This window comes from Sebastes fasciatus, chromosome 14 (assembly GCF_043250625.1).
Source record: "Sebastes fasciatus isolate fSebFas1 chromosome 14, fSebFas1.pri, whole genome shotgun sequence".
In the NCBI taxonomy this organism is placed as follows: domain Eukaryota; kingdom Metazoa; phylum Chordata; class Actinopteri; order Perciformes; family Sebastidae; genus Sebastes; species Sebastes fasciatus.
Genome location: NC_133808.1, coordinates 26,374,941 through 26,434,379, shown reverse-complemented (window position 1 = coordinate 26,434,379; position 59,439 = coordinate 26,374,941). Strand labels below are relative to the sequence as shown.

Here is a 59,439-nt window from a genome sequence, read left to right as displayed (position 1 = left end):
GACCCTTATGCCGTGTCCACGTAACTGCTGAAGGTGTGCAGGGCCAGGGCATAGCCAAGCGGCAGTCTGTTGTACTCATAGATTATCTCCTGGAAGGTAAAAAGCAAGAATGTAACAGGTCCTGGATCTCTGCTGAGAGTTAACCAAGACTCAGTGTCCTGTCCATCCATTCCATTAACAGGCAGTTCAGCACTGCTCGAAGACCTGCAATCCTCCCCGCATCCTGACATGGGGGCAAGAAAAAGAGGTAGGCTACTTAGCTGCCAGCTGTCAAGGGGGGAAGCTGGACCACTATTCTTTGACCATCCATTTCCTGTTCTCATAACTATAGAGATCATTTTGGGAACATATTAAAGCTGATCAATATTTTTATATGAACAATGGGTCAAATTACTTCATGTAATGTGAGCTTGTAGTGATGAACCGACTTGCATCCCCCTCAGTGTCTTTCAGCCTGTAACTTTATTGTTTTGGTTCAGTCTCACCGCTCTGTCATACGTCTGCAATGTTCAGTTTGATCAAACTGTTGATATAGCGAGATATAGAGAAATCAAAATGTTATGATGTAAAGATTGAGGGAGGAGGGACATGAGTGTCCAACTACGAGAAAACGTGAGTTGCAGCGTGGAGGAGCCAAGGGGCAGAGAGTGATAAAAGAGCTGTGCGACGGAGAGCTTTGGCCAGAAAGCTGCCGTACTTCAGCAGCTTCTCCTTTCTGATGATGGAGACCCTGGAAGGAGATCAACTCTGTCTGCCACAGCTCAACTCCTCCTGCAAGAAGCCTACACATCCAAAGACTGAGGCCCTGCTGATTTATGTTCTGCTTTCGTCCATTTCTCTGATCACTGTGGCTCTTAACCTGCTGGTCATCATCTCCATCTCCCACTTCAGGCAGATATAATAATCTAAAATGTTATAACTTAAATATATAAATAACTTGACTAAGTTCAGATAAGAAGAAATTGTATTGAACTGGTATATAAAAGGTTAACGCACTTATAATCTAGAGATACATGTGCTTGATTTACAGTGTGTAATAACAATGTTTCTTTTCCCTCTTGAATTTAGAAGAATTGCTGCATTACTCCATTTAAAGAACTTATTGACATTTTTTGTCATGTGATTACAATATGTGTAGTGATGATATTCTCCCTCTCCAGGCAGCTCCACACCCCCACCAACCTCCTCCTCCTCTCTCTGGCTGTCTCAGATCTCCTTGTGGGCTTCCTGCTGATGCCGGTTGAAATAATCTACATAGAGGCCTGCTGGTTTCTTGGTGACATTCTGTGCACTCTGTATTATGTTGTAGACTACATTATTACCTCTGCCTCAGTAGCCAATATGGTGCTCATATCAATTGACCGCTATATAGCTATTTGTGACCCGATGCATTACCCCACCAAAATCACTAACAGAAGAGCCCAAATCTCTGTTTGCTTGTGTTGGATTTGGTCTGTTTTCTATAGGATTGTCCTTTTACATGATCACCTGGAACAACCAGGCCGGTCCAACTCCTGTTTTGGAGAGTGTGTGGTCGTCATCAATTACATTGCAGGAATGGTTGACCTTGTTTTCACCTTTATTATACCCATTGCTGTCATCATAGTTCTGTATCTGAGAGTATTTCTGGTGGCTGTGTCTCAGGCCCGGGCCATGCGGTCTCATATTGCAGCTCCTACAGCCCAACGTGTAGGGAATGTAACCATGAGGAAAAAAGAGATGAAAGCAGCTAGAACTCTTGGTATCGTTATTGTTGTGTTTTTGATTTGTTTCTGTCCCTACTATTACCCAACTCTGGCAGGCGAAGACACTTCAGTTGATGCTTCTTCTGCAGCCTTTGAGATCTGGCTGGCACATTTTAACTCCTGTTTGAACCCCGTCATCTATGCCTTTTGCTACCCCTGGTTCAGAAAATCTATTAAACACATCCTGACACTTAAGATACTGAAGCCGGGCTCCTGTGATGCTAAAATACTATAGTGACACGCAGGGGTCTTTAAACTGAGATAATGTAATAATTAGTGTTGTTCTTGAGCAAAAACCTCTACGAACAAGTGAAAACCGGTTGTTGTCCTTTAATTGTATTGTAATCTTCATTAATCTTGGTTTCTAGCACAGTTTTTCTCATTCGCTTTGGCTCAATTCTTGAATGAGATTTTTTTTTAAGTTTAAACCTCTGAACAATTAAGTTGTTCACAAAGCATTAGATTTTCTCATTCATTCAAGCAAATTGTGCGTGTTTTGGTACATGTGCAAAAGTACAATAACCACTTGATCATGTCTTGCTGATCAAAACTGATGAGTTGATTCTCAATGAAATTGTCAAACTCAACACAACTTCTAAACATCACATGCAAAATGATGTTAGTGATGATGCCAGTTAATTGACACAATAACTAGCTTTTGAAGCATTAATGTTGTGATGTTGTGTTTTGTGTGAGTTACTAGCTTTTGCAAACATGCAATAGAGTTGTGATGTCCCATCAAACAGTTGTGACAACTGCACTTCTAGTTTAGAGAAAATTAAGACCGTTTAAAGAAATGAACCAAAGCGATTGAGAAAAACTGCAAACATTCTGCTATCAATTTTCATCCCTGATATAAGTATGTATCTGCACACTGACCTCTATGTGTGAAGCCTCAACAGGTCATGTGGCTTGTGATTAACATAATTTGGAAATAAATCATTAAAACATGAACATTATCACACAGTTATTTAAACAGATTTTAGATGCACGATGAAAAAGGATCATTTTATTTGTCAGTTGCATCATAGTGATTGAATATAGTTTCTCCTGCAGCTTTCTCTGAGGAAATTGTCAGAGTTTCTGTGGCTGGAGCTAAATGCAGATACTGGACAACATGTATGTGGAAAGGTATTTTATTACAGGATTTGTCAATATTGCAGGCTGGCGTTGGCGGTGGTGAGGGGAAAGGGGGGTTCTATTTCGTTCTTCCTGACTGCCAGAGGCAGTGTTTAACACTGGATGTTATCCATCTCGCGCACGCGCAGGTCGAGTATTTAATATCAACAAAGTCACATGTGACCTGGGATGACGTAGTTTATATAAGCCCACGTCATCATCAGATATGTCCCTTGAATCTTCTCGCGGCAGGTAATCCGCGAATGCAGGTTGATTAAAAGAGATAAGCCGTTGACTTTTCGCTGGAAGCCCTGCAACCGCATGGTTGGAGCTACGGTATCGTCCTCCAAGGGCTGCGATTAGTTAATCACGGCTACACTCTAACACTTTAGACGCTGTAACACCGGTGTTTCGCCGGTTCAATTCAGCGAGGCTAACGACAGGTGAGCTAGGATCACAAGGTGAGTATATCCTCCCGTCGTTAGAGTTTAAGTTACGTTTGTTGATAGGAGTCTGTTTTCGGTCTCCTTTATTGTTTATGGCCGCCGAGCTAAGTGTTTGCGCTACAGTATCGGCGAGCCTCCGTCGGACAACGAGCCCCGTTGGGCTGTTGTCGGCTAATTCATTTCCTTTTACAGTGTGTGTTGCTCAGCAGCGAGTGATTTCGCTCGTTAAAGCAGACATCTCCTTTGTTGATAGATAGAGCGACCGCTCCCCAGTAAGTGATTTCGCTTGTGGGTTAACTCAGTTTGTGGCTGCTGTTAAAGGGGAAGTTATTATCTTCCCTGTCTTCTGTATAATAACAGTCCTAGTTCAAAGCTAGTGTCTAGTTACTGAGACAGTTTGCTGTTGAGAAAATTGATGTAATAATTTTTCTCTCTGTTACTAGAGAGTGTTTTCACTCCAGTGTAACCAATGATTTGCATAACTACGTAAACACATTATATAAGTAAGATAAATACATTATTTAATTGAATATAAGAGTATAAAATTAATACTAAGAATTATTATAAATATCAGCAGCACCATGTTCGGTGAGCATGTTTGCCGTGCCTGCATGGCTCCACTGCTAGCTACTGATGGCCATGATGAATGCCCCACATGCCTCGGTGTGGTACACCTGAGGGAGGGGCTGTCCGACAGTCAGTGCATGAATTGTAGTTTTATGCCACGGGAGCTGAAGATAGCTCGATTAGCTGAGCTAGAAGAGCAGCTCGAGTGCCAGTTGCCCCTATCGGGTGTACCTTCAAATGCACGGAGTGGGCGGAGACGCGCCCCACCTGGGGGGGCCCCACCTACAAAAAAGGCACGGAAAGTGGACTGTTTGGCAACTAAGGTCGACAGGCTAACATCAGAGTTTGCTGAGATTAAAGCGCTGCTCCTTAACCTTCAGCCAGGCAGGGTGTACGCAACCCAGCCTACCCCACCGGGATGGGATGAGGATGCCCTGTCTACGAGGGCTTCCTGTAGCCAGTTCTGTGAGGACCGGCCTGGACAGGGAGAGCTAGTAGCCTCCTCCCACGCTTCTGACACCTGTTCCCAGCAGTCAGGAAGTGGGTCCAGGGCAGGCTCAGAGTCTGCTCCAGCGACAGTTAAGCCAGTGGTCCGTATGGCTCTGGCACGCTTAGGCGTGGATGAGGCCCCGACTGCGGGCACCTCATCCAGTGCATTTTTTAGGTGGGCCCCGCCCCTGGCGGGTTTCTCTGTTCCACCCTCCCAGCCATACATTGAGGAGCTCCACAAATGCTGGCCAGACCCGAAATCGCTTTCCCACCACACCACTGACGGCAGGGCCTTAGCTTCAATGCAGAACGCTGACACTTACGGACTGGGTAAGATGCCAGCAGTGGAGCCATCTATTGCCGCCCTTATTGTGTCTCCCAATGAGGTCTTGAGGCCTGATGCTCGCTGTCCCAGGCCCCAGTGTCGCATCACAGACGACTTTCTAGTCAAGGCTTATGAAACAGCGGCACGCATGGGCCGTCTTGGAAACTCTCTTTCCCATCTGATACTATCCTTGTCCCAGTCCCTGCAAACTGCTGGCGTGGATGCTTCCGTCCAGAGCCTCAGTGATGCATCCCTGCAGGCGTTCGGTCTTATCACAAGGGAGCTTGGCAGACTAATGTCGACCCTTACGCTGACTCGCCGGCAGGTATGGCTGGCCCAATCTCCGCTTTCGGAGCCGGGCCGGAGAGCCCTCCGCACCCTCGCCGTGGTTCCGGGGGAGCTGTTTGGCCCAGCAGCACAGCAGGCCTTGGAGCGTGGAATCCAGGCGAACCAGACTCGGCAGCAGTTTGCTAGCTTCCGGGAACCTACGCCTTTATGGCGACAGCGGCCCCCACAGGGTGGTGGTACCAGTCGCCCTCGGCTTCCAGCTCGTCCTGATACGTACCCGAGGACCTCGCAGGCTCCGGCACGGCCGGTGCCTCAAGCGAGAAGGGGTCGGGGGTCAGGGGTCAGGGGTCAGGGTATCGCCCCCCCAGGTACCCAAAGGGCCAGAGGGGAAGATCCTGATGCCCCGGGGCCGGCAGTCGGACGCTTCTCCCAGCAGCAACTCAGCTGCTGGGAAAGCAGCACTTCAGACCCTTGGGTGGTGGCTACGCTTTCCCAAGGGTACAATCTCCAATTCCGACGCCGGCCCCCAGTTTTCAGTGGGATCAGACTGACCACGGTCAGAGATCCCACAAAGTCCCAGGCACTCAGACAAGAAGTAGCCACCCTCCTGGGGAAGGGTGCCATCGAAGAGCTGGGGCTAGAGACACAGCAAGGTGGGTTTTACTCAGTTTATTTTCTGATTCCAAAGAGAGAGGGTGGGTTTCGCCCTATACTGGACTTACGAGGGCTGAACACATTTCTGAAGGTGTTGCCCTTCCACATGCTGAGTACAGCAGATGTGCTCCAAAACGTGACACGGCACAGTTGGTTCACATCCATCGATTTAAAGGACGCATACTTTCACGTCCCAATAGCACTACCTCACAGGCAGTACCTGCGCTTCGCATTCGAAGGCAAGGCCTTCCAATTCAAGGTGCTCCCATTTGGTCTTTCCCTTGCCCCACGGGTCTTCACAAGGTGCATGAGGGCGGCACTCGCCCCGATGCAAGCCAGGGGGATGCTTATCCTCCCATACCTGGACGATTGGCTAATTTGTGCTCTGACCAGGGAACAGGCAGAACGGGACACTGCGTCCCTTCTGCATCACATGACGAGGTTGGGCCTTACCGTCAACCATGCCAAGAGTTGTCTCATACCCAGCCAAAGGGTAGTGTTCATTGGTTTAACTCTGGACTCCCGCCATATGCTGGCCTTCCCAACACCAAGACGAGTAAACGCCATACTCCAGCTCCTCCTCCGGTTCCGGAAGAACAGGAGGTTGAGGTACAGCCTGTTTCTCAGGCTGTTAGGTATGTTGACGTCAGTAACATCAGTAGTGCCACTGGGCCTCCTGTACTTACGGCCATTCCAAATTTGGATCAATGGTCTCCAATTAGATCCAAAGTCCCACAGATCCAAGAGAGTCAGGGTGTCCTGCCGATGCCTCCTTGCTTTGCGGCCATGGAGAGCCGGGGCATATCTGGCCAGGGGCATCTCATTGGGTTCGATTCCCTCACGTCGCGAGGTGGTGGTGACCGATGCTTCGCCCTCCGGCTGGGGGGCAGTATGGCAGCACAGAGCGATAAGGGGGCTCTGGACAGCACAGGAAGCGGCGGAGCACATAAATGTGCTCGAGCTCCGTGCTATATATTTGGCACTTCGCAAATTCCTACCACATTTGAGAGGCAGGCATGTTATTGTACGGTCCGACAACAAGTCAGCTGTCTACCGTGTGAACCGGCAAGGGGGCACCAGATCACCCCGGTTGCTACAGGTGGCACGGAGACTTCTGGTATGGGCTTTCCCTTGTTTTTCCAGCCTCAGGGCCATGTATCTGCCAGGGCCACAGAATGTGGTGGCAGACTTTCTCTCCCGCCAGAAACCCCCTGCGGGCGAGTGGAGGCTCCACCCAGAGGTGGTAGAGGAGATATGGCGCAAATATGGCGCAGCAGAGGTGGACCTGTTTGCCTCAGAAGCCTCAACGCACTGCCCTCTTTGGTTCTCCCTGACGGAGACAGCAAGCCCGTTGGGACAGGATGCCCTGGCACACCCATGGCCAGATTGCCTCCTCTATGCCTTCCCACCATTCCCACTGATAGCAGTAACGCTACACAGAATACAGCACGGCAACAACAGACTCCTGTTGGTCGCCCCAAACTGGCCGGGGAGACCCTGGTTTCCGGGGATGCACAGGCTTCTGGACGGAGTTCCATGTGCCTGCCCAAGAGGCAAGACTTGCTCTCACAACTGGGGGGCCGCATCTGGCATCCGAACCCGGATCGCCTACAGCTTTGGGTATGGCCCCTGAGGAGCCGGACCCACTCCTAAGGGTATGTGACCGGGCGGTAATTCAAACCATTTCTGACTCAAGAGCACCCTCCACCAGGGCACTGTATGCCAACAGGTGGAAAATATTCTCAGAGTGGTGTAAAGTGCATGAGGAGGTACCTCAGAGTGCCTCTGTGCCAATAATACTGAGTTTTTTGCAGTCTTTGCTGGAGAAGAAACTCTCTCCTTCTACCTTGAAGGTCTATGTAGCTGCTATTTCAGCCGGGCATGTCAGAGTGGATCACCAGACCGTGGGGTCTCACACTCTGGTGACCCGATTTCTTAAAGGAGCCCAGCGGCGGAACCCCCCGCAGGCTGTCAAGGTTCCCTCGTGGGAACTGCATCTGGTGCTAGAAGCCCTTTGTCTCCCCCCCCTTCGAGCCTCTGGAGCAGTCGGGGCTGGAGTGGTCTTCAGTAAAGGTTGCTTTCCTTTTGGCGATGGCATCAGCAAAACGTGTGAGTGAACTTCACGCCTTGTCAGTGAGTGAAACGTGTATTCGCTGGAACTCAGATGGCACAGGGGTAGCACTTTGGCCTAACCCATCATTTTTCCCGAAGAGGTTGGCTCCGGCCCACTCTAATCGGGTCATGGAGCTGGCGGCTTATGACCCTTCATGCCTACAGGGGGAAGATGCTAAGTCAGCGGAACTGCTCTGCCCAGTGAGGGCCTTAAGGCATTATATACAGGTGACTGCGAGCTTTCGCCGCTCTGATAGTCTGTTTGTCTGCTATGGGGGCCATAGGAAAGGGCACACCCTGTCCAAGCAGAGGCTTTCCAGGTGGATTGTTCAGGCCATTGAGGAAGCATACAGGTCAAAAGGACTGCCTTTACCTCTTAATATCAGAGGCCACTCCACCAGGAGTGTCTCCACTTCCTGGGCAGCGCTACGGGGGATCCCCCTAAGTGATATCTGCGCTGCGGCCAGCTGGGCTACTCCATGCACCTTTGCCCGTTTTTTACAGGGTTAATGTTGCTGCTCCCCATGCAATAGCATCGGTGGTCTTTCAGGAATCCACAGGCCGTTCCCGGTGAGGTGGGTTTTCCTCGTGACTACGTTGGTAGTAGTCATCCAGTGTTAAACACTGCCTCTGGCAGTCAGGAAGAACGAAATAGAACGATAGTTACGTATGTAACTACGGTTCTATGAGTTCTGGATGACTGCCAGAGTTGGCTGTCACTCGGAATCTTGGCGAGAAGATTCTGGAGGGACATATCTGATGATGACGTGGGCTTATATAAACTACGTCATCCCAGGTCACATGTGACTTTGTTGATATTAAATACTCGACCTGCGCGTGCGCGAGATGGATAACATCCAGTGTTAAACACTGCCTCTGGCAGTCATCCAGAACTCATAGAACCGTAGTTACATACGTAACTATCGTTTTGTGGATGTTGGAGCAGGTTTATGAAGAGAAGAAGAGCTTGATTGGTGGGCAGGTGTGCTGATTGCAGATTAGGTCCAGGTGAGTCGTGAGAAGGAGAGAGAGGACAAGAGGGGAGAGGGAAACAAGCAAACAGACCGACAAAACCAAAACACACCAAGCATAACGTCACTCATATAAAAGGGCAGAAAAATAATAAAAACACACTCACACGAAGTAGGTACCGTGACAGAAATAATATAACTTCATATCAGCTCAAGACACTGTAAGAGTATTCCTAAAATATAAAAGTAATTTGAATCATTAAGAGAAATGAGACTGGGCCAGTATTAACATTTCATCCAGATTCAACGTGATCACGTGAGAAGGGGTATAAACAGCATGGCACTTTTAAGCTCTTTGCGTGTCATTTAACACCCCGTTCTCATGGCATTTTAAGCTTTACCATCTCATCATATACGGACGCACGATCGCAGTTTTAAACATGTGGTTAATGTTGTGAATTCAAACAGAACTAGGCTACTTGGTTAAGTTTAGGAAAAAAATCATGGTTCGGGTTAAAATAAGGATGTTTGTTACGTAAAGGCTGGCCATGGCTGCGCAGTGTTAATGCACTTAAAACACATACCAGCCATCCCGCCCCTCCTCCGGTGGGGGAGGCATTGGGCCGTTGCATTCTCGCCCAACATGATCATGCTAACGTAAGCGGACAGAGCCGGCGGCATGAGGCTGTGTCCATTCATTAGCGTTATAACTGACGTGAGGCTGTTAGAAAACACACCTCACCCGGTGCAGCAGCTTTGAATAACGTCACAGACGAGCTGTCTAATATGTATGTAATAATACGTTCAAGGACCTCAAAGTCAGCTCAGTATACTCAGTGACACACACAAATGTTACGGAGCAAAGTGGTTGGGGTTCCAGCGTTGGTGCAAGGAAAGGAGGTTTGATCCCCTCTCCTGTGCAGTCGGGTCTAAAATCACGTAAACATTAATGTTGTGAATTAGCCAAAAACACTTGCCTAGGTTTAAGAAACAAAACCACATAGTTAGGTTTAGGAAAAAACAACATGATTGGTTTTAAAACTTCTAGGCTTGTACAGTGAAAACGTGACTTGATGTTATGTACACAGGATACACATGATCAGTTGATTTTAATGTGAAAGCGAAACGTAACCCACGGGACACGAACAGCGGTCTCCTGAATGATAGCCCTGTGTTGTTGGTCCCATCCACCTCCCTTTCCGCCCGCCCTGTTTGTCCCTTTCATCCTTTAAAATACGTCACTAAAGCATTTTCTATGAGCGTTTACTGTTGCCTAAGTTTATATTGCAGTTAATGGAAAGCCTGTGCGTTGCATAATGGCGCTAAAGGGGGACCAGTGCGACGGTATCGAATGCCGACGGCCGTCACAAAGAGTCGGTATGAGACAGCCTGCAAATCAGAATGGGTTGGTGTACTTTGGAGCCAGAGTATGACACAGTCGGCTGCGGCCGACTGAGTCAATGGAATTTGCATATGGGAGTGTTACATAATTCCCCTCTGCTGGTTATTATGTTTATAATGCATTGTTTTTCATGATGTGTTGTGCTCTCTCCCAGGTGGATCCAAGGATAGAGATAAATTAGCTTTACTGTAGCATAGCAAGAGGAAAAGCTGCTGAGCTCTGGCAGCTTTCTGATCAAAGCTCTTTGACAATGGATCTGGAAGAAGCTGAACTCTGCTTTCCCCAAATCAACAACTCCTGCAGGAAGACAAGTCGCCCTCATTTGGAGGCCACGCTCCTTTACAGTCTGCTGTCCTGCATCACTCTGCTCACTGTGGTTCTTAACCTGCTGGTCATCATCTCCATCTCCCACTTCAGGCACAGATACACTTCTTTGTATTGCTTGCTGCACATCCACTAACCTTCTCCTCTAGGACGTAAATGGTGCATAGGAGTAATATCTTCTTGTTTAGGCCTTTGATCACTGCATAGGCTACTGGTTATTTGCAAATGCTTTTATATATTTGCACTACTGTGCTGTACTGAGGCTTGTTGTTATAGGACAATTCATACTCCTACTTCTTACACATATGTCTACATCTACTACATTTAACAATGTGTTCAGTGTTGATATTTTCCCATTTCAGGAAGCTCCATACCACCACCAACCTCCTCCTCCTCTCTCTGGCTGTCGCAGATTTCCTTGTGGGTGTCCTGCAGATGCCATTTGAAATCCTCCTCTTTCAAGGTTGTTGGATCCTGGGAGATTTTCTCTGTGCTGCGAATTTCTTTTTAGGTTTCGTCATTACCAGTGCTTCAGTAGGAATCATGCTGCTCATATCAGTTGACCGCTATGAGGCTATTTGTGACCCCATGTTTTACTCCATCAAAGTCACTCCAAAAAGTGTTCAAGTCTGCATTTGTCTGTGTTGGATGTTCTCTGCCTTTCACAGCAGTTGGATGCAGTGGGATTTCTTGAAACAACCAGGCAGGTATAATTCCTGTTATGGAGAGTGTGTACTTGTAGTTAATTATGTTGCAGGAACTGTTGACCTTGTTGTGTCCTTTTTTGGCCCCATTACTGTCATCATAGTTCTGTATATGAGAGTATTTGTGGTGGCTGTGTCTCAGGCTCGAACCGTGCGGTCTCACATTGCAGCCGTCACACTCCAGCAGTCAAAGAAAGTAACTGCTAAAAAATCTGAAATGAAAGCAGCAAAGAATCTTGGTGTAGTTGTAGTTGTGTTTCTTCTGTGCTTCAGTCCATATTATTGTTTCAGTCTTGCGGCTGAGAGCAACTTGATAGAGGCATCATATGCAGCCAGTCAGATTTGGCTGTTGTATCTCAACTCCACTCTTAATCCTGTGATCTATGCCTTTTTCTACCCCTGGTTTAGAAAATCTATTAAGCTCATTGTTACACTTCAGATAGTGAAGCCTGGCTCCTGTGAGGCCAACGTGTTGTAGAGATAGACAGTGATGGAGAGACTTGGTTTCAGGGTACAGTAAGGAAATTCACAGTGTATCAGTATTTTAAAAACAAATATTCTCTTCACTGTTATCTGCTTATACTACTAGGATATGTTACCTGTAATAAGGCCACATGCATTGCAGTTGCTAGTTCAGACTACTGGCACTTTTTTTTTATTCCAGTTCAATCAGTAATGTTGTGACTTGCTTTTGCCAATAAATAAATGTAAATTATGTTCTGAATCTGTCCTTTTTCTTTTGTGCACAGTAATCAAATGGAATCAACAAGAGTACTGGATTGATAATCAATAAAATCCTCATTATCAATCCCTAACCTTAACACATTAGAGTTATGGTATTAATTTCCCAGACATTAATTCGCAAATATTAGTTTATAGTGCATAAGGCCAAAACATACCAAAACAAAGAACAGAGAAGCTCGGACAGCAACACATACAGAGGCAGAGTGACTTTACTCTCTGCTCAGGATGCCATTACTCCACTATATCTTTACACAGCAAATAGATGTTTGCTGCTACATTAATGTTCAAAATCTCTCTTTTAAGGCCCTTTTCCATTGAACAAAATGTTGCCTCTGTCTGGCTTTCAGTATGTGTATGATAAACAGGATAAAACATATAGATCAGCTGATTGCTTTTGAAATCATCAGAATATAAAACGTGAGGCAACAAAGACAGTCATAGTGACCCTGCACACCAACACAGATGTTTTCATTTATTCTGCCTTTTTAACATCTGCTTATGTTGAAGGTAGGCAGAGCGTTATTTTACCAGCGACGCTGGTATTGATTTCACCTTGTGAGTCTGTTTGTGTGTCATCATTGTTGGGGCATCATTAAAGAAAAATATCCTGACTGCTTGTCCTATCTTAACTTAACTTTCAAAGATAGAAAAAATCCTATCTTCCTATTACAGAAGCGATTCCTAAACTCATGACTGACTCATGGCAAGTGGTCGAAATGGGTTTTCTCAGGAGGGTGGCTAGCGTCTCCCTTAGAGATAGGGTGAGAAGCCTAGTCATCCATGACAGACTCGGAGTAGAGCCGTAACTCCTTTGCGTTGAAAGGAGCCAGCTGAGGTGGTTCGGGCATCTAGTAAGGATGCCCCCTGGGCGCCTCCCTAGGGAGGTGTTACAGGCACGACCAGCTGGAAGGAGGCCACGGGGAAGACCCAGGACTAGGTGGAGAGATTATATCTCCACACTGGCCTGGGAACGCCTCGGGATCCCCCAGTCAGAGCTGGTTAATGTGGCCCGGGAAAGACAAGTTTGGGGTCCCCTGCTGGAGCTGTTGCCCACGCGACCCGACCCCCGATAAGCGGTTGAAGATGAGTGCGAGTGATGCAATAATATCAACGGCTCTTTACTAGTCACTGGCTAGCTAGCTTTTTACCATGGACAAAAAAGACTGGCGTTAAATTTTGACTACGAGGAGTCGGAGGCACTAATCGTGTCAGTGCAGGAGAGAAAACACCACCTTTTTTTAATTAATTAATTAATTAATTGTCTTTGCAGTTGATATATACCCATTAATACATGGTCAGGGAAATTGAATGTGCCATCATTCGGTTTGAGTAGCCTATCAATCATTATATTTCAGTGTTCATGTTGTTCTCCATCTTTGCTGTCATCACCATACACACCGACAGCAGTGCTGCTGCCATTTTTGGCAGTTATTTTGAATTTAAGCCCTCTGTGTCCCTTTCACTCGTTAAAATACGTCACCACAGCACTTCATATGAGCATTTACTGTTGCCTCGGTTTACATTGCAGTTAATGGAAAGCCTGTGCGTCGCTATTTAACGGCGCTGAAGGGGGACCCGTGCGACGGTATCGAATGCCGACGGCCGTCACAAAGTGTCCGTATTAGACGGCCTGCGAATCAGAATGGGTTGGTGTACCTTGGAGCCAGAGAATGACACAGTCTGCTGCGGCCTACTGAGTCAATGGAATTTGCATATGGGAGTGTTACATAATTCCCCTCTGCTGGTTATTATGTTTATAATGCATGGTTTCTCATGATGTCTTGTGCTCTCTCCCAGGTGGATCCAAGGATTGAGATAAATTAGGTTACTGTAGCATAGCAAGAGGAAAAGCTGCTGAGCTCTGGCAGCTTTCTGATCAAAGCTCTTTGACAATGGCTCTGGAAGAAGCTGAACTCTGCTTTCCCCAAATCAACAACTCCTGCAGGATGACAAGTCGCCCTCATTTGGAGGCCACGCTCCTTTACAGTCTGCTGTCCTGCATCACTCTGCTCACTGTCGTTCTTAACCTGCTGGTCATCATCTCCATCTCCCACTTCAGGCACAGATACACTTCTTTGTATTGCTTACAAAATGTTTTTTGTTTGCATTTAGACACATGAGGAAATGGTTTGAGCTAGGCATGATAATGGTGCTTGAAAAAATGATTAGTAATGATTTCTCACATTCCAGGTTGCTGCACATCCACTAACCTTCTCCTCTAGGACGTAAATGGTGCATAGGAGTAATATTTTCTTGTTTAGGCCTTTGATCACTGCATAGGCTACTGGTTATTTGCAAATGCTTTTATATATTTGCACTACTGTGCTGTACTGAGGCTTGTTGTTATAGGACAATTCATACTCCTACTTCTTACACATATGTCTACATCTACTACATTTAACAATGTGTTCAATGTTGATATTATCCCATTTCAGGAAGCTCCATACCACCACCAACCTCCTCCTCCTCTCTCTGGCTGTCGCAGACTTCCTTGTGGGTGTCCTGCAGATGCCATTTGAAATCCTCCTCTTTCAAGGTTGTTGGATCCTGGGAGATTTTCTCTGTGCTGCGAATTTCTTTTTAGGTTTCGTCATTACCAGTGCTTCAGTAGGAATCATGCTGCTCATATCAGTTGACCGCTATGTGGCTATTTGTGACCCCATGTTTTACTCCATCAAAGTCACTCCAAAAAGTGTTCAAGTCTGCATTTGTCTGTGTTGGATGTTCTCTGCCTTTCACAACAGTTGGATGCAGTGGGATTTCTTGAAACAACCAGGCAGGTATAATTCCTGTTATGGAGAGTGTGTACTTGTAGTTAATTATGTTGCAGGAACTGTTGACCTTGTTGTGTCCTTTTTTGGCCCCATTACTGTCATCATAGTTCTGTATATGAGAGTATTTGTGGTGGCTGTGTCTCAGGCCCGAACCATGCGGTCTCATATTGCAGCCGTCACTCTCCAGCACTCAAAGAAAGTAACTACTAAGAAATCTGAAATGAAAGCAGCAAAGAATCTTGGTGTGGTTGTAGTTGTGTTTCTTCTGTGCTTCAGTCCAGCTTATTGTTACATTCTTGCGGCTGAGAGCAACTTGGTAGAGGCATCATATGCAGCCAGTCAGATTTGGCTGTTGTATCTCAACTCCACTCTTAATCCTGTGATCTATGCCTTTTTCTACCCCTGGTTTAGAAAATCTATTAAGCTCATTGTTACACTTCAGATAGTGAAGCCTGGCTCCTGTGAGGCCAACGTGTTGTAGAGACAGACAGTGATGGAGAGACCAAAACCATTATATCTCTCTGAAGGGGAAATCATTTTTCATGTTGTTGTCAAAGCGCTGAATTTACACAACCTAAAGTCAGGACAATTAAATATAATATGAAGAAAATAAACTATGTTCATATAATGCAAAATGACGTATGTATTTGCCAAAGACAACCTGATTCTTTTATTGTTCTTTTGTTTTTGATTTCACATGTATATTATATGTGATCATCCCAGTCATCCCGTTAGACCGACTGAAACCAGAATATCTTCTCTTTCAAAACATATTGCTGCTTTTATTTTCATGGCAACACAAAGACATGTGTTATATAGGGATGCCTATCAAAACTAAGTTCAGATTGGAGACTTGGTTTCAGGGTACAGTAAGGAAATTCACAGTGTATCAGTATTTTAAAAACAAATATTCTCTTCACTGTTATCTGCTTATACTACTAGGATATGTTACCTGTAATAAGGCCACATGCATTGCAGCTACTAGTTCAGACTACTGGCACTTTTTTTTTATTCCAGTTCAATCAGTAATGTTGTGACTTGCTTTTCCCAATAAATAAATGTAAATTATGTTCTTAATGTGTTCCTTTTTCTTTTGTGCACAGTAATCAAATGGAATCAACAAGAGCACTGGATTGATTATCAATAAAATCCTCATTATCAATCCCTAACCTTGACACATTACAGTTATGGTATTAATTTCCCAGATATTAATTCGCAAATATTAGTTTATAGTGCATAAGGCCCGGCTACCAAAACAAAGAACAGAGAAGCTTGGACAGCAACACATACAGAGGCAGAGTGACTTTACTCTCTGCTCAGGATGCCATTACTCCACTATATCTTTACACAGCAAATAGATGTTTGCTGCTACATTAATGTTCAAAATCTCTCTTTTAAGGCCCTTTTCCATCGAACAAAATGTTGCCTCTTTCCGGCTTTCAGTATGTTTATTATAAACAGGATAAAACATATAGATTTGCTGATTGCTTTTGAAATCATCAGAATATAAAAAATGAGGCAACAAAGACACTTGTAATCAGTGACGCTGCACACCAACACAGATGTTTTCATTTATTCTGCCTTTTAAACATCTGCTTAGGTCGAAGGTAGGCAGAGCGTTATTTTACCAGCCGCAACGATGACGCTGGTATTATTTTCACCTTGTGAGTCTGTGTGTGTGGTTGTCATCATGGCTGGGGCATCTTAACATAACTTTCAAAGATAGGTAAAATCTTTCTATTACAGAAGCAATTCCTAACCGCATGACTGTGTCCTATCCTATGTCAGACCTGCTATCTTAACTTGAGAAATCCTTATAACTGTAAATTAGATTCTTCAATCACTTGTCCTGTCATGTCTGTATTTTTGATTAGATAGGCTACATGCTATAATATCAACAGCTGGCTAGCTTTTTACCATGGACAAAAAAGATGGGCGTTCAGTATTTGCTACGAGGAGTCAAAGGCCCTAATCGAGTCGGTGCAGGAGAGAAAACCCCACCTTATTTGATTAATTCATTAATTAATTTTCTTTGCAGTTGATATATACCCATTAATACATGGAAATTTAAAGCGTCACCATACGGTTTGAGTAGCCTATCAATCATTATATTTCGGTGTTCATGTTGATCTCCATCTTTGCTGTAATCACCATACACACCGACAGCAGTTCTGCTGCCATTTTTGACAGTAACTTTGAATTTAAGACAGGGTTTAATGCCATCCTAATTTAGGATTCCTAACTTGGGAAATGTCGAGGTTAGGACGCTTCTGTAATAGCTAAATTCCTATCTGAAGATAAGATAGGATTTTTTTCCTGAATTCAGTTAGGAAACATGTTTCTGTAATACCAAACGTCCTAAATGTCTTCCTAAATTGAGATAGGATTTCAGACTTAGGAATTTTCTGCAATGAGGCCCCTGGAGCTACATACTGTAACGGGAACTAGAGCTTTGACTGTGAGAGTTTTGTTGTCCCCTGTTCGTAGGCTAATGCACCTTCACACACATGTATTCACACCTTGGTGAGGCAAAACGTGACAGTGAAATGCTATCTCAGGTCTATCATCAATTCAATCAATAAATAATTTACAACATTGTTTTAAAGTTTTACATTTTATTGTGATTGCAGTGTTTCACAATTTCACAGTGTTTACCCATATCATTTTAATGGAAACAAATGACAAAAACAATATGAAACAGTGTCTTTGCTGGTGATGTATCTCTGTTTGCGACAGGATGGAATATGGTAGTGTTTTAAACTCAAACAATGATTGAAATCTATAAGTCATGTTTACGGACCAGGCAGGCCACTTCAACAACATGAAGAGAAAACAATTCATAATTTTTCATGTAGGCTAGTTCACATACACGGAATGTAGGAGTCATGATAATGTTCACATACAAGTTCAGGGTATTTTAGAAAAACACATTCTGTTCTTATGCAGTTCATATAAGGTTGGTTGGATTCAGTGACTCAAAGACAATATTTCCACTTTTGTAAAATAAAAAGCTGTCTCTAGTTTAAAAAACATTTGTGACGACATGCTTGAAGAATCTGTTCTGTATTTACCAGGTAAAAACCCTGAAAAAGGTTCTGTGCTAAAAGATAGCTTAATGAAGAGCAGATTCTTTCATCAGTTTATATTGCCAAGTTGCTTTTTCATATTTTATCCTTTGCAGCTTCAGTTGGCTGGTGAAGTAGTGGCAACAAACTTTTCCATCATTTTAATCTCTCTACAGTATGTTGGCGTCACAGGAGTCAGGCTTCAGTATCTGAAGTGTAACAATGAGTTTAATAGATCTCCTAAACCAGGGGTAGAAAAAAGCATATACCACTGGATTTAGACAGGAGTTACAATAAAGTAGCCAGACTCCAAAAATTGAAAATGTCACACTGGTTGACATGTCCTGGCCCACGAGAGAGGGATAAAAATAAGGACAGAAACAGGTTAGAAACACAACCACGACAACACCAAGAGTCCTGGCTGCTTTCCTCTCAGACTTCTTAGCGGTTACACTAATCACACCTTGGACTGTAATAGCTGCAATATGAGACCTCATGGCTCGAGCCTGAGTCACAGCCACCACGAATACTCTCATATACAGAACTATGATGACAGTAATGGGGCCAACAAAGGTCAACATGACATCAACAGCTCCTGTTATGGAGTTAATTACAACTATACACTCTCCGTAGCAGGAGTTATATCTATCTGGATGTTTCAGGAAGTCCATCAGTATCACACCATTATAGAACACAGAACAGGCCCAACACAGGCAAACACAGATTTTAACTCTTCTCTGAGTCACTTTGGTGGGATAACACAAAGGGTCACAAATGGCCACGTGTCGGTCAACTGATATGAGCACCATGTTTCCTACTGAGGCGGACGTAAGGATAAAAGAAGCATAGTAAAACAGTCCACATATCAAGCTCCCCAAAAACCAGCACCCCCCTATGAGGAGGATTTGCATCGGCATCAGCAGGAGGCCAACGAGGAAGTCCGACACAGCCAGGGAGAGGAGGAGGAGGTTGGTGGGGCTGTGGAGCTGCCTGGAGAGAAAGAATATCATCGCTGAACATACTTACTGTATTTCACAGTTGGAGAAGTAACAAAAACATTATCATTTGTAATAGCATGAATAGTCAAATGCACAAATATGTCCAGATGCATTGCAGTATAGAACATTAAGTAATATTTGTAAAAAAATAGCTAGGATGTGCTCATCAAAGGACTTGACAACAATGCATGTACCAGTTTTCAATACTGTGTCTAGTAGAGGAGGAGAAGGTGAGAGAGCATGGATTCCAACATTAATATCATTAATGCATTCTCTGATGGTTGCAGAGTTATTAGTTGTAGTAGTAAGAGTACTAATACTATGCAAGTAAGACTGAATGCAATACATTATGTGTATTTTATTACACATAAAATCGTGCTTCATATTGAGAAAAAACAATATTCTAGGTTATGCTTGTAAGTTTCTTCATGCCTGAAATGGGAGATGGAGATGATGACCAGCAGGTTGAGAGCCACAGTGAGAAAAGACATGCAAGACAGCAGGATGTAAAGGAATATGGTCTCAGCATGATGCCGCATTGGCTTCCTGCAGGAGGTATTGAGTAGTTGTGGAAAGCAGAGTTCAGCTTCATCCAGTGTCTCCATCATGAGAGAGAGAAAAGGAGACGAGAGGCTGCAGAGCTCTGGCAGCTTTCTGTCCAAAGTTACCCGTCATAAAGCCGATTCATCGCACCCTCCCTCTTTTCCCATAACTCCAAGGGAGCGTGATGAAATACATTTGGTTGAACCTTGTGGATTGAAACGCAGCTCTGTTGAGTCCTTATAGTTTTAACAAAAAACAAATAAAAAATAAATAAATATAGATTTAATGAAATTCTATTGCGTGACCTGTCCTCAGATTTACCAGGATCTACTTTCTAAGGTAAATCTTAGGGAGACGTACCACATTTAGAGGAGGGGGATCAGTGGAAGACAGCGTTCAACACCCTTAGTGGACACTATATGACTTATTAAGCCATTTGGTCTAACCATTTGTCCCCTGCTGTCTTCCAGGAGTTGGTCAATGAGGTCTTCTGAGAACACATTAACATCTGCGTTTTTGTTTACTGACTTTTCAAGAACATCTGACGCGCCTGGACGGCATGCTTCAAAAACTCTGGCAGGCCAATCTTGAAAGGGGTGATGCCAGACGCTGCTAAGGTTGAGGCAGTTAGGGAATGGTGTGTTCCTAAAAAAATCAGACTGGGGTTCAGAGCTTTATATGGCTAGCATCGTACTATAGGTGTTCTGTTAAAGGTTTTGCAGACACCGCTCGCCCTTTGCATTAGCTCGCAGAGAAATGGAGGCGCTACCGATGGCATGAGGACCGTCAGAATGCTTTTTACCGACTCAAGGCTATAGTCTGATTATGGCCCCTGTGTTGGCATATCCCCAGTAAACCATTTACCTTGGACACAGATGCGAGTGATGTGGGGATTGGGGCGGTGTTGTCTCAAGAGGAGGAAGGGCTAGAGCGGGTTGTTGCATATGCTAGCAGGGCCCTTACAAAACAAGAGTGTAAATATTCCACTACCAAAAAACAGCTTTTGAGCATTGTGACCTTCACAAAGCACTTTAAACACTATTCAGTAGTAAGAAAGTTTCTTTTGCAAACCGACCATAATTCCCTGCGGTGTTTGTACCGCGGTTTTCAAAGCTAGCCAATTTTCAATATCAGATAATTCATCGTCCAGGCAAGCTACACAGTAACGCAGATGCTCTCTCCAGACTACCAGCTTTTCAGCCGTCAGCTACTTCTAGGCCTTTTGGACGACTGGCACTTGATATTCTTGGCCCTCTCTCCGAGACCCTTTGTAAAAAACAAATACATTCTGGTTGTTGGTGTTAATTTTTCAAAGTGAACAGAGGCTTCTCCGCTCCTCAATCAGGAAACACGCACCATTGCAAAAGAATTGACAGAGGAATGAGTTTGTCGCTTTGGGGCACTACGCAGTATCCACTCAGACCAAGGTCGCAACTTTGAGTCTACACTGGTTAAAGAATTGTGTAGGCTTTTGCATAATTCATAAGACTCGCACATCCCCTTGCCATCTCCAGTTAGATGGGTTGATTGAGCGTTTCACTCGTACCCTTTTGCCTATAATCAGTTGAACTTGGACACTCTCTTGCCTTATGTAATATATTGGCCTACTGAAGCAGTGTCCATGCTAGCACCTCCTTCACCCAACTGTCAGGTCTTGAGTATTAGTATTATTAGTAACACCTGTGCTTTTCCTAATATTAAAACCAAAATATCTGCTGTGAAAAAGGCCAACTGGCTGGGTTTGGTCTAAACAGAGGCTGGTCAAGTGCAAGAGAGAGATTATGCGTCTCAGAATAAACTGATTAAATTGTGTTAAAATATACAAATCCATGTCATGTCTCCTGAATTTGTCGGGGTCATTATCATGGTTGAGGTTTGGTTTGATTTTGAGTGACACATGAAAACTTCGTGGGAGTTTTAAAGAGCATGGATTGTGACAAAGAGTGACGAGTGATTTACTGATAAGGATTTGATAGAGAGAGATGATGGATCAGTGACAGTGAGGTGTGCTCAATGTGTTTGATCTCATATGTTCACATTGTGGCTTCTTCACTCATGTTTTGGTGAACTCCAGTCAGGCTCTCTAAAGTCAACGTTTCTCTTACAGCCACATTCAGGGAGCTTGTCTCAGTTGCTATTGGCATCACATCTTTTTGCTTTGCTACATTATTTTGCTTGACTTCTTCTGACAAATCTTTGCTTTCTTTTAGTCTCTCTGTGTTGTGTGTGTGGTGTGTGGTGTGTGCAGTGATGTGAAGAAACAGAGTGCTTGAACTCTTCTCCCTTTAAACAGGTGGACTGATTTTTAGATTGCACACACACCTGCCACTCAGCACAGGTGAGTCTGAGTACACGTTAAAGGGAAATTACCTGCTTGCTAATCCCAATGGGCCTCATTCACCAATACCTTTTTTTTTAAATTATTTGTTCTTAAGAAAGGTCTTCAGAAAAATCTACATCTGATTCACAAAGTGTTCTTAAACTGCAGAATTGTTCCTACATGTGATCATATAATGATGATTCCCATTTCCTCAGAGGTTGAAGGTGTGTGCCAGTTGATCCTAATTAGCAAAGGTAAATGCCCAGCCAAGCCCCGTAAAAAGGGCATGAGACTGCAGTTCTGTTTGCACACACAGAAATTAAGAGAGAATTAAATCAAAAATGGCCAAAAGAAAGTGTGAAAAGGGTGGTGCCCAGGACCAAAGTTTATAATATTTAGTAATCGGCAAATCAATGATCAAGTCAAAATCATGATAAATGATATTGAAACAGAAAGAGTGTATGAAAATGAATGTATTGTTCTCTCATAGTTCCATACATTACCTACTGTGTGGAGGTATGGTGAAACACATACAAAACCAACACTAATCACATGTTCATGCTACAAAAGAGAGCCATAAGAATTGTAAATCGATCGCAATATTATGAACCAACCAATTATTAACTTACATGTATGTTTAAAACAAGGAATTAAAAGTGTGTAGTTCACTTTGCAAATTAAAGAACATTTTTAAAAAACTGAGGTATGATTATTATTTTGTATGAAATGTTTGGAACTTTGTTTTTGTGTATGTAAACCTAGTAGTTAAAGGGTTAAGGCCTATTGGGTAGGTATAATAAGTTTAAGCTTCAGCCTACACCTTTTCAGACAATATTTTTTTGTTTTCCATTTAATTTAATGCCTCATTGTTATTCATTTATTACTATGTGAATTATTTTTGGAAAATTATCAATAAGGACCGAAATAAATCACTACTACAACAACAACTACTACTACTCCAAACCTAAAAAAAAAAAACGTTTTCAATAGTTCTGAAGTGGAGGTATTTCTGCAGGAAGTGAACAAAGAAGGAGCTGTCATATTTAATAGCGTCAGCAGGGGATATAAAATAACAAAAAAAGATGCATGCTATTAGTGTTGAAGTGTTAATGTTTATTTATTTAAAAAGATATATAATATAAGAAAGATCCTAAGAAAAATCTACGTACATAATGCACAAAATAATCTGCTTCCTGACTGTATTCAGAGGTTATTAGAAATTAGAGAAGGCCAGTATGAATTTAGGGGAATATGTATGTTTAAAACAAGGAACTAAAAATGTGTTCACTTTGCAAATTAAAGAAAATAAGGTGGTAAACACATACAAAACTGAGGTATGATTATTATTATTATTGTATGAAAGATTTTAATGCCTCATTTGTTATTCATTTATTGTTATGTGCAATATTTTGGGAAAATTATCAATAAGGACCGAAATAAATCACTGAGCTTTCATGATGTCATATTTAATAGCGTATATATATATATATATATATACACAGTACATAGTTACTAAAAAGCTCACCTACTCTCATTTTAAGTAACTCTAGTGAGATACTAATTACAGCCAGCAGGTAGCAGTATCTACTGTGAAATGTTATGGGTGCTGTAAGCAGCCACATGCTGTTATGCCTGTGTTCATCTAAAACTAACCATTTGCTTTGTTGCAGGTGAGAAAGTGTTGTCAAACTCAATAAACATATCTATGTTATTTCTCTGTTAATGTGTAATTCCATGTTGTATGATCAGCAGGATGTTAGTGTTGGAAACAAGGCAGCTCAGTTAAACTAACTTGCTTAGAGCAAGTTTGTTGCCTATATGGCTTAACTGTTGAAGAATGACAAGGGTTCCAACCCTGAAGGGTAGAACCCTATTGAGTTTGTGTCAGTTTATTATCAGTATTATTATTTGTCATCTTATGCTTCAGCTCAAAATGCTGTGAGCTGGAATGAGCTACAAACGTCAAACTTGGCCCAAAAACTTGAAATTATTTCTAAGTGCTTCCCAAGAAATATGTTTCCAATTGGCCGCATGATGGCGCAGTAATTAACACACAAAAACGTGATTTGGAACGGCCATGCCCCTCACATCATATGTAAACAAACTCATTTATTTATTAAACTTTTTTGCCCGGCCGCTTCCCAAAGGAGCATAAAGTGAGCTATGCACATAAATTGAAGTTCAGATTTTGAGAGAAATCTCAAACTTTTTCATGTCAAGGACCCCTCCATTAATCGATATCCAATAGACTGCAGACCATGGATGTAGAAGAGGTTGTGGGTCCGATTCACGTTCATTATGCCGAGGAAAATAACTCTGGATTCAAATTTGTGAAGTTTACAATTTTTAAGACGTAATGATTTAAATGAGGGCTATTTAAGTGTTCATACTGGGAATTTGATTTACCTAAAATAAAAAATGATCCTCTGATTTACAGATGTCTCTTTATCCATCCATGGCCACAGACTCATTGGTGCTACTGCATCTCCATCTAGTGGCTGTTGTAAAGAAACACACCAGAGTTTCATCTATACTGTTTTCTGTGGTGACCAGAGGGTAGTGGCCATGACCTGGTTGCTTGCCTGGTTACTTCTCACACTTTTGCAGCTCTGAACAAAACCCAGGTGATATTAAGGTGTATCAGTGAAAAAAACACAACGTGTAAACAAAACAGCTGAAGTGTTGAAAGACGTATTTAACCTCTTTTGGTGTAGACTTGCTGTTTTCCCTGCTTCCATGACTTTTAAGCTAAATTGAAGGCCTCAGTATGCTTCAGACTAAATGCTTCTCAGATCAACACACAACGTCTGAAACCGGGTCCAACAATTATTGTAACTTTTCAAAACCGACAACCCCACACCCACTTTGCACACACTTATTTGCAGGATGTGTAGAGGTGTGAAAGTAGGCAGTGTTTGAACTTTTCTCTCAAGAACTATTTTTTCCTTTCTACCTCAGTCTGTTTTTGTGTGTACAACTGAGTGCAACACCATTAAGGCCTTTGAGGAGATACCGTCTGAAAGCACAATTTATTCTGTCAACACTTTAAAGACATCAAATTCTTGGCGAGAGATTGGGGAGACAGTGGGATGCAGCCAGCCGGAGGCTATGATTGATGGCTTTTTGTTCTAAAATCTACATTTTTGCCTTTAGACATGGCCAGATGTCCAACGACCCTGCTCATTTGAACATCCTGAATCAATATCTCAACTGACCACCACCTAACAAAAACTATTTTTTTGCCAGATGTTGGAGAATTCAAACAAATAGTAAATAGCAAGTGAAAAAGATTGATTTCCCTGTACTCATTTCATTTTGTGGCAGTTTATGCTGCTGAGGTGATTTAATCGGTGTAACGGTAAGTGAAAGTGACTTTGTGAATGAAATGACAGCCACATATAATTAATGGATACGAAAAGACGGTTCTTACAATATTTTACTAAAAAGTTATTCCTCCTTTTTTGTTTCCTTTTTTTTCGTTCCTATGAATGTCCAGCGACACATGTCCATTTCCGCTCGTTACATGCATGCGATACATACATGCGTTACATACATACTGTGACGGAGTAGCCGTCACTGACTGTGGGCAGCGCACACACATCAGCTCAGGCCACACACACCAACATTTCTCCGCTGCGCCGCAGACACACACACACACACGCCAAACATTTCTCCGCTCCCTTCCTGATTCACTCCGTAGTTAAACACATCGCGACATATCCCTCTCCCCTAAACTGTTTATCAGTAGTGCGACCAAAGGTGCACACTTGGTTGTTCTGCTGTTTCCTATACGCATACATTACACAAACATTATTTTCACTCACCAGTTGCTGAAACGCTGCCTGTCCATCCTGCCATGTCCCATTCATGGGATTGACGAGCAAACAGGGCCGGAACAAATCCCCCCGTTATAAAGGGTGCCCTCGCGCGTTTTGAGAGCATGTGATCAGTTTAAATATGTTTAAACTTTGAAATTGTGATTATGTTGCAAATTAACTTGTTTTGGTTGGGGGGGGAATGTTTAGACAGAGATATATCATTTATATGTGGGATATGCCTGGGTTGAAGGGACTATGGAGATCAGTTATGATGAAAGATGATGTTAATTGTTATTTCTGTGTAAAGAATACGCCCAGGGGAGGGGCTATTGGTATAAAAGGGGGTCATCTTGGCCACCTGAGGGAGTCTGGTCTGGAAGTGTTGACAGAGAAGGTCACACTCAGACACTCAGGAAGGTAAAATATAGATTGTAGTTGGATTGTTTTTGCCTATTCTGAAAGAACTCAAGGAGTTAGTAAGGAACTCGATTTTCTGTACTATTTACTGTTTTGTACAGAGCTTATTTTCTATTTTGCACTTTTTGTAAATAGCCACAATGATTGCACTTTGGGAGGCCGGCAGAATAAAAAGGGGATGAATACAACGTTTTCCGACTACGCCAGTGTTTTTATGTTGCACGGAGTTTTTGACGTAGAACCCCGCGACACATACATACAGTATTTTCAAAATAAACTTCCGTTTTCACAGGAAACAACTTCCTTAGTTTGGCTTAGGAGAAGATCGACTTGGTTAGGATAAGGCAACAAAACTACTTAGGATTAGAAAAAGGTTGTGATTTAGCTTGAAATAACTCCGAAAGTAACGTCACTGTTATGTGACAAATAAATCAACGTTGACTTCTGGTTTCACACGGAACACGAACGCCGGTCTCTTGGGCGAAAGTCCAGTGTTTTTTGACCCACTCGTTCACCCCAACTTCCTCCACGCAGCGTTTGCCGCTGTTTATATATTCCTGGTTTACGATTATGTGAATTGCACATTAATTGATTGTGTGGGATATATATGAAGTACTGTGCATTACTTTTTGTAGGTATAACTACAAACTGTGAGACCAGTAAGTGCATCTCAAAAGTCTGCTTTTGATTTGTGTTTCAGAGATAAATTGAAAGTAAATTTCCATTCACAATGATGAAATACACGTTATGTAACAATCCATATTGAATAACAGTATTTAGATACTGTCATTTCAATAGCAACAACAACAAGCCCAGAGGTGGTGTAAGCTTCGTCATTAGGTCGTCTACTGTGACCTCCCCAGTGTGCCACCTCTACAGTGGTGAACAGGCCTCAGGGAACAGAGCTGCTACAGCCACACTTCATACAGCTAATTACAGTATGACCCAACAGCTACTGTGTGTTGGCCTCATGGGATGTTCCTCTAAGCAAATAATTCACAAAAAATATTGAAAAAAATTCAATATGTTACATTTAGTGTCTGTCTTTTCGTGTCAGTTGTGAAGAATAACTGTTGACTCTGCCGAAAAGTCAGATGCACAATATGGTCATTACAGTCGGTCAACATGTCGTTATTGTCGTTATCCTTTGAGACCAATTAAACAAACTGCACCACTGTGGACAGCCAGTCCGGGCATCCACTCAAACAAACATACAGCAGGTTTCCACTAACAAGTAAAACAACAAGGTCACTAATGTATTTTAAAAAGGCCAATCATTTTCAAACAAATCCTCTACACTGATCAACAAAATAGCTTGTTTGTGCACCACTACGATCAACGACTTCTCATCCAACGGTTCGTTTGATAACTTACGAAAAAGTTAGTCCTCCTTTTTCGTTTGTTCGTTTTCCTACGAATGTCCATCAACACGTGTCAATTTCCGCTCATTGCATGCACACAATCTTTTCAAAATAAAACTTCCGTCTTCACAGGCAACAACTTCCCTAGGTTTAGGCAAGAAAGCTACTTAGTTAGGTTTAGTTAGGATAAGAAAAAGATTGACTTGGTTCAGATTAGGCAATAAAACAACTTAGTTAGGTTTAGGCAACAAACTACTTGGTTACGTTTAGGCAACAAAACTACTTAGCTAGGTTTAAGCAATAAAACGACTTGGTTAGGTTTAGGCAACAAAACGATTTAGTTAGATTTAGGCAACAAACTACTTAGTTACGTTTAGGCAGCAAAACTACTTAGTAAGGTTTAGGCAACAAACTACTTGGTTACGTTTAGGCAACAAAACTACTTAGCTAGGTTTAAGCAATAAAACAACTTGGTTAGGTTTAGGCAACAAAACGACTTAGTTACGTTTAGGCAGCAAAACTACTTAGTAAGGTTTAGGCAACAAACTACTTGGTTACATTTAGGAAACAAAACTACTTAGCTAGGTTTAAGCAATAAAACGACTTGGTTAGATTTAGGCAACAAAACGACTTAGTTAGGTTTAGGCAACAAACTACTTAGTTACGTTTAGGCAGCAAAACTACTTAGTAAGGTTTAGGCAACAAACTACTTGGTTACGTTTAGGTAACAAAACTACTTAGCTACATTTAGACAGCAAAACTACTTAGTTAGGTTTAGGAAAAGATCGTGGTTTGGCTTCAAATAACTCCAGAAGTGCCATTACTTAAGTACGTAGCTTACGTGACAAATAATAAATTCATAAATACCATTGATGACTGGTGATATTAATTATGATGTGAACCCTGGTCTCCCGTATCACACGTCACATCCAAGAAAAAATGTCCCCCTTCTTTTGACTGCAGAAGGCAATAAAGGAACGGTCAGAAGGTCACAATCACAGTTAGTATGGCTCATCCCTTCCATAAATGTCCACTAAAAACTTCAACCTAAAGAAAATATATCTTGTGTGCAAAGACAAACCTCATGGCGTGGTCTTGGAATGAATTCATCACCTGGTGTACGTGAATGTGCTCAGTATACATTTTTCTTAAACCTATCTATGGTGGTTTTATTTCCTGAATCTAAGCACATGTTTTTGTTTACTTCACAACTTTAAGCATTTGTTTACTGAGACTGAAAAGAGTGACGCAGAGGAGTCTGACAAAGCGTCAGTATGTGACGAGTTGGGATGAGAACACATACGCATATCTATATCATTCATGACACAGTATGCTGGTGCTTCTCAGGGGCCTCTTAAGTCAAATGCACAGTAATGTTATAGTCTTAGCAACAGCAACCAGGTATCTTATAAGCTATGTTGATGTTAATTGTTTTTAATGTGTTAAAGTGTGATTTGCATGACAAGCAATGGTGTTTACATAGAATTGTGTTTTTTTATTTAAAGATTTTGTGCAAAAGCCTCAGTGGAATTAATACATTCCCACACCAAACCTGGAAAACCAGTTCGTTATAGACCTGGCTTTGTGCATCCGAGCATTATATATTTAACCTGGAAAGGGTCCCCAAACTGTTGCCACAAAATTGGAAGCATACTATTGTCTTAATCATAATTGTTTGCTGTTGCATTAAGACTTCCCTCACATCAAACAAAGGAGACTAGCCCAAACAATGAAAAGCCCCGGACAAAAGGTATATACAGAAGTCGTACTACATACTTCATACTACATACTACTAGTACTATTACTAAAAACTCCTCCTCTCACAACTGAATGCAGTACTTGCTGCTACTTTCTCTGATGCATTAACAATGAAATAACAATGCTAATATAGTGATAATTTATCGATTTCAATACCGTCTTATTGTCAGAGAGAATATTGTTTTTCTTAAACTTATACAACATAAATAAATAAATAAATACATAAATAATGCTGTTGATAATAAATTAAACTGTTAATCATGAAATCTTGTGATTTGTGTTTGTAAGATGCAAATATATTTTGGTTAAATAATAGAGATGGTACAGTATTGTGTATTTAAAATAAGTAGATTTCCTGTTCATCTGTTGTTAATCTGCTTAAACTGTTTATTATCCCTCTTTTCAAACACAAGGTCAAATTATGATTTATGGGAAACTTGGAAGTGTTAAAAGCTTACCATCCTATGTCATCATAAATAAAGTCACTACAAGTCAAACACTTGTGATTGTGTTTATGATGATATAGTAATTAATGTATTGGTTTGTTGTTAGTATGACATAAAAATGAGCCTTGCTTATTCATCTCTCTCATGTCAACAGAACAGATGTTCACAATCTAAACTGTACTGTATCATCTTCATTAATAACGGACTCTAGAATTTAAAAACTCCACGAAAATGTAGAATTGCAATGTTTTTAATGACCACAAATGTTTACAAGCATGTCTAATTTTTGACAGTTTAAGGCCGTACATGATTGGATTTTGTAGAGGCGTAATGATCACTACATACATAGACAAGAAAACACAGAGCGGATAAGGAACAGACAACATGTCGAATCTCTGAGTGATCAAACTATAAAAACAGGCAAAGACAAAACTAATGAGTGAAGCTAAATGTGGAGTGCAGGTGTCAAAAGCTTTCATCCTGGTCTCCTTGGAGCCTTTTAAACACACCGACAAAATCTTTACATACGTGTATGAAATGTAACTGACAGGAGCAGCAACAGTGAAAATAAGACCAAACACAAAATCATGAATAAGTGACACTGTTCTGTCTGATGAACAAGAGAGTTCAACTACAAGGTGATGTGCACAAAATACTTTGTTAATAACAGCCCTGCAACGCTTTAAACTAATAGTGAATGACAGTAAAACTCCAACTTCTATAAAAGAAACTATCCAAATGACAATAATTACCTTTTGTACTATTTGTTTAGTTATTATGATGTTGTAATGTAAAGGCTTGCAAATACATACATATCTGTCATATGCCATTATTGTCAATGTTCCAAATTCAATAGCTACATATGTATGAATGTTAAATATCTGAAGGAAGCAGTAAAAAACAGAAATCTCATGAGTCTCTGACAAGATTTGATCCATTAAGCAGGGCAACAAAGACGTGCTGCCATATATTTCATTGACAAACAGATTACACAGGAATATATACATGGGCTCATGCAGATTTCTGTCCACATAAATAATGACAATAAGAACTGTGTTTGCAAAAATAACTGATATGTAAAATAGCAATGCCAGAGTGAAATATAAGTACTTCAGTTGTCCCATGTTACCATACATAGCCAGAAGAAATGGCACAATCTGTGTCGAGTTCTCCATCTGCCCATGAGACACAAACAGCATGTCCAAAAAACCTGTAAATAGAAATTAAAAGAACTGCAAAGATGAATGCATGTTTGTGAGAGCCAGTTCAAAACAACTATGTGATTTTGTGAACCACGTGAATGTGATACCATGTTGCCATATCAGTCATATCACAGATGAAATTCACAACATTGCAAACTGAAGACTGCTATAACGTCCCCTCCCTACTGAGACAAACAGAAGCAGTCGCTGTACCTTTATACTGATGTTCCGGCAGACAAACAAGCATGACAAGCAGAATATTAAACCAACCACCATCATCAAAAGAAAGTCTTAAACTTTTCAACTCCTCGAGGGCGCCGACCTTACTGTCTTTCAGAGGCTGACTATTAGGCTAAATTTTGGCAAGGAAAAACTGGCATGGCCATTGTCACAGGGGTCCCTTGACCTCTGACCTTAAGATAATCTGAATGAAAATGGGTTCTCTGGGTACCCACGAGTCTCCCCTTTACAGACATACCTACTTTATGCTAATCCCATGCAGTTTGGGGCAAAACCATGCAGTTTTTTGCAGTATAAATGTTATTTTCACCTATTCTAAAAATTGTTTCTGCATACTTTCTCATTTTTACAGCTAAACAGTACACTATAAGATGTTTTTGAAAACATTTGAGGTGAGAAATAGACATTACAGTAAGATAATATTGATTCATATTTGATCAGCGCTGTCTAGTTTGACCATTTGATCGGAGTTTGCGAGTGAATCACAGCCAGCTCTCATAGACGGTAGCTGGACGGCAGACTCCAGATCAGCTCTGATTGGTTATTTTCATCCGGTATGTGAAATCTTGCAGATGCCATAAGGAGCACCGGAGGACACAGAGGCACATGATTTTTTTCAGATTACCTGTCTCATGCACTACTGTCAGGAAATAGCAACCGTTTTACAAAAATAACTCTTCTTAATCATATTTGCTCCAATCCTGCCTACTGCTGCTTTAATCTTCTTTTGTGTTACAATTCATCTACTACTATTATGTGCACATTATGATTATTGTTTTCCTCTGTTCTTCTTGTTGTTTGCTTTGTATTCATTTACATCTTGTGCCTGTGCAGCACTTTGGGTCACCTGTGGTTGTTTTTAAATGTGCTATACAAATAAAGTTTGACTTTACTTGAAGTTTGACTTAAACAATCAGAGAAAAAGTTGCAGTCTTTTTGTTAGGTTGACACTGGTCAAAACACCAATGTTACCAGGGGCATTGGTGGGAAATATTATTACAGCAGACAGTGTAAACATGAAGGATTTGACACCCATGTGGACCAAAATGAACTACTTAACTTATCACATGTCTTTAACAATGCCTTAGTTTGTATGAGTTGTTTTCAGAAGTACTGTGTGTGCCAGGATGGACTGTGTAAAATGGACTGGAGGCAACATTTAAAGGTCTTATTTTCCTTTGTGTGTGTGTGTGTGTGTTCCAGTATATGTCACTGACTGCAGCCACGGCAACAGAAACACAAAGTACCGACTCTGGTCAACCTAGCAACAGGGATTGAACACACACACAGAGGGCGGTATTTGTAAGGGGGACAGCAGGTACGTCCAGTGTTTTGTCTTTTAATGCTTATTCCTGCTATAAAACATGATACAAATCAAGAAGATCTGACGAGGAGCTGTTAAACTAAATATACCGACAGTCAAAATCTAAATCTCCTATACTTACTTTACTTTTTTTCCAGGCGATTCTTTCTCAGGAATGTTTTCAGGGCTCTAATCCTTGACCTCACTGGTTACTTGTAAAGTTGGTGATTGAGGAAATTAAGCTTATTCTGTTGTTTTATTCACTAATCATCAGTCTGAATGAAGACTAGCTAAACTGAAAGCTTAATGATTCAAGACTTTAACTGGAAGTTTGCCTCTTCTGTTCCATGTGCTATCTGCTTGTTGCATTGAATGCATTGTCCTGTTATAGTATAGTATAGTATAGTATAGTATAGTATAGTGTAGTAGAGTATAGTATAGTATAGTATAGTATAGTATAGTATAGTATAGTATAGTGTAGTAGAGTATAGTATAGTATAGTATAGTATAGTATAGTAGAGTAGAGTAGAGTAGAGTAGAGTATAGTATAGTATAGTATAGTAGAGTAGAGTAGAGTAGAGTAGAGTAGAGTATAGTATAGTATAGTATAGTATAGTAAGGCAGAAGTAAAAAAGTAACATTCTGAGATAATGAACTGTGCTTTTTATGGATATCAAGTTAATACATCAAGAGTAACAGTAAGAATAATCTTTATTTACAGTCAGAAAACACATGAATAAGAAGCAAAATTAGTTACACTTCATGTATTTAACTGGAGTTTTATTCTTAGTAATGATCAACTTGCATGCATCTTCCTCATTCTCCCGATTCAGCCATGTCATTTTATGTCCTTATGGTTGCAGTAGCCTGGAGCCTAACCCAGCACATGTTGCATGAGAAGAAGTAAGGTACACCTGAACAGGTTGCCAGTCTCCCACAGTACCAACACACATTTAAAATGATCCAACCTAAATCACACTTACAGTCACACCTACAGGCATGAATTCACCTACATAGCAAACCAACACAGACTCAGGGAGAAAAAGAAAACTCCACACAAATCTAAACCTAATAGTCAAACTTTATATCACCAAATCAAGTCAGTATCATCCGGATGTAGCACTATCATTGTTATCTTTACCTTGGAATCTATGAAATAACCTAGTTAAGCACTGTCCTCCTCGACTCTGCCATCCTCCAGGACGATAAGACGTCATGAAGGATTTGCCTCTGTCCCTGCTGAGTCGGGGGTGTGGTCGATTTGTCTCGTCCAACAGAAACACGGGGAGAGAAGATGGACGGTTGGATGTCTGCTTCACACCGGAGGTACTCACACACTGACCAAAAGGGGGTCAGCCCTATGGTCCCTCAGCATCATCAGCCCATGTTAGTCCGAGCTAAATTGTGATGTCCCAGGAAACAGCTGTGACAGTTGCAGTTACAGTTTAGAGGATGTTAAGTCTGTTTCAATAAATGACCAAAAGCGATTGAGAAAAACTGTAATCAATCAATTGATCAATCATTCCATTATTATCCATCAATCCACCAACAGGATTACTACATCTGGAAGTCCCAGGACTCTCTCCTGCGAGTGTCCAACAGCGGCCGTCTGTTTGTGGATGCAGAGTCATCCCTTCCAAAGACGTACAGCACCCGTAGAGGGCCACTTCTACTGTACTCCCAGGTATCTGTGTGTGTTCCTGCAAGTAACTACACGGTTATATCCATAGCATACGGTAGCTGAGAAGGGTCGAACAAATGCAAAAGCTACACACTGTGAAAGGGTTAAAGTTCTAAGTTGAAAACATGGACAACTCCCAGACCGGACAAAGCGTCCCCTGCTTTATGGTCTATTTGACTCTAAATGGGACCATAATTTACTAAATGAACATCATGCTGTGTTGAAGAAGACTTGAAACTAGCGATTGAGACCATAAACTCATGTTTACGATGTTTACTGAGGTAATAAAACAAGTGAGATTTAGGGCTCATTTTCTCACAGACTTCTATACAATCAGACTTCTTTTAGCAACCAGAGGAGTCGCCCCCTGCTGGCTGTTAGAAAGAATGCAAGTTTCTCAGCATTGGCTTCACATTTCACTGACCCGGAGGTAGCCCACTGAGGTTGACCTTTTTCTGTCTCCAGGACTTGGTTACTATGGAAACCAGTCGTTACTCAGAGACAAGAGACAGGAAGCAGCGGGTTGTCCGGCGGTACACTCAACAAGTGGAACAGCGGCTGAGCACCCTCAAGGAGTTAACAGCAGCCATTTTGAGCTATGGCAACTCTAAGGTATAGACCAAGATGTACTGTATGTATGATGTTCATGTAGACAATTCAGACAGTTGAATTGATAATTCAATATAATGAGGGCCTGACATTAGTTATTGACATTATCAATTATTGTATTTATTTATTTAAGTAAACCAATGATTCAGGAAAAGTTAAGTTCCATTATCCAACATAACCTTGATGTTTAATTGGATGATTGTGTTGCTCTATGTCTGGATGTGAAAATAGACACATGTTTGTTAGCTTGTTAATTAACAACTTTATAAGGCAATAGCATGTTGAACCTGTGTATCCGTCAGCTTGTGTTGGAGTTCTTCTGCCAGAATAAATTGATTCATGCAAGTCAAATGTTTGTCTTCCCTCCAGTTCACCTCCTCCAGACTCGCTCCCCTCTTCTTTCCTCCTCTTCATCTCCCTCTTGCTCCAGACCTTCATCGTCCCAGTCCTCCACTCCTTCGCACGACACAGGAGCAGCCCAGTCCAGAGCTGCTTGTACAGTTGAACCCCCCGTGCAACTCTCCTGCAGAGAGACGAAGCACTGAACAACTAGAGAATCAACCTGAAGGTAAAGGATGGACAGACAGAAACTCTTTTATAGTTATGATGCAAGGAAAATGGAACAAATTTGATGTAAAAATAACCCAACATTCAGCCTGAATAGCAAAGAATTCAATCTCTTATTAGTATAAATATACGAAACTCTGGCAGAATAACAAATTATCAAACTTCCGTGCAGTAAAGCCATTTGGGAGTCATGTGGCTTTTGTTGCAAGTCCTGCTTTACTTTTTACTGAAATAAACCAAGTGGAAGAATGCAACCAAGTCAACTCTTCCAAACCAATTGAAAGCAGCCCAGTATGGTTAGATCCCTAAATGAAGCTTCTCTGCAGATAAAGAGGAGGAGCAGGGCAGCAGGAAGAGGGTCCGACTGGATCTGTTCCTCCAGATACCCTGCACCTCCAGGACTCCAACTCCACAGATGGAGCCTCAGCCCTGGGTACACTATGTAGCGATGACCCCAGAAGAACCAGAGGAACCTCAGGTGACATGCTAATGGCTGAAGTGAAATCTATTGACATTTATTAGATCTCCTTTATCTTTGGAAATGTATGTGAATAGTTGTAATGATGCTATGTTGTTTGATTTATTGGCCAAATGTCTTGCAGACTAGCGAAGTCTCGAGTCTGCAGCATACTGAAAGTTCACAGCAGACTAAAATAAAACACCACAGTATGGAAGAGGAGCTCCATCATCCAAACATGAACTGGGTCCACGACATGGCAGATGATCGAGGCTGTTCCATTCAAGACAGTGGGATGGCCGGCGATGAAGGCAACTATGAAAGATCGATGAGTGGGAACAGACATGGAAGGATAGGTTTGTGTGTTGTCTGTCATAATAGGAACAATTGATGTCCTAAGCGAATGGGAATGAGTTATCTTACCTGTACTCACCTTCCTCTTCAGTCCATCAATTACAAACTGTATTTTCCTGACTGCACCAAACCTTTACCTCGTACAGCTCCTCTACATATACATGTTGGTAACCATGATGCTCTGATTGCCTTCCCCACATACAGGCTTCCTTCCTCCTCTGACAGTGGGACATTCAGTCTCTAACGGATCCCGCTTGGAGAAGACAGACAGGGTAAGACAGTAGATTAGACTACTGTCAGACCAAAACACATGAGTATCAGTGTTGCTAAGATTAACATATTTTCAAATTTTAATATTCACCACAATATAACTATTTACAGTAGCTCACCCAGGTTCCAGTGAAACAAGGCAAGCTAGCAGACGGCGTGGTGCTTTAGCTTTCTGTAGTGATACAACAGAAAGTTTTACCAGTAAATTGTTGTTGCCCAGGGGAAATCTTGTATCTTATAAATACCATGTTATTGAGCAACTGAGAAAACTGTATTTTCTCACCGATAATTTAACTTTTTATCTGTATACATAACCTCAAAAGAGGAGTGTGTAATTCTTATTCTTATTGGATATTGTTTGCTTAAAGACAGAAGGAGTGATTTGTCGGTTGCAGTTTGTAAATACAACATTCAAATTTGGCCCCTCCTCCCCGGCTCAACGAAACCAGAAACGCACGCCCCCTGACCGCGGTTAGGGTTACGTTGTTTGCCTGCAGGTGAAAGCCAACTCCATGATACGCGATAACTCAGGAACGCCTCTTCAAATTTGGCACAAGAGTCCATTTAGACTCAAGAATGAATTGATTTTATTTTGAAGATCAAAGGTCAAGGTCACAGTGACCTCACAAAACACATTTTGGGCTCAAGAATTCATAATCTCACACAAATGTCTAATAGGATAAAATGATGAAGTGATGACATTTTGGACAGACATGGATGTAAACTGCAACTTGACTGGTGCAACCGTGAGGCGGTAATTCTAGTTGGAACTACTCCACTACTTCCACCCTTTATATTTTACTGAAATAACAGAGTAGAATGTTTTCTGACAACTGTACAGATGGAAATAGGCTAAGGTACATGTGCATTTTTTGTATATTCTCATCTCAGGACATCAATAGGCCTGTTGGTTTTATTGAAAATACTTACTGAAATCCTCATTTCCCTCATGCCATTATATTATCTGAGAGGAAAATTTCCAAGTACTGTAGCAGACATGCCTCTGTTGAATGTTTCAGCCGAGATGGGAAGGCCTCAGCAGTGACGAACACCACGCACGATGCCTACCTCCCATATCAGAGAGTCGTACCGTCGCCTCCAGCCGGGGAGTCCATGCTCAGAACCAACAGGACGCCCAACCAAAGGCAGAAAGAGTTGGGTTTCAATCCCAAGAACATCTGAATAGACTCCATCAGCAGTCCCTGTTTCTTCCTCTGCTGTTTCCTGGGAAGGAGGGTAACAAAGACACACATAGAGGAAGACTACACACACACTGACTCAATGTCCACTTTGTAAACACTGACATTATAACTAGGCTTAGTAACTCGGCTTCATTTCCCAATGTAAAGATGCTGTGTTATATATTCTAGTTTCTCTTCTCCCTCTGTCTTTCAGAAGAGTTAAGCGGAAAGCAAAGAGGAGGAGGAGAAAAAACAGAGAGACAATACTATAAAAGAGAGACAGTAGGGCAGGAAGGAGGAGGAAGAGGAGGAGGAGGAAGAGGACTACCATCTGAGAAAGGTTCTGTGATTCTGCTGGAGCCAGGAGAGGGTACAACACACATACACTTTACAAGCTGGTGTTACGATGTGATAAACGATAAATTCAGTCTGATAGATGGATCTATAAGAGATCCCAAAATTTAATTCCAATGAAGCAGCCTGCCATATCAATACAAGTCAGTAGACAGTAGACTTACATTAACCATGCACAGAATATTACAAGGCACATATATTTAAAGAATCGTCCCAGATTTTGGTTATTCGTGTTTTTATTATTCTATTTTCTTACCTCTTTACGTGTTATGTTATTTGTACTTTGTGATCCATGTGTCTCTTTCTAAAGATCTTTCAACTTTATTTTAAAGAAGTGTAGATGCAAGGTATTGAACAAAGGACCTTATACATCCAAAGGACACACTTTACCACTGAGCTACATCCCCTGACAAACAATGCTCAAATGATCGATTTACAAACACAATAATATTCACATTCCTTTGCAAAGTTTGTTCTACACTTTTTGAGACATCCCTGAGTCTTTCAGTGAGATGATCTCAGTTACTTGTAAGGAGGTGAAGATGTTGGGAATTAAACACTAAAGCACAAACTCCTCCACTGAGTCCACAAGCGATACACTCCAGTTGGAGAATATTTTCTGCAAAGATTCACCACATTCTTCGTGTCAATCACACTGTCTTCTCTTATTCTTGCGTCCTCTCCTCCAGAGCCTCCTCCTCCAGTCGGAGTGTTGGGTTGTGTTTCAGGACGGAAAGGCCCGGGCAAACAGAGCTCTCTGGCCTTCTTACAGAACCGACTGCTTGACCTCCAGGATCCCTGCGAATCAATCGATGATAACAGAGGCGTGGTTAGAGGCGTTCTGCCTCTGGAGCTGAGAGGTACAGTATGGGAAGCTAAACCACTGTGACACAACATGAAACTATGTCTTCCTTTGTACTGATTAAATTTAAGAATGGACGATAGCCAGAGTGTGTCTTTGATGCAAACTGTCCTGAAAAAAATACATGTCCCAAGTCCCAAATTATCCTTGTTTTGTTTCTGTTCTGTCTCTTGTAATAGTGTGAATCACAGAGACACAATGGGCCTCGTGCAAGAACCAGTCCTACCACCAAATTTGGGTGCTTTAAGATAACTTGTTGCCTTCACCCTAAACTTAAACGTGAAAGTGACCTACAATGCAATTATTGGTTAAACAGACGTGAACCTTGTCTTTCCATGTATCATATTGTTAAAATGTTACCATGCATATATGGTTACTCAACTTCACCGACCACTTGGTAGAATTTAATCAACGGGTGAGAGGTTTCACTTTTATTCACCCGTCAAAGTGTCCATGTCTCCGCTCCTCATAGTTGTTGTGTGTTGTCAGATTTGCAGAACGGCAAATCTGTTGGCAGCGTGATCTTGGGTCCTGATGGGGAGATCATTCAACTGTCGCTGTACGACAGCAGCCAGGACCCATCTCACAATGATGGTGACACACAGGAGCAAGGTACACTCAATGAGACCTTCACAACCTCCATCTTCAAGAAATCCAAAATCTGTACACTTCATCTTCATCTTGTATACTTGAATAAAACATTAGAACAATATAATTATCAATAACTAACTCTTTGTGTCTCTCAGCTCTGCAGGTTTTGTCTGCAGATGGAGAGGAGTTACCCTGGGTTATTATGCTGCAGCCTGAACACACACATACAGGTCTGCACACACACACACCTTCTTGTGGTCATTTGTAGAGCTGGAGGGGCAGGTGCGGTATGCAACACTCTTTGATGCTCTTCAGGAGTGGATTTCTTTACGTGTTTAACAAGTTCTCCATTTCTCTCTGTTGGCTTGTATTTCATTCTTATGAAACAGTCTGTGTCCGTACCTCTGCATCCGTCTGCGTAGATTGCAGTGGAAACTTTGTTTTGTTATTGAGGTACTTGGGTGGACTTCCAGTGTCCATCACAAAATTGATTTGGGACAGGTTGAGTAAATACACATGTAGCTTGCAACCTGCTTTTTCCAGGTTTGAATGTCACGCCATCTGGCTTAAATTGGCTCATGTGTATAGAATTCTTTTCATAACACATAATTCAAAAATTCCTTTATATTAGTTGTACCTAGTTTTTGCTTGATATTAAATTCCCTTTGCAATTTTCTAACACCATTATGTTCAAACAATTGTGTTTATAAAGCACATCTGTGTTGTATTTTCGTTAGTTGTATCGTCTAGAAACGTCTTCTTTCTTGGAAACAGAACACAGTACCATTCTCATTCTCTCTATATGTGATTGAGATTGGCAGCTTAGTCTGCTGTGTCTTTGACAAAAAAAAATTCTGTTTGCTGTGGTATTTTTCTTCTGTCTTGAATTCTATTTGCTGTCATACATCCACCAAGTTAGAATTGCCAACTCTGGCTGTGTTTGTTAACCATTGCCTGCTCGTATATGTGTGCAGAGGGAGAGGTGGAGCTGAACACAGATGTTCCTGTGGGCGACGTACAGCACCATCAGTCTGTGCACAAGGTGAGTCAGTGTGTTTTGACTGACTTTTTAAAGGTTTAACGGTCCAGCATGTGTTTGCCTAGCTCACCACGAACACTGGAAAAGGTGGGGAATTATTATTCTGGTATTATTTTTTTATCCTGTTATAAGTTCTTATTCTGTCATTACAGGTTTAACCACCTCGTTGTCATTAAGATATGGTGTTGTTTTCTTTGATAGCAGTATCAAAGCTATCAACTAACTATTTCAACAGAGGGTGCCGTATTACAGCTAGTCTACCTTGAACATATCAGAATGAAATGCTGTATCTGTGCCCCAAATCTGTAACAAATGCTGCAAAGTATATCATCTATTCCAAGCTTTGCTATCATGCTGACTGATCTAATCCTATAGAAAAACATACAGAAAACCAAGATTTGATTTGAATATTTAGACATTGAGCATCTACACAATAGTGTTTACACAATATATCTCACTATTTTTTTAATTCTGTTCTCCAACCAGCTCTTAGATCTTCACAGATCAACAGAGACTACTGCATGCTCACCCAGCAGCCACTCAGACCCTGCAGGTAAAACTCTGATGCTCATTTTATCATAATTTGAATTTAAATGATTTTATCCAAACCTTTTGTTTGTCGTTCCAGCGGCTGTGACCAAGAAACAAACAAAGGGTGCAAAGGCAGCGGTGAAAATCTGGGGAAAGGATGCTAAAAACAATATTAGGATGCCTCCACTGAGGGAGCAGGTAGGGAAGGAGGAGCCAAGAGGAGGAGGAGGAGGCAACACTGAGGCAGAGGAGGAGGACGAAGAGGAAGAGCTGGACAGTAAAGGACAGACTCGCCATTTGTCTGGATCCCATCAGCCAGGGTTAGTGTAATTTAATTTGATGACTTTATGTTAATTAAGACAGAAATGTATGACTCTGTCAAATTCCCTCAGTAGCAGAACTTCCCTCAGTTTCAAAGACCGAGAATCAAGGTGAGTGTTGAGTTTGAGCTTAAAATCATTTTACCTCTTTGAAATAAACACATTGAGAGTAATTCCTCATATTTGAGATGTTGCAAATCAACAGGATCCCACAACTGATGGTCTGCTGACACAATTTAAATGTTTGTTGCTAAAATGGAAATGTGAAACATCTGGAGTTTGTCTGTTCGTCCTGAGAGAAGCTGCAGTTTAAAAGATGATGTATCATGTAGCCGGCAGAACATCATCCCAGATGAAGCACCAACAGAGGATGCTGTGGACAAAAGGAGGGAGAATACGAAGAGGAAGGACGCCGAGGAAGCTGCAACAACCACAGGGTGAACTAGGAATACTAACAAACTCTTATGAGATTCAAATATAACAGACACTTTGACTTCTTTAAGTAGCCAGCTGCACAAACTCTGACATGTCCTCCATTTATTTAGGAAAAGGGAGATGAAAACAGTGAAAAGTGCAAAATCAGAAGTGCAAAATCAGAAGACATCGAGGATGAAGAAGGAAGGAAGAAGGCAGAAGCAAAAGACAGGAGGTGATGCTCGATCAATCAGGAGCCAGAAACAAGAGGAGCGGACCAACAGAGAAGCAGTAGAGACTTCTGCTCTCCCTTCTGTGGTGAGTATTGACTGATTTACTGCTGACATTCATTGTTTATAAAGTATGTTAAATATTGTCAAATGTGTTACAAATAGGAACACCTGTATCTATCTAATGCAGTGCATAAAATGAGATGCCATTCAGCTTTACAGTTACTTTTCTGTCTTCCAGAAAGAAAGGATGACAGACAGGGAAGAAGAGAGAGGAGAAGTGCAGATGAAGGAGGAGGGAGAAGAGCGAGGAGAAGTGGCGAGGCAGAAGGAAGCGTCTGCTGGGAGGAAGAGGAGGAGAGGAAGGCTGAAACACAAAGAGTTAGTGGTTGGTAAGCAAAATTCAGGCAAAACAACAACTGCCATTTAAAATTCTCTCAAATGGTGATAGCAGGACACCTTTCAGGAGGCTTCCTGTCCTGTCTTTTTCACTTTCCTTTCCTTTTTCTTTCCTTTTCCCACAGGGAACCATGAGGACCCCCTGGAGAACGAGGAGGTGGAAATCAGCCAGGAAATATCCACCAGAAGCCCCTCTGCAACACAAAGACACAATAACAAAACTAATTCAGAGGAGGGCACAGACGCAGAGGATCTTCCCTCCAACGCTGACAATCACAGCAGCATCGGATCAGTGAGCTCGCTCAGGTCCGTCGCCGCTGCATCCCAGTTCAGCCAGAGGAGCTCCAGAAAGTCTGCTGCCTCTTCCTGTGAGGGGGCAGTGGCGGCCGGCGCCATGGGTCTCACTTCATCACGTGTCAGCCTGTCGTCATGTTCAACTGTCATGATAACGGAGGAACAGCTGATGCTGAACCCAGTAAAGCCAGAGGTTGGTAGGAAGCACACAAACAGAATATACAGGACTTTTTCACATGTTTGTTACATGATTGTAACCTTTCTAATGATAGTTTAACATCATTGATCTATATAATTATTACATGATTATTGGTAATTCTAAAATACCACAGTTCTTCATAGTTCATAATAAATCAATTCCCCTTTTAATATATTAAATAATGCATTGTGCCAACTTCTGGTTGGCCAAGCTCTTTAAAGAACACAAAAAAGTGTCTGCATTAAATAATGTTTTATTTTCATTGTGCATTTTTGGACTGTGTGTGTTTTAGTTCTCCAGGCCCAGAAAGACTCAGAAGGAGGAGGAAGAGGAGGCTGCAGCTCTGCGTCGGACCCAGCGAGCAGAGAGACGGAGGCAGGAGGTGGAGAGGAAGAGGAGGGAGCGGGAGGAAGAGGAGAGGAAGCAGCAGGAGAGGGAGCAGACAGAGGAGAAGATGAAGAGCGAGCTGGAGGGGGAGAGGAGGAAGAGAGCTGAGGAGCTCAGGTCATACTTTTTCTTTAACATTATAAAGGTTCAGTCCGTAAAGGACTTGAACAGAGGACAGAACAACTTCATTAACATTTAATCTCCATCTCCAGGCTGAAGAAGCTGGCGGAGGAGGAGGAGAGGAGGAAGCGCGAGGAAGAGGAGCAGGAGCGAGCAAGACGGGAACAGGCGCAAAGAGAAAGAGAGAGGAGGAAGCAGGAGGAGAGGAGGCGGCAGATGGAGCGACTCCAGAGGATGAGAGAGGAGGAGGAACAGAGGAGGAAAGGTGAGAGAGGGAGGAGATATTTGCACCGTAACAATAATAAAAACAGTAAGCTGGTAGTAGTTTAATGTCCTGTAAATGAAATTTTATCTCCTCCAGTTGAACTAGAGCATCTGCGTCTGGAGGAGGAGAGGAGGCAGGAGGAGGAGAGGAAGAAGCTACAGGAGATGGATGAGAGTGAGAGGATAGAGTACCTCTGTAGGAAGGAGCAGGAGGAGGAGAACATGAGGAACAAAGTGGAGGAGCGTAAGAGGAGAGAGGAGGAGGCTGCCATGCGAGCCGCAGAGGAGGCCAGGATGCAGGCGGAGCTGCTCGCCAGGTATAAGAAGCTCTCACGCGCTCGCTGCGTGCACACGCATGTCCGCCAATCAACAAGCAAACGCTATAATACAGACAGATACCGCTCTATCCAATTAGAAGCTTATTATTATTAGTAGTAGTATTCATAGTATTATTAATATTTTTAGAAATAAAATAAAAATCCTATTCATCACAGACAACTATTTATTTATTCATATTTTTTCCCTCAGATGTACATTTTCTGGAGGAGGGAAGCTCCAACAAGTTCAAATAAATGATTCTCTCTCTCTCTCTCTCTCTCTCTCTCTCTCTCTTTCTGTCCTCCTGCAGACAGATGGCGCTGTTGCAGCAGCAGTTGGCCTTTAAAAGGGGTCTCGTGTTGGAGGCTGGAGGTCTGGAGAAAACTCAGGGTATCTCCAGGCCGTGGGTCTACTCTTATTTCACTCTGTTAGAGCTACTGGGTCTGAATCCAACTACAGCTGAGACCACGACCCCTGACCTTTAACCTACGTTTGAGATCATGATGGATGAGTGGGAAAATATATTTGTTTGATGAAATGGTTCATTAAATCAAATGGGAGACAAGCATCTCATCACATCCATACTCCTCATCTGGTGCAATACACCTGCCATGACAAACTGTCGTTGCATCATACACCCAAGTCTCAGCTACTCACGGCCAGAACCAGTGAAATGCACACATGGGAAAAAAAACAGGGGCAGACTTTACCGTTACACAAACGGCTATAGTTTTATTATGATGTTTAGGTATGAAAAGTATTGAATTATGTTACTATTCTATCTAATTGTACCCAAAATAACTTACAAAAGGCTCCCAAAGCACTTAGAAATATGCAACTCAACTACTTACTGTGTACCCCTACTGCAGAGGAAAACATTGTAGTACTACATTTACAGTTACTGGTTGTGTTGCAGATTCAGATTTCACTCACAAAAAAAGAACAAATTAAATTTGGTGTATTATAATTATTAATTTAATTATCCATAAATTGAGGCTTTGAACTTAATCTTTCGGGATACACAGTGTACTCATACTAGGTTTAGAGGCCTTACTAGTCAGGTATTAACTATACTTTGATAGATTTTGTGTAATAATATAAAAATTAATGCATCCTAAAAATTATGAGGAATTGTTTTGATTTGTGTGTGCATATGTGTGTGTGTGTGTGTGTGTGTGTATATGCGTGAGTCAGCGCGATGGATTGAAAGGAATTTTCTCCTCAGTATGATGAAATATGTAATGTGAAATAACCCAACTTCAGACTTATTTGGATACAGTAATTTCAGTAGCATTGAGCCAAACACAAGCCCAGAGGTGATGTAAGCATCCTGTAATGAGTGTCATTAGGCCTCAGAGAACAGAGCTGCTACAGCTACACTTCATACAGCTAATTACTGTATGACCCAACAGCTACTGTGTGTTGGCCTCATGGGATGCTTCTCTAAGCAAATACCTCACACCTCAGTATAATGATCAATAGGCATATGTGTAATGACCTCTGAGGGCGTAGCTATTGTTTTTGAGAGGTTACTTGCAGTTGTTACAGTGGAAGCGGTCATGTGATCGTCTTCATTATCCTGAAAGAGCAAATTTAACAAACTGCACCACAGCGGAGACCAAAACATGCAACTAATAAAAAAAACTACAGGCTCTTCTCAAGGACATTTTGCCCATTGTGAGGAGAGGGCCACTCAGTTTGTGATGCTGGTTCTGACATGTGTTCAATAAACTCTGTACCATAAATTCCATTTTCAACAGCTCTTTCACTTTTATTTTACCAGTAGGCCTGGTTGGTTATTAGTATGCACCACAAAACTAGTGGAATATAGCTAAGTACATTTACTCAAGTACTACTTAAGTTGTGGTGGTACTGATTCCCTAGACTTCAGCCCAAGGTAAAAAGCCTGAGAACCCTTCCCAGCCACATAAAAATACAAAAACAAAATCGTATTTGGGGGGAAACGATGAACAAGATGCCTCCTTATTTTTATTGAACAAATGCCTCTTCAATTTTAATAAAGAAATGTCTTTTCAGTTTTAATAAAGTTACTTAAATGTTGTTTCAGTTTCCTGTTTTCCTCTCTTTAAAGTTTTTCCCCAAATTAAATATTCTCAAAGGACACGTTTATATACATAAAAAAAATGCTGGTGTGCACAAATGAAGATAAATGAACAAAATAAAGCCTGCAAGTGCTCAGCTAATGTTTGTCAAGAGAGAATGCTTTCACAATAGCAACAAGCTTTACCTAATAGCAGGCAACTTCCCATTTCCCCTAACCACTGTCAATATGTAAGCGGTGTCATTTGAGGTCTGCAATGGTGTTTTGCAAGTTCAGAATGCCCTGGGTGTCCCCATTTTCCACCTCATTTATGCCTTCAAGTAGGGCGTTGTCACATCTGATTGGCCAAAGGGGAAATGCACCCAGCTGCTCCCAACTATCAGTCAGGACCCCACACCCTGCACAGCAGGTGATCTCAATCATTTGATAATAACCTCAGGAGTCAGCCAAAATAAAACAAGAAAAAAATATACATTTCACGAAAGAAAATGAAGACACGATCACCAGAAAATGCTACAAAGTACGACCCCGACTCACTTTACTTCACTTTTACTCACTGTTTTTTTTGTATTCCAACTGCACCTTAGTTATTCCTTTGTACATTTTTATTCCTGCATTTATTTATTATTTGTATATAGAGCCAATGCAGCTCAGCATCGGGCAATAAAATCTGATGTGCAATATCTAACTGTTTTTATAGGTCAAGCAAATATATATTTTCTATTCATAATAGATCTTCTATTTTACTCTTCTTTATTTATTTTTTTATTCCTACAAAGGTGTATGCACTGTAAGGGTTGCTATTTAATTTCGTTGTACTCTGTGCAATGACATTAAAGGAATTCTATTCTATTCTATATGCAGGCCTATATATTACATGGGCCTACTTACTCGTGTACATAATAGTCCTGGCTACTTATCCAGCTTTGTCGTCCTTGTTCTTAGCTGTTAATGTATATTTCTGCGTAAGTAGCCTACACAAACCGGAGTAAAATCCCTTATATGTGCACACTTACATGGCCAAAAAAAGCTGGTTGTAAAGATGATTCCCACTCACTATGTTGTTTTAAAAAGTCTTTATAGATATTTAAATCAATATCCTCCTCAGAAAACACTCACCATACACTTCCATGCAACACACACACACACACACACACACACACGCATACACGCACACGCACACACACACTTGTCTTTTTTTATATATTTACTGTATTGTTATTGTTTTTATTATATATATCTTGTCCTAATTGTTTTGTAATTATCATTATGTAGTCATATTATGTATTAATCTTGTCTGTAGGTGGAGGCTTCAGATAAGCCCAGTGGGTTTTTTGCCTCTTCCTGCACTTTATATTATTCATTTATCTTTTTTGTTATGTTGTATAGTCTTAAATTGTGCAAAACAAATAAACAAATAAACAAATGATTGTGATTCTGTATAATTCTGAAAAATAAATGCACTTTTTAGCCCACAGATTGAATACATGCAGAAGTGCATGCTTTGGATACCTGACATGTCTTTTTCCCCAAAGAGAAAAAGAGGCACCAATTTTCGTTACAGAGTGATCATCTTTCCTTTTCCTTTTCATTACGATCTCTGCTACGGCGTAGGCATGACCCGCCCTACTCTGCCTCTGATTGGCTAGTACTCCCTGGCTTCGTTGGTCTGATTGGTTAGAGGCAGGCATGAGGAGTGTGATTGGTTAGAGTCAGGGTAAGAATATCGTGGTAAGCCAATCAGAGGCAGAGTAGGGCGGGGCTTATCTTCGCCACCCGGAAATACTTCTCCATGTAGCGTAGCTGTAGCACAACCCATGTTTATGTTGAGAGAAACCATTCATGATAAAGAAACTACAGATTATGTAGTTACAAAATAACACTGAGCAGCGTCTAAGGATATCTAGCTACTGTTACGAATGCTGTGCCCAACAAACATCACCTAAAGTAACGTTATATTAGAGGTTTGGTGTGATAAAGGTAGCAGTGAGCTAAACTGTTTCATCACAAACAAACATCCAGGTGAGTAACATGTTCTCTCTCTGACCTTCATAAGCAACATTCAACATCTGGTTCTGCACCTGTTATAACTCCATGTGGCTGATTATCATGTCATGCATTATAGATGAGTTCAGACATCATGCTCCTACATATTTACAGTGTGTAAGTCACTGATATTAGTATTTATAAAGCACTTAAACCTGCTTTATAATGTAAAATACCTGAAAATCTATAATATGGGACCTTTAAGCTGTTTTTATTAGATCAAACATGGGCATTATTTAATTTAATTGCCCTCTTCAGGACACTCAATGTGGGACACACACTTTCTTTTTTTATTATAAAGATTGTCCACATTCAACATCCTGTTTCTGCAGCTTTTATAACTCCATGTGGCTGATTATCATGTCATGCATTATAGATGAGTTCAGACATCATGTTCCTACATATTTACAGTGTGTAAGTCACTGATATTATTAGTATTTATATAATGTAAAAGACCTGAACATCTATAATATGGGACCTTTAAGCTGTTTTATTAGATCTAACATGGGCAACATTTTATTTAATTGCACTCTGCAGGACACTCAATGTGGGACACAGCTGTATCACTTTCTTTATTATAAACATTGTCAACATCCTGTTTCTGCAGCTTTTATAACTCCATGTGGCTGATTATCATGTCATGCATTATAGATGAGATGATAGTTGGTTGAGACATCATGTTTATTTACAGTGTGTTCAAAATAAATGAAGTCACTGATATGCTGTTAACAAGACTTGTGTTGTGCACCAATAACATTTTTCAGAGCTGATCCAAATACAAAGTGTACAAAGGCCTGTTAACTAATACAGAGTATCAATCTGATGCTTGTTGTTATTCATGCTGTTTGGATGTTCTATGTACTTATAATAATAATAATAATAATAATACATTTATTTATATAGCACTTCTCAAAACAGATGTTACAAAGTACTTCACAAGACAATAAAAGCAGATAAATGAAGTAAAAGATATGGTAACTGTTAAAACAGAACATCAGACAATAAAAGCAGATATAGTAAAACAAATATTGTAACTGCTAAAACAGAACATCACAGAACATATCAATAATAATAGAAGTGGTAAAATGGTAGGACAAGTTGATAAAACAAATATACAGTATATATACATAAATGTGTATAAATGTACACGGATGTGTACATACATATTGTTATACCCTTCTACTTATAGGAATGCTATCCTAAAATATATATTGAGCATTTTGATAGTTAAACCGTATTTATAAAGCACTTAAACCTGCTTTATAATGTAAAAGACCTGAAAATCTCACTTTTTACAATATGGGACCTTTAAGCAGTTTTATTAGGTCTAACATGGGCAACATTGTATTTAATTGCCCTCTACAATCACAACACTCAATGTGGGACAAAGCTGTATCACTTTCTTTTTTTTATTGTGAAGATTGTCCACAGTCTGTCTTCACAGTGGAAATGCCCCAAACACATAGCTGTGAAGTAGTGGTTGTGACATCTGAAACAAAATAATAACAATTATGAGTATGAGTGCTGAGGAGCTATAGAAACAGATAACTGGTATCGGTATTATGCAGTAATTTCATAAAAGTGTGGTTTTGGTATTGAGCCTGGCTACGTAAACAAAGCACAGAGAAGCTCGGATAACAATACACACAGAGGGAGAGCGACTTCACTCTCTGCTCAGGTAGACATTACTCTTATATATCTTTACATATTATTATCACATACACATATTAATGCTCTGAATCCCGATTATAGAAGCTTTAAAAAAACTTGAGACAAATTGTTCGACAAAGAGTTGCCTGGGTCCAGGCCTTTGAATTCGCCCACTCCACCGAAAAGGTTGGAGTAACGTGTTGACAATTCTGTCTGATATCAGGCAAGACAAAGAGCTGAATAATTAAACTGCATCTCTAAACTGTGTTGTGATTGTGCATGCAGGTAAAACTTTGAAGAACCTTCTCCAGCCGTTTTCAAAATGGATGTCAGCATTGCCGTGACGCTGATTCGAGGCCAGATGGGTGCCGTGGTTGAGCGAGCAGTGAACGGAGCGGTGGAGATGGTGCTGGCTGAGATGCTCAAAGTGGTCGGAATCAAATTTGAGGAGCTGAAATCCCAAGTGGCTCTGATGAAGAGGGACGTCACGTTGCTGCAGAGGGAAAAGGCCCAAAAAGAGAAGGAGAACGATAACATTCGGGCCAAGCTGCGCTACACCGAGCTGAAGCTGAAGTACTACAGGCAAGGAGTGGAGGAGGAGCTGCAGCAGAGAGCCTCTGCCTCCACTCTGGTCCGCATCCACCCGCCCAGTTATCTTCAATCACAGGGAGGTGCTGCAGGTGTTTCCTCCACCGAGGCCTCTCCATCATGCTCGTCTCAGAGCAGGACCTCTGATGGACCACTGATGAGAAACAATAAAGGTAATGATGACCACCGAAATGACCGACTCCTATTGGCTGTCCACTCCATGGATGTATAATAAGAACTGGATGACTCCCAAGATGACACCTATTCAGAATAATTGCTTGCCTGACACATATGCCATAAAAGTTTTCTAGCTTCTGGGTGTACTTCGTGGTATGCAATCCACTGAATATGTGCAGTAGTGTTTCTCCTGCTTGCCCCACCCGCGAGTTCCCATTCGACCCATAGACTTTACGTTGTGCTGACGTCACCGATTTTTTAAATCGCTTTTTTCGACTCAATCCAATTCTTATTACACATCCATGGTCCACTCCAATGAGTCTTACTCATTTCTGTGTTTGTACTCCCAGAATGCACCTCTACACACAGCACGAGCAGGCGTGCAATCCGAGTGCGCTGTCATTCAGATGTGGGAGTTGCCAGCTCTGACACGTCTGACTTGCTGCTGCCCGTCTCACTCTCTGTGAACACACCAACAGAATCTCTGGACAGCAGTACAGGTACAGAGCTGAGGGGTCGGGAGTGGGATGCTGCTTTTGTCTCCTGCAATGAAATTGAGGATGACGTTTTTGCCTTTTTCTCACTCTCTAAATTAGAGCTAAACCAATAATATATATAGGCTGATAAAAGCTTATTGTATGGTGCTATCGGTGTTCATGTTGGCTGACAAGTAACACATGTAAAAATACGTTTGAGTTAAATTATAAACAATGTCTCCATTGAACACTTCTTGTACAGTGTCAGAATATACACTGTATGGAGAATAGGAAACCCTGGAGAGTCAGCTGCATATACATTGACAAACTATAAATGTTGTCACGGTGTATCCCTTGAACACGTCTATGTTTGTGCAGTGTTGTTCTGTACCCCAGAGCGGGACACGGCTCCGATCAAGGATCAGGAGGACGACTGTGATTGGACCATCACTCTGCAGTCACATACAGAAGGCTTGGACGCTGTCGTGGTCCCTCCTCCTGTCCAGGCCCTCAGTGTGGATCCGGGGCAGCATTCAGCCGCTGGCTCGCTGTCCCCTGATGGTTCCACCCAGGCCGATAGCTCCACTCTGCCCTCCTCTGCTCCACAGGTGACAACACACTTCAGAAGAAAAGAAAAAAAGTGCTTTCAAAGATTTTTTGCATTCACTTATACCTAGTGCTAAAAGAATACACACAATCAATCAACAGAAAATAAAACAGCAACAATTTTATTGATTAAGTGTTTAAGTCATTTATCAACAAAAATTCTAAACATGTTCTGGTTCCACCTTCTCAAATATGAGGATGTGCTGCTTTTCTTCATCTTATGTCATTGTTAACTGAATCCCCCTGGATTCAGAACATGGCAGCTGAATGGTAACATGTGCTTCCTAACGTCCCTGTTGTCCTATGTTGTAATGCAGGTGAAGCAGGAGGCCCCGGAGCAGCAGGAGCAGGAGGAGGAGGTGATCTGTATCAAGGAGGAGCCAGAGGACATGGAGGAGGTGATGGCCACCCTTCTGCGGGACTGCCAGGTGCAGCAGGGTCATCTTGCAGAGTCAGAGGTAAGGCTGGAGCTGAATATCAAATCTGACAACACCAAGTCAGCACTGGAGTTCTGGTGAGAGCGTTCTTTCCAAGTTGTTGAGAAGAGAATTTTGTATTGAAGAACAGAAGAGCAGAGTGTCTCTGCAGAGTTTGTTTTGAATTTTCTCAACAAAACTGTGTCAGTCTCTTTCTGCAGCAACCATTTTGCACAAGCATTCCACAATTAAACAGGGACAAATCAATCCTCCACCCATGGGAGAAATTAACATTTGCAGCCACAGGGCAGGATGAGTTCTGTTTCAGGATAAAAAAACTAACTAAGGGAAAAGATGCTTCATGCCAGATAACTCCGGCAATGCACTGAATATCAGACGGTTCAGAACGATCTGTGGAAGAGAATTCATGCTTCTGTCTGTTCCTCCAGGGTCAAAGGTCAGTGACAGAGTGGTCAGGACTTTCAGCATGCCAGAGAAATCACACTGCAGCCTTCAGCTCAGCCGGACCAAACACCTGTGAGTAGATAACTGGAGGCCAACATGGATTATATAAATCAGCAGCCTGATATATATAGATCTACCTCTAATCTGTACATTCATTTGTTCACCACTGCAAACCTCTCCATGTGTGTGCTCAGATCAGATGTCTCAGCCGGTGGCCTCCCTGCAGTCGATGGTAGCTTTGCCATCCGGCATCCCACCTCGCCAGGCGGTGCGGCCCTGGACTAAAGACCTCAGTCTTTATGAGGAATACAAACTACGCAGGAATGAGCTCCGCAGGCGAAGCATCAACAGACGCAGAGAGCTGGAGAAGACACTGCCTCAGCCGCTGCTCGCAGATCTGGTTAGTTAACATTAGTGTTCACGGCAGACTCTGTCCTTACAGAACTGTTCTACATGCACTACCCTTCAAAAGCTTGGAATCGCCTGACACTAAAGCTTGATTGAGCCTCTGAACAAAAGTTCAACAAGAATAGAAGAAATCACCAGTCATTGGTGAAAGAAACTGGAAGCTTAGCATAAAATGTGTGCAGATTTTTTAAGTTTGATTTCATTCTTCCTCTTTTGGGGCCAAAATTATTTTATATCTAAATATTACATTTAGTGTCTGAATTATACTGTTTTTATGTTAAAATAGCCATTATTGAAGGAAAGAAGATAATAGTCTGTGACGTAAACACATTGAAAAGTTTAAAGATTGTAGAGTTTAAAGTGGCATTTCCAATCAAAGTGTCTTCTTACAGTTTTCTTTATTTAATGTCAAATATGCTGATTTTGTTGTGTTGAAGGTGCGAGACCGTCGAGAGAAGACCAGACTGAGGGTGGCCAGATGGAGGGCAAAAAGGAAACTCCAGGCCTGTATTAACCAGGACCAGGTCAGTAATGGCTTTGGCTTTTTCTAGGTCACAGAAAGGAGGATATGATGTAAAGTACGACATGTCGTTCACACAAGGAAGTGTCCTAATAGGCCATTTTCACAGCAGACATTTTGACTTGATACCTGGACCCTGATATCAAAGCAGCTAAATGGAATTCAGCCATCATTAATTTCATTATTTGCTCCTGTGCTTTTCCTACTGTGAAAAGTCAAAATGTCTCTTTTGAAAAAGGCCTATTAGTAAGCATTTCTCTGCAGGACATTGACCTTTCTAGGTCTCACAGTTGTCTTGTTCAGGTTGACTTACATGAAGATTTGTTTTTTTTCAGGGGGTCTGTGTTTTGACTGATTTTAAATGAAGCAATCAGTGATTTTTTTAGTTCATTCTGTATTAGAGATGTTAATATGGAGTCACACTAAACTGGAGTGCTGTCAGTGACCGCACTCAAGCTAGTAAGTGATACCTTCACTAACATAGCAGCAGATCATGGTCAATACATGACCTAATTGCACAGTAGCCGCTACATGGTTTAGTTTTGAATAATTAACTATTAGACCTCACTATTACCCACAAGTATCATTTACATAGAAGGAACCTTTTCCCAGAAGTCTTTTTTGTCTTGCTCATTCTTAGACTCTAGGTGGCGCTGCAGGTCTTTCCCAAACCGGCTTCCCCATCAGCAACCAGCATCAGCCGCTCAGAGTGACTTGTGGTAAGATGACACCTTGGACTTCCTTCTGCTTTTTGTTGTCAACCGTTCTGTCCCAGTCGTCACCTACCTGTGCCGTTCCTCAGTCACACAAGTTTTGAATTCTGGTTCCAACATGCTGAACATACCATTTCTGAAGGTCACATATAAGAGAGGCTATTGTTGTCATTTAGTTACTAAATTGATCACAAGGTGAGATGTGTCACATCTGAGTGATTTAGCCCAGCAGGTGACGATGAGGGATTAACTCAGTCTTGCACATCTCAACAATAACTCACTTCAGATGGATGTGTGAAGAAAAACTTATTTCCCACCTGTACCGCCTCTACTAAGGAATATCCTGTGGGAAACCCTTTTTGACAGTAGGGCTTGTAAACACATAATATATATAATATGGAGTTATAGTCTAGAGTTTGACAGGTCAAACTGATACAATCAATCTGGGAGTGATATCAGGTTAGTTTTCTTTTCTTTTGGAACATGGATTACACCTTCTCAGATTTTGTACAGAAATTATGTTTACATGTAAACTAGACACTTTTTGAGATTAAGTGTAGTTAATTAAAGAGTATGGAATGTATAAGGAAATATAAGTTAAATCAATATAAAAGTATTGTTTTTTCCATAACCTGAGGGCCAGCAGACAGTGCTACTCATCACTTGCTACTTGTGTTTCAGCTGCCACCTCCAGCAGTCAGCACAGACAGAGCTCAGCGCTGCTGCAGTCCAACAGCTTCCTCAACAACATGTCAGCAGCACACAGCATCTCTGCCACTCTCCCCTTCATACCCTCGTCCTCTTCCTCCTCCTCGCCTCTGCTCCTGAGAGGCCCCAACATGGCTCCACATCAGCACACAGTGACATCATCATCATCCTCCTCTTCCTACCCCCACGTCAGCCTATTGCAGCAGAGTATCTCTCTGACAGACGCAGATATTTTGCAGTGACATGTTTGAGGGCAGAGCTGTGCACGGAGAGATTTTTTAAGAATGTGGATGTCAAATATGTCGTTGTTGGGGTTCAGGAAAGGTCAATCAAACAGTCATCGAAACTTTGGGCTGATTCGTTGGGCTTTACCGAATAGTTTGAAGCTTCATTCATAACGGTGACGAACGAACAAATTCTAAATCAACATGTGCATATCTAACGAAATATTCTGCTTCGATCCATACTTGAAAAACATTTTCACTGTGGTGAAAAAAACAGTTTGCTCTCTCTCTTGCCGCACATAAAGGGAGTCACGCACTGACGAGCTATATTCATTAAAGAAAGTTGATTTAATAAAAAACGATTCAACGGTGCAAGCGGCCGAAATGGGTTTCCTCAGGAGGGTGGCTGGCGTCTCCCTTAAAGATAGGGTAAGAAGCTCAGTCATCCGTGAGGGACTCGGAGTAGAGTCCTTTGCGTCGAAAGGAGCCAGTTGAGATGGTTCGGGCATCTAGCACGGATGCCTCCTGGGCGCCTCCCTTGGGAGGTGTTCCAGGCACGACCAGCTGGGAGGAGACCACGGGGAAGACCCAGGACTAGGTGGAGAGATTATATCTCTACTCTGGCCTGGGAACGCCTCGGGATCCCCCAGTCAGAGCTGGTTAATGTGGCCCGGGAAAGGGAAGTTTGGGGTCCCCTGCTGGAGCTGTTGCCCCCGCGACCCGATCCCGGATAAGCGGTTGAAGATGGATGGATGGATTTAATAAAAAACGATTCACTCATTTAATGCGATAAATCACTTTATTCCAATTGAGGAGTTTGTTTGAGGATTTTTTAAATAACTTTTTAGGGTGATAATGGCATAAAATATGGCAACAGACATTTGAAGCTTCATTTGAAAACCTCAATAGAAGCCCTATATGTTAAAAAAAGACATTCGGTACTGCCCTACTGATTTCAATGTGTGTGTGTGTACTGTGTTTTAATTCATGATGTATCTTCATCAGATCAAACTAAGTCGCCTTATTCCTACCTACATGTACAGACAAAACAATCAAATCAACTGATAAGAACACCTTATCTGTACTCTCATTTTACATCAGTTACACAAAACATCCAATATCAGTAGAAGAAGGAAACATATACATTATTTTAATGTGTATATGTAGAAACCTTCAAAAGCACATCTTTATCTCTTCTGTACATGTTCACTGTTCATGTATTTTAAAGTGAAATGTTTGTTTGATTTGACATATAGTGCAACAGGGACAATTTATCATTATGTTTTTCAGTGTGCATGTCACCATAGAAGAATATGCCTTACAAGCTGAATTACACAAGCAGGCAGGTAATGGCAGACAAGCAACAGGTAGCTGGTAGAAGGAAAACAGGTAAATCCAAAATGCTAGTGGCGGGGAATAAACTAGAAATCCTAAGCACTGAAAACTAGGAAATATCAGCTAGAATGTTACTTACTGGGTGAGATGCTGATGATCTGACACTGAGACAAGGAAAACACACAGGGAAAAGCCTTTGCTGCAGGATCTGGCTGGTTATTACCTCAATGAAGTACACCTGGGGCCGGTGCAGTTGCTGACACAGCTGCTGGTTTGGGTTTAATTTGCTGCAGACATTTCACACATCCATACATGCTTACATGACTGATTTAATGACTACCATGTTTGTTCTGTTCTGTATTATTATTTTGTAAATAAATATGGTTATTCATCATGTTGAAACTTGCCTGGTCTCCCATCTTTGTCGCAGCCTTTGAGACGGGCTGTGACAAATGTCATCAAAAATGTCATAGTATAGTATGTCAAAAAAGTCATAAATATACCATAGTAGGCCAGCAGTATCAGGAAAGTCTCGGGATCCACAGGAAGACGTGCCAGGATGACCCCTGTGACCTGAGAGCTCCATTACCAGCTGACACAACTCTGCAGGTCAACAAACTTCAATAAGAACAAAACACTAAAGTGAATAAATGAGGATTTTATTCAGAAAAATACTGCTGTGACTGTTCAATGACAAAAGGACGACTCGGCAAAATCCACATGGTCACTGTCGGGTCACAGGAAACATTTCTTTATTTCCTGTGGCTCAATTACCCAAAATACAGAATAAAATAATAGTAAGTAAGTGCTGTTTAAACTGAAGGCAGAAAGGCTTCCGCCTTGTTTTATTTTAGGATTTGGTTACCAGGGAACAGGTGATGTTATTGTACTAAATTCTGCAGGAAGTCCGGAGAAAAAAATTAGATCGGGTTGTGATTGATGTCAGGAGAGCAGAGCAACAGGGTCAAAGTGAACTGGACTGATGTGTCTGAAACAGTTGGAAGCAGCCGACCTGAACGGTCCTCTCCTCTGGTGGCAGTTCAGGCGTTGAGGAACTTGGCGTGGTGTTTGATGTGATCGCTCATGAAGGAGTAGATGAAGAAGAAGCTGTGGTCGTAGCCCTGCAGGAGGAAACACAACGTCAAGGTCACATGTCTGAACATATTGTGCACATTTTGGATTTACAAAACAACCATCACTTTGTACTAACTTATATGTTATATTTGACATTACAGTAAACTAAATGATTCATCTTTATTAAAAAATAAAATACAGCAGAACAGTGACTAATAATGAAAATAAAGTGGCAGCCCTCATAAAAAATAGCTAATTGACAACCTGTCACAGAGAGGTGCTTCTCCCAGCATGCAACTGCTCTTATGTTGATCAGTGTTCAGACATTTGTAGAAAGGAATCAGAATCAGGGACTAAAGGAACTGACCGGCTGCAGTCTGAAGACGACAGGGATTTTCTTCTCGGAGCAGACGGCGATCAGGTTGTCGGGCAGCAGCTGGCTGGCTGATAGGAACTGGTCATCGCAGCCCTGATCGATGAGGATGTCGATCTTAGGACCGGAGTATGACGACACCAACACGGTGGCATCGTATGCCTGTAAGAGAGAAAGAGGAGAGTGTGTGAGAACAGGAAGCTGGAGAACTCGTGTGACCCTTTAACACTCAAAGGTTTCAACAGATTTTATTTCCTTTGCACTCTTTCCTACTTTATATTGCAACTGCTGCACAACAATTTCCCTCGGGATAAATAAAGTTCAATCTTATATTAGGTTGTTGGGTTTTATTTGTCCGTTTTTGGAGATGTCTGTCTCTGAGATTTCTGAACACAATGGAGGACGATGGAATTTAGTTTGTGGTGAAAGATGACATTTAACAGCAGCATCTTTGGAACTACTTTATACTGAAGAAATAGTCCCAGTGAAAACTGTTGACAGCAAACTAAATTTACCACATTATTGACTCTTTAAATGCCACATTAGCTACTCCAGGTTATATAAAAGAAGCCATTACATGGAACATTAACTTGGAAAATTTCTTATTCTGCTGCATAAAATAGGAAACGCTTATTCTCATTTTAATCCCATAGAAAAGAATACGGATGTTATTAGGAGTATTAATGGTTGTCAACTTCACTTTCATGTTAATGATTATTGTTTTTGTGCTGACATGTAGAGATCAGTGTCATTTGTGTGTTGAGCAGTTGTGGAAGGTAACTAAGTACATTTACTCGAGTACTGTACAAAGTAACTCAAAATTGAACTTGAGCATTTCCATTTTATGCTATTTTATACTTCTACTCCGCTACAATTCAGTTGGAAATATTGTACTTTTTACTGTGCTACATTCATCTGATAACTTTAGTTAATCTGCAGATTCAGATTAGTAATACAAAATATAATCAACAAATACATTTTCATGTAATATTATGGATAAAGATGAAACTTTATTGATCCCTTGGTGAAATTCAAGCAACCCGGCAGTATATATATAAATAGTAAAAACTAAGCTTCTCCTTTCCAGCTGCAACATTAAAGTGATGAACACATTAATGCATAATTATAATTCAGTAATATAATATATATTATTCTGAAATTGTCCATTCTGTATAATGGGTACTTTAAGTTGATGCTAATACTTCCGTACTTTTACTTAAGTCAAGTTTTGAAGGCAGGACTTTCCTTCCACAGCTGTCACCATGAGTAGCTCAGTGTGTAATTATTCCAGTTAATGACAGGACCAGTGTGCAGAGCTCTTACCTCCCACGTGGACCTGTCAGAGCCCAGGTATCCTGAGAAGGCCTTCTGTCCCCAGGGACACTGCATCGGGTTACAGATGGGAGCGAACGCAGACACAGCCTGCAGGAGACACACACGGACATATCAGCATCTGAATCAGCTTTATTGGCCCAGTATGTGCACACATACAAGGAATTTCACTCCAGTTTTTGCATTGCTTTCAATGTACTTACATACAGAACAATTTACAGGAGTAAGGAATTCATTGAATAATGTAATTGCATACTATTGGTATTTCGACCTGTTAACGTATACTGCAAGTTAAGTTTTGGATGAAGAATTGTCTTTGTTAAAAATAAAAATGATGTCAATAAACAACAAACTGAGTGTGATGAGTACCTTGTATTTCCCAGGGTTCTTCAGCGCACAGATGAGCGCCCCGTGGCCGCCCATGGAATGACCGCTGATGGACATCTTGTCTGGATCGGTGGGGAAGTTAGCATTGATCAATTTGGGGAGCTGAGAGAGAGAGAGAGAGAGAGAGAGAGAGAGAGAGAGAGAGAGAGAGAGAGAGAGAGAGAGAGAGAGAGAGAGAGAGAGAGAGAGAGAGAGAGAGAGAGAGAGAGAGAGAGAGAGAGAGAGAGAGAGAGAGAGAGAGAGAGAGAGAGAGAGAGAGAGAGAGAGAGAGAGAGAGAGAGAGAGAGAGAGAGAGAGAGAGAG

At 41.6% G+C, this 59,439-nt stretch overlaps 7 protein-coding genes and 1 long non-coding RNA gene across 11 annotated transcripts in view; 4 read left to right on the top strand and 4 right to left on the bottom strand.

Moving 5' to 3' along the window:
- The first annotated feature begins 721 nt into the window (after positions 1–721).
- Positions 722–1,980, top strand: LOC141781949 (trace amine-associated receptor 13c-like). Its single transcript, XM_074657949.1, has 2 exons — positions 722–891; positions 1,161–1,980. The coding sequence occupies exons 1-2, from the start codon at positions 722–724 to the stop codon at positions 1,978–1,980; spliced, it is 990 nt and encodes a 329-aa protein (XP_074514050.1).
- An 11,802-nt stretch (positions 1,981–13,782) lies between these two features.
- LOC141781943 (trace amine-associated receptor 13c-like) lies at positions 13,783–15,650 on the top strand. Its single transcript, XM_074657942.1, has 2 exons — positions 13,783–13,949; positions 14,326–15,650. Exons 1-2 carry the CDS (start codon positions 13,783–13,785, stop codon positions 15,143–15,145), a joined length of 987 nt encoding a protein of 328 aa, XP_074514043.1. The 3' UTR covers positions 15,146–15,650.
- A 2,249-nt stretch (positions 15,651–17,899) lies between these two features.
- On the bottom strand, positions 17,900–19,332 carry LOC141782734 (trace amine-associated receptor 13c-like). Its single transcript, XM_074659382.1, has 2 exons — positions 19,160–19,332; positions 17,900–18,719 (listed from the first exon to the last, which is right to left on the bottom strand). The coding sequence occupies exons 1-2, from the start codon at positions 19,330–19,332 to the stop codon at positions 17,900–17,902; spliced, it is 993 nt and encodes a 330-aa protein (XP_074515483.1).
- A 9,967-nt stretch (positions 19,333–29,299) lies between these two features.
- Positions 29,300–30,581, bottom strand: LOC141781742 (olfactory receptor 10A3-like). The gene has a single exon (XM_074657543.1). It carries the CDS (start codon positions 30,563–30,565, stop codon positions 29,585–29,587), a length of 981 nt encoding a protein of 326 aa, XP_074513644.1. The 5' UTR covers positions 30,566–30,581; the 3' UTR covers positions 29,300–29,584.
- A 1,441-nt stretch (positions 30,582–32,022) lies between these two features.
- On the top strand, positions 32,023–44,920 carry kiaa2012 (KIAA2012 ortholog). 4 transcript variants are annotated; one of them, XM_074657539.1, is made up of 24 exons: positions 32,023–32,150; positions 33,337–33,461; positions 33,688–33,819; positions 34,282–34,428; positions 34,795–34,993; positions 35,319–35,470; positions 35,595–35,805; positions 36,008–36,075; positions 37,093–37,309; positions 37,469–37,624; positions 38,298–38,468; positions 38,960–39,082; positions 39,217–39,291; positions 40,036–40,103; positions 40,587–40,653; positions 40,729–40,951; positions 41,284–41,388; positions 41,497–41,683; positions 41,837–41,987; positions 42,120–42,481; positions 42,780–42,991; positions 43,087–43,259; positions 43,356–43,575; positions 43,887–44,920. In XM_074657539.1, exons 2-24 carry the CDS (start codon positions 33,351–33,353, stop codon positions 44,059–44,061), a joined length of 3,705 nt encoding a protein of 1,234 aa, XP_074513640.1. In that variant the 5' UTR covers positions 32,023–32,150; positions 33,337–33,350; the 3' UTR covers positions 44,062–44,920. The 4 variants fall into 4 exon arrangements, with proteins under 4 accessions (XP_074513640.1, XP_074513642.1, XP_074513641.1 ...); XM_074657541.1 differs by having other exon boundaries at positions 32,113–32,150; positions 35,375–35,470; XM_074657540.1 differs by lacking the exon at positions 32,023–32,150 and adding an exon at positions 32,800–33,043.
- A 3,228-nt stretch (positions 44,921–48,148) lies between these two features.
- Positions 48,149–49,775, bottom strand: LOC141781740 (uncharacterized). The gene is made up of 3 exons (XR_012596939.1): positions 49,637–49,775; positions 49,481–49,547; positions 48,149–49,173 (listed from the first exon to the last, which is right to left on the bottom strand). It is a non-coding gene; the product is annotated as an uncharacterized LOC141781740 (long non-coding RNA).
- LOC141781738 (uncharacterized) lies at positions 49,657–54,983 on the top strand. The gene is made up of 9 exons (XM_074657536.1): positions 49,657–50,095; positions 50,450–50,599; positions 50,954–51,183; positions 51,499–51,639; positions 52,047–52,134; positions 52,257–52,462; positions 52,908–52,994; positions 53,631–53,709; positions 54,385–54,983. The coding sequence occupies exons 1-9, from the start codon at positions 49,657–49,659 to the stop codon at positions 54,651–54,653; spliced, it is 1,689 nt and encodes a 562-aa protein (XP_074513637.1). The 3' UTR covers positions 54,654–54,983.
- A 1,625-nt stretch (positions 54,984–56,608) lies between these two features.
- The window catches only part of esd (esterase D/formylglutathione hydrolase), a 5,366-nt gene continuing 2,535 nt past the window's right edge, over positions 56,609–59,439 (bottom strand). The window contains exons 6-9 of the mRNA XM_074657538.1: positions 59,119–59,238; positions 58,741–58,839; positions 57,412–57,579; positions 56,609–57,091 (exon numbers count right to left, since the gene is read on the bottom strand). Coding sequence (XP_074513639.1) covers positions 57,011–57,091; positions 57,412–57,579; positions 58,741–58,839; positions 59,119–59,238 — 468 coding nt within the window. The 3' untranslated portion in view covers positions 56,609–57,010. The remainder of the gene's footprint in view (positions 57,092–57,411; positions 57,580–58,740; positions 58,840–59,118; positions 59,239–59,439) is intronic.

Bases quoted from the DNA above. Each gene is read 5' to 3' on its own strand.
- LOC141781949 (XM_074657949.1), top strand. From the start codon at position 722: ATGGAGACCCTGGAAGGAGATCAACTCTGTCTGCCACAGCTCAACTCC. The intron at 892-1,160 runs GCAGATATAATA...CTCCCTCTCCAG, and splicing joins ATCTCCATCTCCCACTTCAG to GCAGCTCCACACCCCCACCA.
- LOC141781943 (XM_074657942.1), top strand. From the start codon at position 13,783: ATGGCTCTGGAAGAAGCTGAACTCTGCTTTCCCCAAATCAACAACTCC. The intron at 13,950-14,325 runs GCACAGATACAC...ATCCCATTTCAG, and splicing joins ATCTCCATCTCCCACTTCAG to GAAGCTCCATACCACCACCA.
- LOC141782734 (XM_074659382.1), bottom strand. From the start codon at position 19,332: ATGGAGACACTGGATGAAGCTGAACTCTGCTTTCCACAACTACTCAAT. The intron at 18,720-19,159 runs GCATGAAGAAAC...CTTTCTCTCCAG, and splicing joins ATCTCCATCTCCCATTTCAG to GCAGCTCCACAGCCCCACCA.
- LOC141781742 (XM_074657543.1), bottom strand. From the start codon at position 30,565: ATGGAGAACTCGACACAGATTGTGCCATTTCTTCTGGCTATGTATGGT.
- kiaa2012 (XM_074657539.1), top strand. From the start codon at position 33,351: ATGAAGGATTTGCCTCTGTCCCTGCTGAGTCGGGGGTGTGGTCGATTT. The intron at 41,684-41,836 runs GTGAGTATTGAC...TCTGTCTTCCAG, and splicing joins CTTCTGCTCTCCCTTCTGTG to AAAGAAAGGATGACAGACAG. The intron at 43,576-43,886 runs GTATAAGAAGCT...GTCCTCCTGCAG, and splicing joins CAGGCGGAGCTGCTCGCCAG to ACAGATGGCGCTGTTGCAGC.
- LOC141781738 (XM_074657536.1), top strand. From the start codon at position 49,657: ATGGATGTCAGCATTGCCGTGACGCTGATTCGAGGCCAGATGGGTGCC. The intron at 51,184-51,498 runs GTGACAACACAC...GTTGTAATGCAG, and splicing joins TGCCCTCCTCTGCTCCACAG to GTGAAGCAGGAGGCCCCGGA. The intron at 52,995-53,630 runs GTCAGTAATGGC...GCTCATTCTTAG, and splicing joins CCTGTATTAACCAGGACCAG to ACTCTAGGTGGCGCTGCAGG.